This window comes from Coptis chinensis, chromosome 5, assembly GCF_015680905.1.
Source record: "Coptis chinensis isolate HL-2020 chromosome 5, ASM1568090v1, whole genome shotgun sequence".
NCBI classification, from domain to species: Eukaryota; Viridiplantae; Streptophyta; class Magnoliopsida; order Ranunculales; family Ranunculaceae; genus Coptis; species Coptis chinensis.
Window position 1 is genome coordinate 48,259,999 of NC_141460.1, and position 72,089 is coordinate 48,332,087.

Below are 72,089 nucleotides of genomic sequence, written 5' to 3' on the forward strand. Positions count from 1 at the left end.
TACCATTTTGATATGCGAAAATATTGAAATTTGGATCACGAAAAATCTTTGTTAGTTGATTAAGTTGAGTTAAGGTGGAATCAATCCCCCCTAATTTCTTATTATATAGTCAATTTAGAAATTCCGTAGTTTGAATTAGCGCATCTTATTATTTGAATTCACATCATAGTATAATTCCACACCATTACTCTCATTAACTTTGGCTAGGACTGATAATATATAGAAAACTTTGAATGCTAAAGAACTAGGAGTGGAACGAATCTTTTACTCCACTCTATTCGATAGATTCGAGAGTATAAATCTTTGATAAATTAGTTTTCGAGTTCAGTTTTAGTTTTACCTGCATTTAGTTTCATCGCTTATTTGTGAGTAGAACTATTATTATTCATTTTTACGTATTATCAATTACCGTGGTGTGTGGTATTTTACGGCAATGTGCTACCATTCTTCAAAATAGCACATACATCAAGATTACACAAAATTTATTTTGAAATCAAGGATTCAAACTATTGTAATATATTTAGTTTCAATTACATTAATCTCCAATTTATTTATTTTTATGTTCAATCGGTTCTTCTAACATCATATAATCTTCAATTTATTCGACATTGAAATTTGGGTAGTTGTATTGTGATAAATCACTCATTTGAGAGTTGGGTAATGATACATGCTCCATTTGAGAGTTAAAATGTAAAGGTAGAGAGTTTAGAAGTGGAGAAAAATTGAGTTGAGTTGAGTCAAGGAAAATTGAGTTGGATGTATATATATAATTAGAGAAAGAAAGTGTATGTTGATAGTGTATAGAGTTGCCCCATAACGCAAATTAGTTAGTTAAGAGCAATAGGAGGTTACCACTATTTTTTATGATGGTTCCATCGGGCACTCATCAAATTGGATTGGGCAACCCCTCAAAAAAAAGAAATTTTACAAGTTTGCCATAAAAGCCCAGGCCCAGCAACTAATTCAACCGGTATCGCCAAAACAAACCCTCCAGGCTGTTTCTATTTACACTCAAACGACTTGGCCAAGTCGTTTGAGTATACAGTCAAACGATATGGTCACGTCGTTTGAGTAACACTCAAACTACATGGCCAAGTTGTTTGAGTGTATACTCAAACTACGTGACCACGTTGTTTGAGTGTACACTCAAACTATGTGACCACGCCGTTTGAGTGTTAGTGTGAGTAACATTCAAATGACTTGTCCATATCTTTTGAGTATACACTCAAATGACTTGGCCATGTCATTTGAGTATACACTCAAACGATGTGGTCACGTAGTTTGAGTGTACACTTAAACGACGTGGTCACGTAGCTTGAGTGTACACTCAAACGACGTGACCATATCGTTCGTGTGTGCATTTTAGATTTGGCTAATCATTTTGTATCACATGCAAGTGGGTCATTTAGGACTTATATGGTGCAATTTGGTGAAGTCGTTTGGACATAAACACCAATTACACTTTTCTTATACATAAACGCTAACACTTTTCTTATAATACAAATAATTAATCGATCATAAGTGTATAATAATTTATTTAAACAATTATGTGCAAAATTGAATTAGTAATGATCAATTATCAACACATTCCAATTGAATTAGGAAAATTAAAATCCGATTTAAAAAATTGGGTTAGAAACAACATAATTACACCAACACAACATGCACTCTGCACTCTTTATTTGTTATGACATAGTCACCTATCTTTATAACCAAGTTAAAACATGTAATCAAACATGCTAAAATTTAAAATAATAATTTGTTTTATGTCTAAACTTGTTATTATTATTATTTTTTTTAAATTGTGAATCATAAACTAGTTTGGGGTTTAGAGTCTAGGGTTCAGGGTTTAGGGTTTAGAAATTTTGTACCAACATATTTCACTTAATTATTTGAAATAATAATTTGTTTTATATCTAAACTTGTTATTTTTTATTTTATTTTTAAAATTGTGAATCATAAACTAGGTTGGGGGTTTGGGGTTTAGGGTTCAGGGTTTATAAATTTTGTACCAACATATTTTACTTAATTATTCAAAATAATAATTTGTTTTATTTCTAAACTTATTATTTTTTATTTTCTTTTTCAAATTTTGAATCATAAACTAGTTTGGAGGTTTGGGTTTAGGGTTTACAAATTTCGTACCGACATAAAAAAAATTTAATTTCAAACATATTTCACTCAATTATCCAAATCTAAAATAATAATTTGTTTTATATCTAAACTTGTTATTTTCCATTTTTTTTTATTCAATTGTGAATAATAAACTAGTTTGGGGGGGTTTAGAGTTTAGGGTTTACAAACATATTTCACTCAATTATTCGAAATATATCAAAATTTCAAATATATATAGAATACTCATTACTCCTCCTTGCTCATTTTTTCATCAAAATTCTTACTCCTTACATAGAATACTCAAGTTTCTCTACATACTCAAGTTTCTCTACATATTAGAATACTCAAGTTTCTCTAAATGGAACATGAAGATGAAAAAGAAGCATTTGAGGTAATGTTTGAGGTGCAACAACAAATTAGAGAAGGAGAAAATAGAAGATATGTCGAAAGTGAAGAAGTAGAACAAAATGTTGAAGGTCAAGGTGAAGAATTTGAAGATGCGACTAGTTGAGCAAATGAGATGTCGAGAAATCGTCGACGACAAAGTGCAAACCTAAATAATGAGGTAACAACACTTGATTGATTGAATGAATGAATGGATGCAAAACACATAAATGAATGCAAAACCCGAGCCCAAACGACATGGCTAGATCGTTTGGGAACACTATAGAATGACATGGCTGGGTCGTTTGGGAACACTGTAGAACGACATGGCTAGGTTGTTTGGGAACACTGTAGAACGACATGGTTGGGTCGTTTGGGGACACTATATAACTACATGGCCAGGTCGTTTGGACCTTCTATGAAACTACATGGCTTGGTCGTTTGGACTAAATTTAGTTAAAAGTTCATTTTTTTTTGTGACTTTGAAACTAAATGCAAATTGTTTGAGACTCTTGTTTTATTCTTCTATATGTAGAATTCTTTGCGATATCCGAGAACCGATCATCTGCAAACTCGAATGATGTGGATTGTCAACTGATTTTAAGTGATACAACATAAACTTTTACTACGGAAGAGGTATAATTGATTAGGCATTGATTTCATTTTTTTTTTTAAATTTTCTAAATGTAATTTTATTAGTATATTAATAATAATAGTTGTTGTTTTTTATGTGTTTAGGTCTTTCATACACGTAGCGAGGCAATCGGTTGGGCAACCGCTAGAGAAAGACAAGTTAATATTGTTGTGGTCATTGAAAAGTCGGAGTGTGCCAAGGAAAACTGAGTAGCAAGATTGAATTTGGCTTGTAAGTGCTCGGGTGTGTATCAGTCACACAAGAAGGAAGGCGAAGGGAGGGCTAATAAGAGAAAGTCGGGAACCTAGAAATCGGGATGTCCATTTAAGTTAAAAGGTGTTTTCCAACGTGGCATTGTCTATAGTTGGAAAATAGAAGTTAGAAATGGTATTCACAACCATGTATTGGCAAAGACCCTTGAAGGACATGCATTTGCTACTCGTCTGACTATTCTAGAGTTCGAGTACTTGTCAGAGATGAGTAAGTGTGGAATAAAGCCTAAACAAATTTTGGATTCCATCAAGAATAGGTATCATGATAACATATCTAGTATATCCCAAGTCTACACTGCAAGGCAGAAGGTGAGGAAATTGGATATGAACGGTCTCACACAATTGCAGAGATTGCGTGAGGTGTTAGCAAAAGAACATTATTTTGAGGAGTTGAGATAGGATGAGAATACCGAGGAGATAACGCGGTTGTTATGGGCCTATCCATAAGGTGTTAAGTTGGCTCGAACTTTTCCAACAGTTTTCATGTTAAACGCTACCTACAAAACTAACAGGTATCGGTGGCCTTTCGTACAGTTTGTTGGGGTGAGTTCAACGTGGAAGTCTTTCACCATGTGTTAGGTGCTGCTTCAGTCTGAAACAACAGTCAACTATGAGTGGGCCCTACATCATTTTAGTGGCTTGCTTTGTGACATAAGCCCATCTGTGATCGTGCCTGATAGGGACTTGGCCCTAATGAGTGCCGCTGACAAAGTTTCTCTAACGCACACAAGCATCTATGTAGATGGCATATCGCTACATGCGTCCTTTCAAAATGTTACGATATTTTTCCAACTACAGAACTTGTAGAGAAGGCCCAGTTCTCGTGGAACACTGTAGTCAAATCGAAGACAGAGGTTATTTTCCAGCGTAGATAGGATGCTTTGGAAAAATATTACAGGGTTGAGTACTCCAGTTTTGTTAGTTATTTGCGAGAGACTTGGTTTCCTCACAGGGATTGATTCGTATATTGTTGGAATGACCAACACATTCACTTTGGGAGTACAACGACCAATAGAGTTGAAGGGTCTCATGCTCAGGTGAAGCATGTACTAGGAAATGCAAACTGTCACAAATTTTTAGTATGTTTAGCTTAATCCACCCGATTCTAGAGATCTAGATGTCCGAGATTAGAGCTACATTTGAGAGAAGTATGATTGTAACTCAGCACCACCACTGGATTCCTTTGTTTCGTGAACTCAGAGGCCTTATCTCACGCAAGTGTTTGGACTTGCTATTTGAAGAAATAGATACCCGCGTAAAGCGTGTTAAAGATGGAGAGATCAGGTGTTGGTGTTATTTGCACACGAGCCATGGACTGCCATGTGCTCATGAATTAATTGAGTTTGAAGAGCAAGAGCGGTCCATCCCTTTGACTGCTATCGACCCCTTTTGGAAAACATTGTCTGCTTTTCCCAATGTGTCAGTAGGTGTTGGTCCCGATGTTACACTTTCAATGGACTTGTTCATGAATACGTTTGCAATGGTTTCTGAAGAAGAGCAAAGGGTTATGATTAGGAAGCTTATAGAGATTGTCGTACCAGAAAGTACATGGCTAGTATCACCTCGTGAGGAAGCAAAAACCAAAGGTCGCCCGAAAGATAGCTGCAGCAGAAAGCTTCCAACTAAAGATGAGAACTCTTCAAAGCGAGATCCATCTCATTTTTAACATTCTCAACGTGATCATGAGTGGGTCTCGTCACAACCAAATACTACGCCCACCCAAAACACCCACACCACACCAAAAAAGAAGTCTTCTTTAAAAATACCAACCCAAAACTCCCACACCACACCAACAAATAAGACTTCTCCAAAAATACCAAAAACAATCACACCAAGAAATAAGCCTTCTCCAAAAACACCAAAAACAACCACACCACGAAATAAGCCTTCTCCAAAAATAGCCACACCACGAAATGTGAGAGATAGGTTAGACTTTGGAAAGACGAGGGGTCCTAAGGATTATGGGTTGGATATTCCTAAAAAAATGCATAAATACATTGTTAGAGTCCATGACCCTGTTGGTGATGACAACTTTCTGCATTACATTAGGAAGAAGTCAAGAAGATTGGCCACAGATAAGAAAGGACTTGTACTAAGAGCTTATTTACAACCTCCCCCTTTATTGTACTTTGTACAGTCAAAGTGAGGTTGTTTATGCGATGAAGGAAATCCTACATGAAGAAGGTTACGCATCCTTAAATAAGTGGATGAGCATGCCCTTTGCTGAATACCTATTTGCTTCAAGATTTAATATTGTCCTCCTGCATTTAGGAGCTCGTCAGTGCTTCCTTATCATGCCGCTGAGAACTCAAGCAAATCCTGAAAGAGTGACCCAAGTGTTGGGTAGCACACATATTGGTGGAAATTATTTTGTCATTATTGAACTTGTTGAAGATTATCCGGTTCCTCCAGTAATGCACCAATGGCTTAGAGCTCGATATGATATTGCTAAAAGTTGGAATTTGGCCTTGACAGCAAGAAAATTCCAATTTATGGTATTGAACATTCCCAATTTAATATGGGAAAACGAGCCCGTGACCCAACAGTACATGTTATCTACTAAGTTGTTTGTATGTTGTCGATATGATATTTTGATGTAATTCGATATTTTGATGTAATTTGGAACAAGTGTAATTTGATTTGATTTTTATGTTATTTGTTATGTTAGGGATTTGATTTTATTTGATTTGGAAATCGAGTGATCGACTAAGTTGATTCGGACGACAATCGAGTGATTTGGAAATCGAGCGATCGACTAAGTGCTATTTTGATGTAATTTGGAACAAGTGTAATTTGATTTTATTTTTATGTTATTTGGAAATAATGTTAGGGCTTTTATTTGATTTGATTTGGAAATTGAGTGGTCAACTAAGTTGATTCGGACGGCAATCGAGTGATTTGGAAATCGAACGGTTGACTAAGTGATATTTTGATGTAATTTGGAACAAGTGTAATTTGATTTTATTTTTATGTTATTTGGAAATAATGTCAGGGCTTTTATTTGATTTGATTTGGAAATCGAGTGATCGACTAAGTTGATTCGGACGGCAATCGAGTGATTTGGAAATCGCTCGATCGACTAAGTTGATTCGGACGGCAATCTAGTGATTTGGAAATCGAGTGATCAACTAAGTTGATTCGGATGGCAATCGAGTGATCGACTAGTTGATTCGGATGGCAATCGAGTGATTCAAAATAATGTTCGTATGTTGTCAATAATGACCGAAACTACATGGTCAAGTCGTTTGGCTTTTATACCAAACGACCCAGCCACATCGTTTGGGCTTAAAGCCAAACGACATGGTCAAGTCGTTTGGCTTTAAGCCCAAACGATGTGGCTGGGTCATTTGGTATAAAAGCCAAACGACTTGACCATTTAGTTTGGTCAAGTCGTTTGGCCTTTATACCAAACGATGTGGCTGGGTCATTTGGGCTTAAAGGCAAACGATCTGCCGAAGTCGTTTGGCCTTTATACCAAACGACATGGCTGGGCCGTTTGGGCTTAAAGTAAAATGATCTGCCGAAGTCGTTTGGTATAAAAGTCAAACGATCTGACGAGGTCATTTGGCCTTTATACCAAACGATGCGGCTGGGTGGTTTGGACAAAAAAAATTTGAAAGTTCATTTCGTTTTTACAACACTTTCATATTCATCAAATTTCACTTAATTCCATTCAAACATCAAACATCAAATATCCATTCATCAAATTCATCCATTCATATTCATCAAATTCCATTCAAACATCAAACATCTATTCAAACATCAAACATTCATTCAAACATCATATCCATCCATTCGAAGTTAACAAAGTTACAAACCCTAAACTGAAACAAATTACATCCATCAAACTAAAACTGAAACAAAGTTAACAAAGTTTCAAATAATCCATCCATCAAACAAATTACAAAGTTACAAACCCTAAACTGAAACAAATCATGAACTATAACGCCCACCAATGTACTTGCACCTAGTCAAGTTGTACGCCCGTTCGAAGGAGGACCTTGCTTCCTCTGGTATATCATTCCCAGCCAATTGCAGACCTATCTCTAGCAAATGACTGGTTTCATCGATGACATTATTCTGTCGAAAAAAGGAAAATCAAGATAAGTTACCAATCGAATGCAAAAAATCACAGTTATAGAAACTCAATTAAAAATCACAATACTTACGATCGGTGAACAGTTAGGCAGTGTCTCCAGGGAGGGATGAATAGGAAGACGCTTAGGGTTCACCAAAACTACATGAGAATTCCTCGCATACCAAGTCATGTAGTTTTGATGACACTCCCATGGATAAGACGAGATAGGTCCTCGGTTGCAGGGTTGGATCACGTGATTCTGCCATGACTCCCAGTAAAGTGGCCCAATATTAGTTTAGTTCACCTCATACCCACGTCCTACCACAGTTCTTGTTCTCCAATTTGGTATTGGAGGATCTACATGTACAAGTTGTATGTGTCCCAACTAACGCACCACCCTTGCGACAGCGTAAAGCTCGATAATGTTGAAAAAACATAGCAATCCCTCAAAAAATGCAATGTCATCGATCTGGTTTGTATCTCTGATATTTTTGTAGGGATGCCAAACAACCTGAAACAAAATCAAATGTGTCATTAACAACTCCAATGATCAATTACTAAAAAAAATATATAAACAAACTTAAATACTTACATACATTGAACTTAATACTTACATTGAAATAATTCAAATCATCAATTATCGCTCGATAATACTGCAATGCATGCGTTGTATCGTAATAGTGTGGAGCGACTGGGGTGTGTCTATGAGCACGCGGCTGAGATGAGGTAATAGTTTGGGACTGCTATGAATACCGGAAAGTACTCATAGATCCACGCCTAGATATACACAAATAGTTAACATATTATTGATAGAGTAATAAAATTAACATTAAAAAAAATAAGCTATAAAATACTCAAGTTTTACCTGTAGAAGAGTCATATAGCCTATAATCCCTTTCACCTTCGCACATGTGGCAGCCCCAAGACCTCTATACAAAAATGCCAAAATTGCTACACCCCATGCATACTCTTCTATCTCACTGAATTTCAATAACAGCCTCAGATAACATATAGGCACTCCAGTCCCAGACTTGTCAGTAAAAACGGCACATCCAAAGAAAAACAGGATAAAAGCTCTAACAGCCCGTTGAACTTCCTGGAAACTCGAGGCCTTCTCCACCACCTTTCCAGCAGCGTCACATATAGGGCTATCATGAACCTTGTTCGCAAAATGCTTCCGGATGAATTCTAGCCTTACTTTTGAAATGAACCTGCTAGATTCCATCTCCGCCCTAATCAAATCAATAGGGAGCCCCAGAGCAATATGTAGGAGATGTATCGATTGTTGTAAGTTCAGCTCATTGTCCCCTTGCACCGCTCTTCCTCTAACTGTGACTCCACATATTTTGACAACATTGTCCAAAGTCACAGTCATCTCCCCAACTGGCATATGGAAGGTGTTGGTCTCTGGATGTCATCTTTCCACAAATGTAGAGATCAATGGTGGATCCATATGCTCGTGATAACCTTCCACGAGATCAAATAACCCAGTCCTTCTCAACTGTTGGGCAAATTTCGGAGACCTTTCACATTCATTCTTGAAATCCCATTGGCATGGGATAACTTCGCTAAGTGCGAAACACACTTCAATGCTCTGCGATCCTCCTGAAACAACCGAGCATGCATTAGATATATATGAGCAGAAACAAAAGATTTTGTAAAAGAAAATCAAAGTACCCAAGAAAAACAAAATATATTACCCTTCTCTCCCAAACATCGCGAGCGACATGCATCGTATAGTCATACAACTACTTTGACTCATACGGGCCACTCCCATACACACCTCTTTGAAACTCCAAATCATCATTGGATTTTCTTACGAAATCCAATACCGGAGGTGCTTCTTCCACTGGTGGTACGTCTTCTACCACATATTCGTCCACATCATCATCTTGTTCATCCTCCTCCTCATCCTCCTCATCACCCTCCTCATCATCGTCCTCACTCTCCTCACTCTCCTCTTCCACTATACTATTCCCTTTGTCCATATTTACATCTAAACCTACATTGTTATCACTATCTACACTATCTTCACTCGATGAATCAACCTCAGGAACCTCAGGAACCTCTTTTTCCAAATGGTCTCCTCTACGCGCTGGTGCCGTTAAGCCACCTGCCTTTTGTCTCTTTCTTCCAACTGCGTCACCACTAGAGGAACCGCCACCAAACAATTTCTTCACACCTTTGAATGTAGTTTTTGCTACATTCTTTGATCGAGGATCCATCGCTACAAAGAAAAATAAAACAAGTATTAGTAAACCATATTTAAAGAAACAATGTACAAAGAAAAACACTAGAAAATGGAGATTATCCCAGTCGTAAAACAAATATACTTATAAGCTTGCTATGATAACTCCAAGTATATATGAAGAAATAGAATGAGGTGTTACGCTATCCAAATTCTATCGAATTTTGGGCAGAGTTTCCTTTGTTTGCTCAACATTTCGTATACTTAAACCTGTCATAACCTGGAAATCAATAATGACATCCTTCCAACAACCATATGTACATATAACCTAACTTTTACACGACAGTGAAAATGTATATATATACAAGACTATTTCTGTATGAACCGTCATTTATGTACATCAAGTATTATAACAAAATAACTGGACTCTCTCTACAACAAAATGAACTTGACTCTGTCCCTCGTCAAGCATAGGGGAAACCACCCAAAAAAACCACCTTGATAACATACATTCAGTAAGTTTGATAACCAAATTAAAAAAAGAGCTTCTCACCTATAATGCTTTACCGCTTCAATTTTGTTCCCCTATATCCAGCCCTTAAGCAAGTACTCGTAAAAGCTGCATGTGATCAAGGTCATTACTTATTAGTCAAGACTCAAGAACATAAGCAGTATGAAAGGTGAGTAACAAAATGTACAGAAACACTAATCATAAAATGGTAAAAGTATCTTCTCTTATAACATCAGGCCCTAAAGGAAAATACTAGGTATGGAAGATGAGCACTATGAAAGTTTAGCAACAAGATGTAAAGCAATTCATTTTTAAATTTTCAAACGGGGCCCTAAAGATGTAGACTATATTTTGTTGGCTCTACATGGCAACAAAATATATCAACTTCAATTTGAGACTGCCATATGTGACTGTGGTGGTCGTGATGCTAAACCTAGTGGAGGAGTAGGTTTTGGCAACATTGAGACAACATGGTCCTGTGGAGGGGGAGGAGCATTTTGCTGCCACTGTTGGTGTTGCATGCCATAAGGACCATCTATCGACAACAAAAACCAAAGAGAATAAAACCAAAGTGATAAGACAAGGTAAGAATTGATGAGAACAAAATAACATCAGCTACTAACTATGTGTTCTACAGAGTATGTCATCATTTGAATGTCTAAACACCTGCAATTATAAAATCTATAAGTCAGAGGGACTGTCTCTAATATTGAATCTGAAATTTCAACTATTAATTCATTTAATTATTTTGTAGCATGATCTAACTTTCCAAAATCTACAAGACCATAGCAGGGAGGAATGACAAGTTCTTGTAAACCAATTTAAAATTATAGAACGATGTCTAAACTTTAATAATACATAAACATTGCAAAAAAAGTTAAGATTTTTATAATCAAGTGTGGAAATGATATAACTTCTGAATAAAGTTGTATTTTCTTAAATAGTAAGCATTGCTAGTTAGACAGAACCAACTTAGTAATTTGGTATAGTTAGTGACAAGCAATACCCCATACCATGTTTTCCTACCTAAACAAAAAGAGAAAGGAAACATATATATCTATTAAAAAAATAAGGGGATATGGCTATACATTGTGTTAACTGGTAAGACAATGTTTCAATGTGATTAATTTGCACCACTTGACCATTCTACAGAGAATGCATATTATCAAAGGGATCATTATCAAATTAGTCAACACATTAGAAGCGAGAAAATGAAAGGCAGTAATTCATGTTTCCATGCCCCTTTGTACATAATTGCTTCGTGATACAAGACGACTTGGAAACTTCGCAAAAAAACTGAACACTTTCAAGTTTCAACCCCTAAACTAGCGTCAATCATACCCAAATCTTAACAGTGTGATGTTGTATTCAATACAAGCAAAAACAACTCAGAGTACTACAGAACATAAAAATTAGAACAAAGCTCATTTTTATAAACAATTTAAGCCATTTAGAATCAAATAAAAAAACCTGCATCCCAGCTACTAATCTTAAAATGACACGTAAATTTTAATAGTTCAACTTCAATTTAGCTTCAGTAGTACCCCCTCAACAAAAAATGATCAACTGCCATTAACCTAAGATTAGCCTTTCCTTGACTCAACTTAATCACATACTCCACAAATCCAATCTGATCCTCCAACTCCATTGCTCTAACAACTTCCATTATCGACTCCACAGCCGCAGCCCAAGATTCTGACCTCTCAGGAGCTCTACTAACCAAATACCTAGGAAGATACACAATAGCCTTCCTAACATAAACATTCCCCTTAGCCACAACAATCATCTGTTCCCTTACAATTACAAACCTTAACGCACACGTCCTAGCTTGTGATTTCAACAAAAGAATGGAAGGCGTTAACGCCTTCAACACTTGAACAGTTGTATCAATCTCATTACAATTAAGGTTTGTAAGACAACCTTGGTGGTACAAATGGTGGTACAGATTCTCAAATTGTCCGAAGCCAAGCTCCAATTACACCATTCCTATTAATTGTCAATGTTATGCTGTTCTAATCACTATAGTTGATGCTATATACAAAGCCCAAGTGGGTGTTTGGGGGGAATAGATGAATATAGTACACCAACACAATGGCGTATGAATTCATGCACCACCCAATCAGATGTATGAATTGAATCATACACTACTTCAACTGGCTTACAGACATAAACTTCAAACCCGGCCCGTTCCAACAGGATTATGTGTGGCAGAGTATATGAGAAGCTTATGGTCATACGCCACTCAATTTAACGTGACAAAAAACTATTACAATCAATATGCAGCTCAATCATTTGGAACCAACAGTAAAGACTTGTGTGCCTCAAATCGAACCAATCAAAATCCAAAACCATAACCCAATTCAATATCAGATCAAACGCTAATAACTTAATTTGGATACCGATACCAACCTCACAACCACATAACATTCAGAGATACCAAACCAAATCAAATTCAATACCGATACACCAACCATCAAAATAACAAACTAGCAACCCAGTAGGTTAATCTAAAAATAACAACACTAGTTTAACACTCAGTTCAAACACAAGTAAATCAAAATGATAACTGACCTGATCTAATATTAAGAAGAACTAAATCAAATTTCGCAAAGAACTAACCTGTTGCTGGACCTGTTGGTTCTCAAGTTCTTCAATCCATCAAACTTTGAGAGATTGTTGTTGTGAGAATAACTAAATCAGTTCAATCGCCAAGAACTAATCTGTTGCTGGGCCTGTTGGTTCTCAAGTTCTTCAATCCATCAAATTTCGAGAGATTGTTGTTGTGAGAAGAACTAAATCAGTTCAAACCAATAAACAATAGATTGTTTATGTTGTGAGGTTGTAATTTCGTGATTGTTTATGGATTGGATTGCTTCAATTCGCGAAATTGATTTTGGGTTTTTTTTTTAAGGTTTTGCGATAACGTCGAAGGGTTTTGCGCGATAGAGATGACCGGTTTTAGGAGGTTTTTCCGGTTTCGCAATTTGGGGTGTCTTGGGCTTTTCGGTTGGGCTGGAGGCTACTTAATCTAATTTCAGTGGCACCCAATACAGGACCCTTTTTTATAGAGAGTGTCTTCTTATAAAATATGGGTTTTAAGTTGGAACACAAATGTAATAACAAATTTTGAGTCGGAGAGTGCCCTCTTAGAAATGAAGAGTGTATTTAAGATTTTCTTAGATAAAGCCTGAGTCAGCAACAGGTTCCACTCGTACGGATGACTCTTTAAAATTGAATAAGCCAAGTGGTTACCTCGGTTTTAAGGTTCCAATTTTCTGTGTGCTGCAACGAAGTCAAGGTTTGTCTTGCTATATATATATATATATTTTTTTTTTACGAGCAGCACAGAATAATAGTAACAAATTCATAGAAGCAGTCATGGTTTCTCTAATGGCTGGTTGGGACTCCCCTGTCTTGGATCAAAAACAGGTATTATTAAGATCATTTACAGAGGCTTTCTTATTATATTGCTGTTTGTGGGCAGTTACTATACATACATGTTTCTTTTATTGCAATCCAACAGTTAACTTACTGAGGAACAAGTCATTCACTAATGAAGAGATCAAAAATTTCTGGTAATCACATAAGGCATCAAAATATCAGCACAACCAACAATTTGCTACAGCGGAAGAAGAGGCAGCAAGGGCACGATCGTCTGCCAACTCATCGCAGTTCATATTTCCATGTAGCACGTGCCCCATTGAATTGGATAAAGCATACAAGTGTGATGACTGGTAAATATATTTTTAATTTTGTTTTATGTAGAAATCATCAAACCATCTAGACATGAAACCGAAATACTCCCTCGGTACTTTCAATACACAAAGGGGGCAGAGCGAAGTGAACGCAATGACTCAGAAATTACCACAATTCTAGAATTAGAAAAGTGGAAATAACTGTTTGTCTGACAAAAATTAAAAGGAAGACGGGATCTGTTTGGCTGAGTACTAAAATTGATATACTTGTTTCAACAGGTGGACGCAGAGCAACTGGGCATTTCTGAATGAACCACCGTATGAGGAGATGCGCAATCCCGCAAGCAACTACGTTTCCCAGTTTCACATAGCACAATTCCCTATGTACAAATGTGCCCCTACAAACTAATCACTTTACATCATAGTACAATATCTCGATATATTACGATATTTGGAGATATTTATCTATATTTCAGAAAAAGATATTTAAATATCACGATATGTTTAAATATATATACGACTGCTAATATCAGTTATATTTTGATAATATTTGTGATATTTGTGATATTTATGGGTATTTAGCAATATTTGGCGATATTTTATATATATAATAATTTTATTTAATATTTACCATTATATTTTAAATAAATATAACTAATATATCATGATATATCAATAAATATTCACAATATCTGTGATATTTGTCGATATTTTAGATATATCTACGATATTTTTAGGTGAAACAATATCAAATATCTCAAAAAAGGGAAATATATCCACGATACATATCCAAAAATTAAATATCAATAAATATCTATATCCTGATATTTTGTTTACATGTGTTTTTAAATTGTATAGGATGAAATAAGGCATGTTGCAGTACATCTTTACCATTTTGATTATCTGGTGTTCAAAAGTATTCTACTTTTGTCAAGGTAGAATCACCTTCAGAACGTAACTTAAGATGAATTGAAAGTTTTGGGACAAACCACATTTCCACCTAATATTCCATACCCGCATAAAGCACGCAGGTCAAACGTCACTGCACCATACAGAAAAAATCTCTCTTCCACTGCACCATACAGAAAAAATCTCTCCGGGTCTCCAGTAGACGCTTTGCCATCTAACTATCAAGCCTCATTCTCAAATCTCGAGTAAAACACTGGCTCTAACCAAAGAGTCCTAAAAGACACGTAAAGAAGATAATTCAAGAAATATATAAACCCATACAATGCTATATAACACAAGCCAACCAGCTGCTAACCAGAAATAAAGACCTAGCAAGGAGTCGAGGACAACTGAGATACCAAATAAGGCACTGGAGTCTGTTTGGCTTAAGCATCCAACAGCTTGTTTCCCCACAAGACCTAGCATAAGTATCAACTCTCAGAGATACTGTGGACACAACTTTCTGACATCTCTAGAAAGGTTTCTAGCAGGATAAGGTTGGACAATAGAAGATTAAGTAAAGAGGAGCCCAACTCTTACAATTACCAGCACGTTATCCATCTCAAAATATTCCCGTAACCTATTGACCTCTCCCGAGAAACAAACTTTGTCAACCACACTCCCTAAGCATCAAAAGAAAACACATATCACAGTATTCCCAAGAGCTAATAGACATAACAGAAGGCAAACAAGACTACTCCCAGAACTCTGCACCATACCGCGTATATAGACTACACAACCTAGCTGACTGCCTGAATAAAAAGCCTAGCACACATTTACATAAACTCATTAAATTGAATGACATTTCCAATGGCTTAAGATAAATCGAAACCGATAATTGATAAATCCAGATTATATTGAAAGAAAAAATTCATGATAACAGTACAGTACCCAATTAAAATCCTAGAAATGGTTTAAAATCCCAACTGAAGCATTATGCTGCCAACATAGAAAAAGTTACAAAACAGTAGAAAACCAAACATCAATATCTGATCATCCTTCTGCTCACACTTCCCTTAACTGGCACCACAGTTTGACTGCAGTTCTACCTGTGTACCTGCAGCATCGAAGTAAAGTTCACTACCATTTTGAAAACATATTCAATACTCTAACATCTTGACTTGCAACTAAATGAAATGCAGCATCCTACAGGTTCAAATATTATATCTTAAGCAAACACACAAAACATGTTAGTATGACGTTGACAAAAGAATAGCTGCCAAGTTGCCAACTGACTGTACTATAACTTTGCACTGATGGGATTGTTTGTGTTTGCCATCCATACAACTTTTCCATCTATCTATTCAGTTACCTGAGAGAGCCAGACTGCCAAAGTACAATAACGACAATACAATTATGTTTGACAACCTCATAAATCATTTCACATGGAAACTCCTTAAAGAGCTTCATGGAAAATAGAATATGTTTAAAAGCTTAGAAAATTTTGGTTGTGCTTGTCCAAAGCAAATTCAGTACATTTGGAGGGTCAGAAAGTCAAACTCTAGAAAACTCACCCTGTAGCCTTTTCTCCTAAAAAATTAAAAGTACATAGCAGGTTCTTTCCTCCCAAAAAGACACCAGGTCTCCTAATTTTTTGTTTTTTGAACCTTTTAGAAAATAACATATCTCAATGAATTGAATTCTGAAAACTCATAAATTACAAAAAGAAAAAGAGGAGAATCAGGCAACAATCCTAAATTTTTCTTTTTCCAAACTACACTCAGGACTCGACCCCTTTTCTTCATCTCCTCTTTTGATCTTCTATTTTCCACACACAAGTATGATTTCTTTAGATAGGACAAATCAATCCTGTTCCCCTACTCAGGATGTGCACATGATAATCTCAAAGCATGAATAATATGACTGTCACATTGATAAATAATTTTATTACCAGATAGAATTATATATTGATAAGTTGGGTTGTTTAATTACAGATACTGTTGTGTAATTGTTTCAAAAAGAAAAATTAAGTTGGTCCAATTTCAAATTTTAAGTTGACCAATTTTAAACTAAGCTGAGTAGAGGAGGCCCATTTTTAATTGTTTGTTGCAAAGTTGAAATACATTTATTTACTTTATCCTAAGCATGACATTCACGTGTTAAGTATTAGCCCACATTTAAAAGTTGGTTAATGTTTACAATAGTCAATACTGTTAAACTTTCAAGTATAATTCTACTCCCAAACCCACCTGTTGAAAATTTCTGTTCTTATTTTAGTTTTGCATTCGAAACCTAAAACTGGTTTTCACAGCAGCGCCTCATAGGACTGCTACCAACCAGCGCCGAGAATGAGGAAGACCAGTGTAAAATAATGACACTTAAAGAAGCAGATGAAATTATGTATCGGTCTTTTATATATGGAAGTAATGGAACCTCAAATAGTTCACCGCTAAACTCACAAACAAGAAACTGCTTACAAGCTCGCCCAACACGTATATTAAAAGCTCAATTCTTTCGTCCTCTACCCTTTTTCTCTAGTTTTCCATAATGGTGCTTAAAACCAAAAGCTTGAAACTTTATCTTTTTAGCAAATCGTGGAATCAAAATAAATACAAATTCCACGCGATTTTTCCATTTGACTCGCAATTTTTCAACAGTACTGGAATCCCGTGACTCGAACATTCAGTTCTAATCTTTAACCTTTCGACTCAATATGAGTCGTACGATTCACATGATCACATCGGGAATTGTTTGATTTTAACAACTATGCATTCATACACTACATAATTATTATTCTCTAGAAAATTACGTAGAACTCTTGATACCTTGTTCCTCTCTTCTGTAGACATTTAATTCCTAAAACCATCAACAAGGAATCTCAAGGGTTCAAGTGATAACCCTGGATTGCACTTCTAATCACCAACACCCCCCACCCCCACCCCCACCTTCCCAACGAAAAAAAATATAAATTAAATTAAATTAAAAAAAAAAAAAAAAAAAAAAAAACAACAACAACAACAACAAATAGACAAACCAAACACAACGCTGGTGACTGTTATCAAAAAAGCTCTAAGCTAGGGGAAACAAAGTTGAGAAAATATGTGGTAAACAAAGACCCTGGGGCATTTCTAATGGCACCACAAAACGGTCACAACCTAAATAACTACCATAGACAACAGATGCCAAAGCTTCAAAAAACTGCGTTAATTTAATGACATTAGTATTTGCGACATAATCCTTTACTTACACATCTTTAATGTTGGAACTGACATGCCAATAGTTTGCAGCAACTCATCAATATTCACTATAACCATAAATAAATGGCAACATAAGCATTTAATTAAGCATGCAAGGTATCACAATTTTTATAAAAAAAGAATTCTTAACATCCTGGATTAAAGCAGTTAATGTTTCAATATTAAAGCAATCTAGATTAAAGCAGTCGGGCGTTGTAGCTATTGTTCATTAGTCATGATGAGCAACCTAGAATCAACTATCAAAAAGATTACCGTAGAACGAACAAATTATATCTCAACATTAGAAACAACACAACAATCATTCATATCACTTATTAGGTAAATCATATTAACACCAAGTAAAATTATTTTATGAATAAACAAGAAGAGGGGTTTGATAAAAAGATTATACCAAGAGGAGAATAGTAGTAATCAATCACCACCAGCCTTCTGATAAACATAAGTCAAACCACACTTGCCACAATAATGCCTGTCAAAATGATTGGCCATAAAAGTGCCAGCACCACACTCCTGATTAGGACATTCTTTCCTCAGCTTCTGCACTTTTCCAGAGTCATCCACTTTGTAAAACTGCAAAACAGCAAGCTTAACCTTCTTATGCTTATGCTTAATCTTCTTGGGCTTGGTGTATGTCTTCTTCTTCCTCTTCTTCGCACCTCCACGTAGACGGAGGACCAAATGAAGCGTTGACTCTTTCTGGATGTTGTAGTCGGCTAGTGTCCGACCGTCTTCCAGCTGTTTTCCAGCGAAGATTAAACGCTGCTGGTCTGGTGGAATTCCTTCCTTGTCTTGGATCTTCGCTTTCACATTGTCGATGGTGTCACTTGACTCGACTTCTAGTGTTATCGTCTTCCCCGTCAGGGTCTTCACAAAGATCTGCATCTTTTTTTTTTCTTTGGTTGCGGAGAGGTAAAATGAGTGCCTTGTTTTTAGTTTTTATATAGGTAGTGAGAGTCTTAGGGTTAGGGTTTTGCGTGCTTGGGCTTCTAGTCGGGCCTGGGCCCAACAACTCTATTCAACTTATTCCTAAGGGAAAAACTTGGGCCGGGTTAGCCCAAGCCCGATAGGCTAAAACCCGATTTTTGTTGTTCATGGCTAACAGTGATCCAGTCTTGTAAAATCAAAGCCGGACTCGGATTCGGGTTGGGCTCTGGTTAGATTATCAAATAATTGAAAAACTTAAGCCCATGTGCAAAGGGTTGTCGATGGATCAGTTTGGGTTGGATTCTGAAAAATCCAAACCCAAACCAATAAAAAAATTGGGAACCCGAAACCAAACCAATAAGAAAATTGAGAACCCAAAATCGAACCGAATCAATAAGAAATATTACAAACTGAAACAGAATCGATCTTAACCAAAAACTATAAAACCAATTAAATCCTATATTAAATCAATTAATTTCAACTACACAATTGATAAATATATACAAACTTAATCATAAATATAACTAAAATGTCATATTATCGATTTGGGTTCATATCGGCTCGGTGGAGAACAAATCCAAAACCAAACCAATATCTTATCGGTTTGGGCTAGTGGATGTCAAACCAAATTACCAAAACCCAAACCATTTTTATCAATTTGATTTAGGTCGATTATTGGGTTATCAAAACCCATTGACAGCCCTACGTGTGCATATCTATTTTTGTAAACATTAGGTTTAGAATATCTATTTTAGAGATAATAATGGAGTTAATCATGTTAGTTTTCAAATAAACAAATATATTTGATTTCATTAGGGCTTTGTTTAGCACTAGAAAAATTCGTAGTTGACAACCTGGATTAGCTGATCTAATTATGTAAATGTGCAACTTAAAGCAGGTTAATCTGGAAGTTGTTTGGCTGCCAATTGTTCTGTCACAAGTTCAGCGTGCCCACTATTTGGTATACATTGTATCTGTTACACTGATAACCTGTTACATATTTGAAAAAATAATAAAACATTATAAATCAAAAACGAAATAATAACTTAAATACAATGTCTATATTCTCACCAAAAAAAAAAGTTCCACAAAATATTTAATTAGAAACAAGTATCACCGATCATTTCATTGTTAACATGAAACAAATCCAAATCCAAAGCAAAATCCAAAATATTACATCAATCTGCATTGTGATAGTCACAATAGTCATAGTCATTCCACATTGCAATGCCAATAGACTTTCTATAATCTGATGCAATTTCCCGTATTCTATTTCTACTAAGGTTTTCTAGATCTTGTCTCCTCATTCCAAAGTCTCCTTCAAGTTCTTCTTGCTCTCTTTGATCCTTATCAAAAAATTCATCATTAAGTTTCTCTCTTCGTATGTGATTTACTAACCACTTCAGCAAACACAATGTTAGAGGAGTAGTTCATTCTATAAAGCTTGCTTGAATTTCGGCAATGTGAAAATGGGCAAGACAATCTAACAAATTGTGAAGTTAGAAACCTGTAGCAATATGAAAAATAGGTGTCCAAATTTGTAGAACATGAATCAGTCATGCTAGATTTTTATTAATAAAACCTTTTTTCATCAAAAGTTCTCATATCACCTTAAAAGGCTAAAACAGAAGACAACAAGAAAATACTCAAAATAGCAAGTGTCCACTTCACAATAGGGCACAACCCAAAGCATTAATGAACCCCCTAACTTTGCATAGTTTGTGTGATAGGACTTAGGAGTTTAAAGTGTCCAACTACTTAACATGTTCTTAGCAGTATGTCTCATATATGTTTGAATTAGTCAAATATAAGAAGTGTGCTACGCATGGTTCAGTTTAGAGTGTCCAACTAACTGAACACTATGAACTCAAATGTTACTGTGTTATAACACAAGGAAAACTTGAAGAAGTAAGCATATCCTTAAGCTGCTTGACTCTCACACACTAAAAACTTCAACAAATAAAGTTTTACCTTTGAAGGACTTCGATCTTTATAATAGCTGCCAGAAAACAAGAAGATATTTTAATATCCTTGAATATTACAAGTGCAACAACTGTTCCAAACAAAATCAGCAGGTTGTCTTTTGATTGAGTTAATAATGTTTTCTCATATATTCTGTAACATATCCAATGGATAAGAAAGGGACAAAGAACTTACACCGTACCAAACAAAATGTCAGATTACCACAATTTTTCCTAAAATCCTTAGATATATATTATAGTTGTACCCTCTTGGCTCTATTTTTTGAGCACTCACAGAGTCTCCAATATTTGTAAAACTCTTTGGCTAATTACGAAAAAGTAGGAGACTAATATGGACTTTTATCTCTTTCTACCAGCAAGAGCTTCCGGTTAAATATTTATTTACAGTCCCCACCAAGCAAATCAAAACAACAGTTTTTCAGAGTGACTGAAGAAAGATCTAAGCCCAATAATTTGTCTGGAAGAAAGATCTTCATGAAAAAGAACCTCCTCATGGGAACAATGGTGCATAAAACTATTTTTGGTACCTGAAGACAATTTTCGACTAAAAGGGAACTGTATACTCAAAAATTACAACCTATGAACTCTCTTGTCTAAGACGTTATTTTCTCACACTTTCTCTTCTCTCGGTCTCTCTATTCTTTTCTTTTTTTCTATCTTTTTTTCTCTCCCTCTTTATAACCTCTCTTCTCTCCAACTTCCTTCTTTTCCAGTTCGTTGATCTTTCCTTCATCCTACGTCTCTACTCTTTCCACGTGTGTCCTCGGTATTCTAGGCAGTTCACAACAGTTAAGGTTTCGCGGACTTGATCCGCTGCAGCATGCTCTTTCTTCACTATCTCGCATCTGGTCCACCCACTACCAATAATCTCTTATGGCAAGAATATGACCACTACAGATGCCCTCTCTCGGTCCGATTAATGGTCCACGGACAAGTAATGGGGCCGAGAACCAGCTTTCTCCATTCGCGGTATATGCCTATTATTTTAAACTGCTCCATCTATTTTGTGGCACGTGTTTCATCTTTATTGCCACGTAGGCCTAGCACATGCGTATCTGAACCTGGCTTTTCAAATTTCTAGAATCCACGTGTCCCATTTCTCATGGTTCTTTTCCCAGCAATTACTCTTTTACCCCTGTCGCTTCGAATCCCGCTCAAACTTCTCACTTCCCTCAAAACCCAAAACCCTCAGTTCATTTTCATTCTTCCCCTTTTAGCTCCTTCAACTTCTTCCACTTCTTCAACTTCTTCTCCATCGTTATTCAACCTCGAGGATCCTTCCAGCACCGTTCAAGTTCCCTCCCCGTTACTCCGTGCCTTGGCTACCTTGCATCACAGGTTCGTTCTTCACCTTCTTTCTTCCCATCGTTTACTTTCTATACACATTTTTCGATACTATTTTGCATTTTTTCCCCCTCTCGTAGATGTTATTCCTTCCATTTGCTTCAAATTTCCAAACTTTGTGTATATTTTGCCATGTCGGGATTGGGATCGGGGGATACCTCTGCCACCAGATCCGATGGATCTGAGTCCTCTACCTCCAGATCTAACGACTACACCATTGATAGATCGGAATCCCCGGCTTCTGGCTCTGCCAGTCCAGCCGCCGTACCATCTATTTCAGGGAGGAAAACTTCTCTTCCTCCTCCCCCCTCCCATTACCGCAAACCTAATTTAGATGCAGTTAAAACTGCTTATGGCATCCCGGGTGACGTGGTATTAGAGCACGTGTCTGGCATCACCCACTTTCCACACTTGGTACCACTGCGGCCAGGTTGTCTTGTCGCTACTGTAGGCTAGATAGCGGCGGGTTTGCGATTTCCCTTGACTCTCCTCGATATCGAGGTATGCAATCATTTCAACATTCCACCCTATCAAGATATAGGTAACTTCTGGCGTGTTATGTACGCCGCTGACCATTACAATAAAACCCACACTCCTAAAATCCAACTCTGCGACATAATCGCTCATTATTATGTCAAAAAGAGCACCAAATTCGGAAGTGTAGGGTATCTGTCTTTCTGTACTCGTCCGCGGAAGAAGTCTTTTATCCTCCGCATTACAACTTCTGATAAGGTGTGACACTACTATCCATTGTATGTGTCTGGAAGTTTTATTTCTGCGGACCTTCCTTCAGAAGTTTTTCTAAGGCACCTCAATTTCCTTAAAAGTGGTGAGTAAAAGCATTTGATTCACAGTACTTCTGTGTAACTTTGTTTTTTAATTTGTCTTTCTTTCTATGACCCATACTGGAAACCAGATTCGCGATCTCAACTTTACATCAGCATTTTCTCTGAAATTTTCCAAGGGCTCCGCGATCTAGGGAGTAATCAGTGTGAGGTTCTCGATATAGACCGAAAAATCCAACCCTCTTTTGCTTAACCCTTCTCTCAAGGACATAGGTAAATACCAAGGTCCCTTCTATCGTCTACCACCCCCAACAGAACGAAAACCCAAATCCTCCCCACCTCCCAAAAGAAAACGCAAAGCCCACAAGTCGTTCAGATACACCACCAAGACCTACCACTCGTAGGCCATCGTCCAACGAGCCGCCGCTCAATCCCACACTCAATCCCACACTACCACTCCAGATACTGCCCCCTTTTCGTATTCCGGTTTAGCAGACTGGGAAGACGATTTTGCTCACCCTTCCTCTCCTATTTCTACGGCTACTATGGCCACCAACAAACTCAAACTATGGGCAAGTGACTCAGACGGTGATGAGCCCGTTGAAGTTGCGGCTAAGAGCCCTCCAGCAAAAAAGGCCAGAACCGCGCCTCCAGCTTCCTCTGAAGCACATGTTGATTCGACGCGGCCCTTGGCTCTAGCTCTCTTTCTTCTAGTGCCGCTGAAATCTGACACCCTGAATTCAAGGCCAGAGATTGCGATGTAACTACTCGTGATTCAGCCCTGGATAACCCAGCTGTCGCGGCTTCCTTATTCTTTAGCTTTCATCTTCCCAGAGACCAAGCATACGGTGACTCTGGCTCGTTTACCTCTCACAGAGCATCTATTTACACCGGCTGGAAAAAGATGTTCTCTTCTTTCCTCTTTCCCCTTCTTTTTCCTTATATCCCTTTTTAATAAATATTTTTCTTCGGTTGAGTCTGCTGGACGTCGGTTATGTGGTGCGCGAACTGACCAACACCTTGGAAGCCCTAGAGGTCACGAAAAAGGAGATTAATGGTCCTGATGGTTGGAAAGCCAAGCATGCCAAGCTGGAGAAGGACAGGGACGATCTTCGGATTGTGGAGGTGAAGGCCCAAAAAGCTCTCCAGCAAGCTGAGGACAAGCACCGCCACTATGTAGCGGGGGTCACTTCCAAACTTGAGAGCCAGAAGGAGGCGGATAAACTTGCCACTCAAGCTGTTGTGGACAAGGCTGTGAAGGATGTCGCAGACCGATTCTGGAGCCTAGCTGAGAAGAAAATTGCCTGCGAGCTTAAGTAACAGCTTGAAGAACTCACTGCGGCTGGTCGTCTACTTCCCATTCTTGATCCAGTTCATGACACTCAAACTTCTGCCCCACCATCCGAGGCTGCTACACTAGCAGTACCCCTAGCTTCTCCCAGCGCGGTCACTTCCCTAATTGATTTGGTTGATGATATTTCCACAGCTGTGGACGTGGCTGAGGAATCCTCCCAGAAGGATGTGGCCGAGGGACAACATTGATGCCCTAAACTTTGTACTTATGAAATTTGTAATTTTGTTCTTTTGCAGTTCACATACTCTAAATTTAGTTCTTCTGTGTTTGTATATTTACACTTTAGCCTGGTTTCTGGGTATGCCCAACAAGTCATTAATGCAAATCCATTTCGTCTTTCAATCTTTACTCCTCCACTTCCAGTTTCATAAATTGTGATCATAACTTCATTAGCTGTGCAGGCGGTCGTAACACCGCCTTACTTCTAATTACTCCACTTTGAATCTTTTGGGGTATCTGTGAAGCCTTGTGGGGGCATCTCAATTTGCCCATACTTTGATTTACCCATCTAGTCCATGAAGGGTTCATCCCCCCCCCCTCCCCCGCCCCAGCTCTCTTGTTAGCTGTGAAGCCTTGTGGGGGCAGCTCATTTTGCCCCCAAGTTGATTTGGACATCTAGTCCATGAAGTGGCCATCCCCCCCGTTCTCTTGTCAGCTGTGAAGCCTGGTGGGGGCATCTCACTTTGCCCCCAAGTTGATATGGACATCTAGTCCGTGAATGGCTCATTCCCCCGCTTTCTTTGGTCAGTTGTGAAGCCTTATGGGGGCAACTCACTTTGCCCCCAAGTTAATCTAGACATCTAGTCTGCGAAGGGCTCATCCCCCACGCTTTTCTTGGTCAGCTGTGAAGCCTTGTGGGGGTAGCTCACTTTGCCCCCCGGTTGATTTGGACATCTAGTCCGAAGGGCGGCCCCGGCTTTCTTTGGTTTGCTGTGAAGCCTTATGGGGGCATCTCACTTTGCCCCCAGGTTAATTCGGACATCTAGTCTGCGAAGGGCTCATCCCCCCCGCTTTTCTTGGTCAGCTGTGAAGCCTTGTGAGGGCAACTCATTTTGCCCCCAAGTTGATTTGGACATCTAGTCCGCGAAAGGCTCACCCCCGCTTTCTTTGGTCAGCTGTGAAGCCTTGTGGGGGCAACGCACATTGCCCCCAAGTTGATTTGGACAAATAGTCTGCGAATGCCTCATCCCCCGGCTGTGTTGTGGCTATGCCCTGGTGGGGGCAGCTCATTTTGCCTCCAAATTGATTTGGACATATAGTCCGTGAAGGGCTCATCCCCATTCATTTTTCCTCATTCAATACACATGACAAAATTATCAGAAACACGCCCTTTCAAGGATCTAATAATCAAAACACAAGAAATCATTCCTCGGCTCAATAACTTTATTTAAAAGCAAGTCCCTTCTCTTTCAACTGAAAAACTAAACAAGGCCTCCGCTATGAAATATTTTCAACATTCTGATGTTCCATGGTTTCGCTATCCTTTCCCATGTTGCAATCTGTAACCTGTAAGTTCTAGAAGTACCCTTCTCTGTCACGACATATGGTCCCTCCCAATTGGGACCCAATTTACCTTCATTTTCTTTCTTGGTTGCTGGTGTAGCCCGATGCAGCACCCAATCCCCAACCTTGATGGTTCGCGGCTTCACTCTCTTACCATATTGTCTCTACAACTTCTGATGATACTCCTCCAGCCATATGCGCGCTATTTCTCTTCTTTCCTCTACGAGATTAAATTCAGTGGCTAAGATTTTCTCATTCATTCCCAATTCTACAGCTCTAGTTCTTGTCGTTTTCTCTATCATCTCCACTGGTATTGCTGCCTCTACCCAATATGCCATTGCGAATGGTGACTCATTTGTGGAAGTCCGTGGTGTTGTGCGATAAGCCCATAGTACGTGATTCAGTTCATCAGCCCATGCTCCTTTCTCGCTCCTCTAGCTTTCTCTTGAGATTGTCCATTATGATTTTATTTGATAACTCTGTTTGCCCATTTCCTTCAGGATTGTAGGGGGCTGAGAACCCCTGCTTCACTTTGAATGCCTGAAGAAACTCTCGGACCTTTCCCCCAATAAATTGAGTTCCATTATCCACGATAACTGTATGTGGCAACCCGAACCTGTATATGATATTCTCCCACAGAAATTTCTTCACATGTTCTTCCTTAACTTGTTGTAATGCCACCCCTTCCACCCATTTGGTAAAATAGTCGGTAGCGGCCAACATAAACATCCGTTTACCGCTTGCCATGGGCAGAGGTCCAACTATATCCAGGGCTCACATGGCGAATGGCCAAGGGCTGAACACATTGTGCAATGGCTCAGCTGGCGAATGTATCAGCAGCGCGAATCTCTGGCATTTTGCATACTCTGTGGCATCTCTCTTCATATGGGGCCAGAAATACCCCTGCGATATTAATCGGTGTGTGGTTGTTCGCCCAGCTTAGTGCCTTCCGCAATCACCTTCGTGCACCTCGGCCAAAATTTCTTGAACTTGCTGTGGCCCTTTGCACTTTAACATTGGTCCGCTAAAATTTCTCTTATACAGCTCCCCATCTAGTAACGTGTATCTTTGACTCACCTATTCTATTTTTCGTCTCTCCTGTTTGTTTTCTATCTCCACTCCCATCAGAAAAGTTTTTATAGGTGTCATCCAACCTGGATCCTTCTCAGCGGTAAACCAAACACCTTCCTCTTCTGAAGTACTTGGTTTACTCAATACCCTCACTTCAATAGACCTACCCTCTGTCCCTGGTAGTACTGCAGCCACATAAGCCAATGTGTCAGCATGTTTATTCTCTTCGCGACCTAAGAGGGCAAATATGATCATACGAAACTTGCTTGCTTTCCTTCGTAGAACCTCCAGGTATCTTGCCATCCTTGGGCAGCGGGCCACAAACACCCCATTCACTTAACAAATTACCAAGTTAGGATCATAGTAAACAGAAAATTCACTCACCCCCAGATCCTGTGCCATATCCAATCCTGCTATCACTGCTCCATACTAAGACTCATTATTTGAAGCCGTAAATTCCAGTTTCATCGACAACTCTAGCCGAGTGTTCTCTGGAGTTACTAGGACCACGCCAATCCCATTCCCTGTATCTGTAGTGGAGCCATCCGCGAAAACCCTCCACCCGTTCCGTGTATCCCAAGGATCCAAGGGATCGCGGTTAGGTTCCCCCTCTTGTTCCATGACCATTTCCTCTCCCCACATTGGGTCCTCGGCGGGGAACTCTGCCATTGCTTGTGCCTTTTCTGCTGTTCGGATTTGGTACTGAATCTCATAACAACTGAGCATCACCACCCATTTTAGCATTCTGCCTGACTTCTCTGCCTTCAATGCTTGCTTGAGGGGCAAATTCGTTATCACCACCACTGAATGAGCCTCGAAGTAAGGCTTCAACTTTAAGGCAGAAAATACTAAAGCCAAAGCGTATTTCTCAATTCTGCTGTACCGGGTCTCCGCGTCCAGCATGGTTTTACTCTGAAAGTAAAATGGCTTTTCTATTTTTTTCAACAACTCTCACCAGGACTGAGCTTACTGTGTATTCTGAAACTCCCAAATATAAATACATTTTCTCCCCCTGTTCTGGTCGCGATAGTAAAGGGGCCTTTCCTAAATAATTCTTCAAATCCTGAAAGGCTTCTTCACACTCCGCAGTCTATTGGAAATTAGGCGTTTTCCTCAGCAGACGATACAGTGGTCGGCACTTGTCCGACGATTTGGAAATAAATATGTTTAGTGTCGCGACCCTCCCAGCCAACTGTTGCACTTCTTTCACATTTTGAGGGGATGACATTTCTACTAATGATCTAATCTGATCGGGATTCGCCTCTATTCCGTGGTGCGTGACTATGTACCCTAAGAACTTTCCTGAAGTTACCCCAAAGGTGCATTTCTCGAGATTGAGTTTTAGCTTATGCGTCTGCAGTATGCGAAAAGTTTCTTAGAGACCTTCTAAGTGTTCCTCTTCTGACATGCTTTTTTCCACCATGTCGTCAATATATATCTCCATCCCCTTCCAAATCTTGCCTTCAAACATTTTTTCTCCTAACCGCTAAAATGTACCACCCGCATTTTTTAAACCAAATGGCATCCTAGTGTAACAGTAGGTACCCCCCTCCACCACGAAGGTTATCTTTTCTTGATCGGGGCCGTACATTGTGACCTGATTGTACCCCATGGACGCGTCCATGAAAGAAAACACTTTGAAACCTGCAGTCCTGTCCACTAGCTCATCCACTCGCGGCATAGGGTAACAATCTTTCGGACACTCTTTGTTTATATCTGTAAAGTCAACACACATTCTGACTTTGCCGTTCTTTTTTGGAACCGCAACAACATTAGACAGCCATTCCGTGAACTCTACATCCCTTATTATTCCTGCCCCCTTCAATCATATAACCTCCTCACGAATCCCCTTAGCGTACTTGGGTCTCACGCTTCTCATCTTTTGTCTCATAGACTTTGCATATTCCTTCATATGCAAGTGATGACAGGCAAACTATGGATCTAATCCCGTGATATCCTCAATCCCCCATGCAAATATATTTGTATTCTCTGCCAAAAACTGCACTAGCTTACTTTTCCATTCCTCTGGTAAATCAGATCCCACTACTGTAAATTTATCCTCATCTCCCACCCCCAGGTTCACTACCTCGATCTCATCCAAGGTTTTCGGTCCCGGCGGAAGCTCGTATACCTCAGTCGCAGCCGTCTCATGTAATTGCTATGTTGATCCTTGTTCACATGACGACCCCTCCCCTTTCGTTCCTCGGATCATACTCTTCACATTTACCTGATGGATGTTCTGTGCTACCACATGATCCCCCCTTATCTCATACATTCCCCTATTGGTGGGGAAGCGGATCACCTAGTAATATGTTGATGAAATTGCCCTCATCTCATGGATCTATCTTCTCCCTAGAATTGCATTATATTGGGAACTAGTGTCCACTACCATAAACCTTGTGAAAACAATCGTCGGCCCTGCCATTACTGGTAGCACCAGCTCCCCCATTGGCTCTGTCATACTGTCGTTGAATCCATACAAATTGGTTTGAGGGGCTTTTAACTGATCTCTACGGATGTTCATCTCCTCCATGACCCCTTTAAATAGCAAATCCACTGAACTTCCACAGTCTATCAGCACCCTCTTTACCAGATAATTACCCATCGCTATAGTAATCACCAACGCATCCTCATGCGGCGAAATTACTGACTCTAGGTCTTTCGGGGTGAACATTATATTTTCCTCACCCATCGTAGCTCCACTAACTAACCGTGGTATGCTCACCACCTCATTCACCTGTTGCAAACTCGCTGTCCTTCTTATCTTGTCTCTGTGTGCATTCCTTCCCAGTGCTTCCCCACTAAAGATGACATTGATTGTACCTAAAATTCTAGCTGGCGCTAGCACTCTCTCGGCTTGATGAACCTCTGTGACAAACTCTCTGAGCATCCCCTTTTCAATCATTCTTTCTACTAACCACTTCAAGGCATAACATTCATTAGTGGCGTGATTCCTGATATGATGATACGCGCAGAATGGTTTCCCCTCTATCTCCCGCGGAGTACTCCACGGACCCTCATAATATTGTTGCCCCTTGATCAGAGGCAAGATTTCCTCTAAAGGCCTGTTAAGAGGAGTCCTGTTCTATTTCGCGGTATGACTTCCTCTCTCGGACCTCCCTTCTGCCTCGATCCCCCGTCCTCTCTAGACCTCGGTTCTCCCCCCCTGTAAGATCCTCTCTCCCTGTCCTCTTCCCTACTTTTACCCTTTCTGTCATCTCTGTCTACAGCTTGCACTTCCTTCCCTGACTTCTTCTGTTCCTTCTCATTCCTTTGCATTATATCTTCATATTGTATATATTTTTCTACCTTTGGGTATAAAGCATGCAAAGTAGTGATTTCGATTTTGGAAACCGATTCATGAACTCTAGTTCCCTACCTCAAGCCATGCTGGAAGGCAATGACCGTTGTATGCTCATCTAGATTTTCCACCCTCAATGTTTCCTCCTTGAACCTACACAAAAACTCCCTTAAGGATTCTGCGGATCTCTGTTTAATGTTGAACAGTGCCACGATATCAACCACCCTTCTTTTCTAGTGTATGAAGTGATCAACAAATGCACGCTCCAGCTCTTCAAACCTTTTGATGCTCCGCGAATCCAACCTGTAATACCAATATGAGACTCCCCCCTTAAGATTGGTAGGGAACATCATGCATCGGAGTCCATCATACTTACTCTCCTGCCATAACGACATCTGTTGCCGAAAATGGTGCAAATGATCAGTAGGGTCTCCCTTCCCATCATGTCTCTCAAACCTAGGTTGGGAGAACCTCTTAGGCACTTCCGAATTCCATATCGAATCTGCCAGCGGATTTTTATTGAGACTTGCAACCTCCTTCTGCGTAGCACTCTGGTTCGCTCTTTCTGCTACGCGGTTCATTTCTCTATCTTTCTCAATTATAGCATGTACTACCTCCAAAGTGATGCCCACGGTTTGCTTTGCATCCGGCAGCGGATACTACTCATTCTCCCCCTCTACTTCATTGCCCCGAGGATCCTCCCGCTCCGTTTCACCACGTGTAGTCTCCCTCTCCTTTCCCAACTCATCATTCTCATTCCTTAGCCTAACTATCTCTTCTTGAAGAAGTCTGGTAGCGTCAGCTGCCATGTCTGATATTTCTTCCTCTCCTACCCCTTCCCTCTCAGCGCTCTCTGTTTCCTCGTCCGCCTCTCTAACTGCTACTTTCTTAGGTCTTCCTACTCCTCTTTTTGCTATAGTGACCATTTTCTTATCTCAGTCCCCATAGAAGGCGCCAAATGTATACTTAAAAATTACAACCTATGACTCTCTTGTCTAAGATGTTCTTTTCTCCCACTTTCTCTTTTCTCTCACTTTCTCTTCCCTCGGTCTCTCTCTTCTTTTCTTTTTTTTTTTCTATCTTTTTTTCTCTCCCTCTTTATAACCTTTCTTCTCTCCAACTTCCTTCTTTTCCTGTTCATTGATCTTTCCTTCATCCTACGTCTCTACTCTTTCCACGTGTGTCCTAGGTATTCTAGGCAGTTCTCGACAGTTAGGGTTTCGTGAACTTGATCCGCTACAGCATGTCCTTTCTTCACTATCTCGCATCTGGTCCACCCACTATGAATAATCTCCTATGTCACGAATATGACCACTACAGGAACATTAAATAACAAAAATTTGTTGCTGAAACGCACCAACAATGTAATTCATTGGATTCACTTGCAAGATGCAGCACAGAAAGGCACAACATATATGATTCCAAAAAACACAAAAGTGGGCAAAACCGAAGTTTTGGGCAATAGTATAACACCCCCCTCCCCTCCACCTCTTATTCCTATTCTCTTATGCTTGACTTAGCACAAATAATAAAATGCAAAAGCTATGCATTCAGTTCACAAGAAGTTTTCAGTCAAGGTTGGTCTATAGTGATCAATGTAGTGTGAAAGCTCTGCAGTCAATTCTCTCTACTGTCCAAGCAGTTTTCAGTCAAGGTCTGTAGGGCTGGTCTTGCCTTTTCCAAGAACTCTTCCTGCACAGACAAAAAACAGCGATGTATTTATATTTTCACAGCTACAAAATCTGCACATTATAGTACATAAATATTTAAATTCTCCACCAACCTTGACATTGCTATCATTTGCCAATTTCTCTTTATATAGTTTCTTCAACACCCTCAGACTTTTATTTTCTAATGCCTTCTTTGCGTCTTCAACTTTTTTTGTGTTGTTATTTTCTCCAACCAACAACCACCTCATCACCCTCAGACTTTTATTTTCTAATGCCTTCTTTACGTCTTCAGCTTTTTTTGTGTTGTTCTTTTCTCCAGTAGCAACCACCTCATTTACTCTGGCTTCTTGACAACTTGCATCTATATTATAGTTGTACCCTCATGGCTCTATTTTTTTAGGTGATTCCATTGGGCACTCATCAAATTGGATTGGGCAACCCCTCAAAAAAAAAGAAATTTTACAAATTTGCCATATTACAAGTTTGCCATCAAAGCCCAAGCCCAGCAACCAATTCAACCGGTATCGCCAAAACGAACCCTCCCGGTCGTTTCTGTTTACACTCAAACGACACGACCATGTCGTCTGAGTGTACACTCAAACGACTTGGCCAAGTCGTTTCTGTTTACACTCAAACGACATGGTCGTGTCGTTTGAGTGTAAACAGAAACGACATGGCCATGTCGTTTGAGTGTAAACAGAAACGACTTGGCCAAGTCATTTGAGTGTACACTCAGACAACATGACCATGTCGTTTGACTGTTACTTTGAGTTTGAGTTACACTCAAACTACATGGCCAAGTCGTTTGAGTGTATACTCAAACGATATGGACAAGTCGTTTGAGTGTTACTCACACTAACAATGAAACTACGTGTCCATGTCGTTTGAGTTTACACTCAAACTACGCGGCCATGTCGTTTGAGTGTACACTCAAACTACGCGGCCATGTCGTTTGAGTATGCACTCAAACTACATGACCAAGTCGTTTGAGTGTATACTCAAACGACATGGCCAGATAGTTTCAGATGTTACTCACACTAACACTCAAACTACGCTGGCCATGTCGTTTGAGTGTACACTCAAACGACATGGCGGCGTAGTTTGAGTGTACACTCAAACGACATGGCCGCGTAGTTTGAGTGTTAGTTTGAGTAACACTCAAACGACGGGTTCATGTAGTTTGAGTATACACTCAAACGACATGGCCGAATAGTTTGAGTGTACGCTCAAACGACATGGACGCGTAGTTTGAGTGTACACTCAAACTACATGGCCGCGTAGTTTGAGGGTACACTCAAAAACGAGTTTATACACTCAAACGATATGATGAAACGATATGGCCGCGTAGTTTGTGTGTTAGTATGAGTAACACTCAAACGACTTGTCCATGTAGTTTTTGAGTATACACTCAAACGACTTGGACATGTAATTTGAGTATACACTCAAACGACTTGGTCACGTGTTTGAGTGTACACTCAAATGACGTGGACACGCACTCAAACGATTCCAAATGCACTCAAACGATTTCAATTGAATTAGAAAAATTGAAATCCGATTTAAAAAATTGGGTTGGAAACAACACAATTACATCAATAAAACTACATGCACTCTACACTCTTTATCTGTTATGACATAGTATCTTTATAACCAAGTTAAAACATGTAATCAAACATGCTACATGTAATCAAACATGCTATAAAATCTAAAATAATAATTTATTTTATATCTAAACTTGTTATTATTATTATTTTTTCAATTGTGAATCATAAACTAGTTTGGGGTTTAGAGTTCAGAGTTCAAGGTTTAGAAATTTCGTACCAACATATTTCACTTAATTATTTAAAATAATAATTTGTTTTATATCTAAACTTGTTATTTTTTATTTTATTTTTAAAATTGTGAATCATAAACTAGGTTGAGATTTAGGGTTTAGGGTTTAGAGTTATTTACAAATTTCGTGCTAACATATTTTACTTAATTATTCAAAATAATAATTTGTTTTATTTATAAACTTATTATTTTTTATTTTCTTTTCAAATTTTGAATCATAAACTAGTTTGGGGTTTGGGGGTTTGGGGTTTGGGTTTTAGGGTTTACAAATTTCGTACCGACATAAAAAAAAAATTTAATTTCAAACATATTTCACTAAATTATCCAAATCTAAAATAATAATTTGTTTTATATCTAAACTTGTTATTTTCCATTTTTTTTATTCAATTGTAAATAATAAACTAGTTTGGGGGTTTACAAATATATTTCACTCAATTATTTGAAATATATCAAAATTTCAAATATATATATAGAATACTCATTCACTCAGTTTAGAGTTTAGGGTTTACATAGAATACTCAAGTTTCTCTACATACTCAAGTTTCTCTAAATGGAACATGAAGATGAAGAAGAAGTATTTGAGGTAATGTTTGAGGTACAACAACAAATTAGAGAAGAACAACAAATTAGAGAAGGAGAAAATAGAAGATATGTTGAAAGTGAAGAAGTGGAACAAAATGTTGAAGGTCAAGGTGAAGAATTTGAAGATGCGACAAGTCGAAAGCAAATGAAATTCGAGAAATCGCGTCGACGACAAAATGCAAACCTAAATAATGAGGTAACACTTGATTAAAATGAATACAAAACACTTGATTGATTGAATGAATAAATGAATGGATGCAAAATGAATGAATGCAAAACCCGAGCCCAAACGACATGGTGGGTCGTTTGGGAACACTATCAAATCCGACATGGGCCTCAGAGTTTGAGAACACTACTGAACGACATGGCGGTGTAGTTTGAGAACACTACGTAATCCACATGGTGGGTCGTTTCATTACACTATAGCACTACATGGCCGTGTCGTTTCATTACACTATAGAACTACATGGCGGGTCGTTTGGACTCTTGATGAAACTACATGGTCGGGTCGCTTTGAAACTAAATGCAAATTGTTTGAGACTCTTGTTTTATTCTTCTATATGTAGAATTCTTTGCCGCTTATCCGGGAACCGATCTTCTCGCGAAACTCGAATGATGTGGATTGTCAACCGATTTTAAGTGATACAACAGTAAATTTTACTACGGAAGAGGTATGATTGAGTAGGCATTGATTTCATTTTTTTTTAAATTTTCTAAATATAATTTTATTAGTGTATTAATAATAGTTGTTGTTTTTTGTGTTTAGGTCTTTCATACACGAAGCGAGGCAATCGATTGGGCAACCGCTAGAGGAAGACAAGTTAATGTTGTTTGTGGTCATTGAAAAGTCTGAGTGTGCCAAAGGAAACCGAAAGTAGCAAGATTGAATTTGGCTTTGCGAGTGCTCGGGTGTGTATCGGTCACACAAGAAGGAAGGCTAAGAGAAGGCTAATAAGAGAAGGTCGGGAACCAAGAAATCGGGATGTCCATTTAAGTTAAAAGGTGTTTTCCAACGCTGCAAGACCGCCGATAGTTGGAAAATTGTCGCTCTTAATGGTGTTCACAACCATCCATGGCGAAGACCTTGAAGGACATGCATTTGCTACTCGACTAACCGCTCCAGAGTTCGAGTATTTGTCGAGATGAGTAAGTGTGGAATAAAACCTAAACAAATATTGATTCCATCAAGAATAGGTATCATGATAACATCTCTAGTATATCCTAAGTCTACACCGCAAGCGCGTAGGTGAGGAAATGGATATGAACGGCCTCACACAATTACGAGATTGCGTGAGTTGTTAGCAAAAGAACATTATTTTGAGGAGTTGAGACGGGATGAGAATACCGAGGAGATAACGGGATTGTTATGGGCCCATCCGAAGGTGTTAAGTTGGCTCGGACTTTTTCCAATTTTTCATGTTAGACGCTACCTACAAAACTAACGTATCGGTGGCCTTTTCGCATGCTTTGTTGGGGTGACTTCAACGTGGAAATCTTTCACCGCGGTGTCGTGCCGCTTCACCGAAACAACAAATCGACTATGAGTGGGCCCCGTGATCATTTTAGTGGCTTGCTTGGTGACATAAGCCCATCCGTGATCGTGGTCCGACAGGGACTTAGCCCCGATGAAATACCGACAAAGTTTTTCCTAACGCACACAAGCATCTATGTAGATGGCATATCGCTACGCGTCGCCCTTTCAAAATGTTACGATATTTTTCCAACTACGTAACTTGTAGAGAAGGCCCAGTTCGTGGAACACCGTAGTCAAATCGAAGACGAGGTTATTTTCCCAAGTAGATGGGATGATTTGGAAAAATATTACGGGGGTGAAAGTACTCCAATTTTGTTTGTTATTTGCGAGAGACTTGGTTTCCTCACATTGGGGATCGATTCGTATGTTGTTTGGACTGACCAACACATTCACTTTGGGAGTACAACCACCAATAGAGTTGAAGGGTCTCATGCTCGTGAAGCGTGTACTAGGAAATGCAACCGCTGTCATGATTTTTTGAGTATGTTTAAATTTTAATCCACCCGATTCTAGAGATCCGGATGTCCGAGATTAGAGCTACCTTCGAGAGAAGTATGATTGTAACTCAGCACCACCACCGGATTCCTTTGTTTCGCGGAACTCGGAGGCCTTGTCTCACGCAAGTGTTTAGACTTGTTATTTGAAGAAATAGATACCCGCCGTAAACGCGGTTAAAGATGGAGAGATAAGGTGTTTGTGCTATTTGGCGCATCGAGCCATGGACCGCCATGTGCTCATGAATTAATTGAGTTTGAAGAGCAAGAGCGGTCCATCCCTTTGATCGCTATCGACCCCTTTTGGAAAACATTGTCCGCTTCTCCCAATATGTCACTGGGTGTTGGTTCCGATGTTGCACCTCGATGGACTTGTTCATGAATAGGTTTGCAATGGTTTTGAAGAAAAGAGAGGGTTATGATTAGGAAGCTTATGGAGATTGCCGTGCCATAAAGTACATGGCTAGTACCGCCTTGTGAGGAAGCAAAACCAAAGGTCGGCCGAAGGTAGCTGCAGTAGAAAGCTTCAAACGGAGATGATAACTCTTCAAAGCGAGATCCATCTCATTTTGAACATTCTCAACGTGACCATGAAGAGTGGGTCTCCGCCACAACCAAAAACATTACACCCAAAACACCCACACTACACCAAGAAAGAAGTTTTCTCCAAAACTACCAACCCAAAACATCCACACCACACCAACAAATAAGCCTTCTCCAAAAACACCAAAACAACCACACCAAGAAATAAACCTTCTCCCAAAACACCAAAACAACCACACCACTTAAATAAGCCTTCTCCAAAAAAGCAGTCCACACCAATTTAAATGTGAGAGATGGCTTAGACTTTGGAAAGACGAGGGTCCTAAGGATTACGGGTTGGATATTCTTGAAGAAATGCATAAATACATTGTTAGAGTCCATGACCCATTGACGATGGCAACCGCTGGGTTATAGAGCTTTCTCGCATTGCATTAGGAAGAAGTCAAGAAGAATGGCCACGGATGAGAAGGGAGTTGACGAAGAGCTTACTGACAACCTCCCCCTTTATTGTACTTTGTACAATCAAAGTGAGGTTTTTATTCGATGAAGGAAATCCTACATGAAGAAGGTTACGCACCCTTAAATAAGTTGATGAGGCATCCTTTTCTTTGGATACTTATTTACTTCAAGATTTAATGTTGTCCTTATGCATTTAGGAGCTCGTCAGTGCTTCCTTCTCATGCCACTGAGAACCCAAGCAAATCCTGAGAGAGTGACCCAAGTGTTGGGTAGCACACATGTTGGTGGAAATCATTTTGTCAATGTTCAACTTGTTGAAGATTGTCCGATTCCTCCAGTAATGCGCCAATGGCTTAGAGCTCGATATGATATTGCTGAAAGTTGGAATTTGGCCTTGACAGTAAGGCAATTGCAATTTATGGCATTGAACATTCCCAATTTAATATGGGAAAAGGAGCTCGTTGAAGACCCAACAGTACATGTTATCGACTAAGTTGTTTGTATGTTGTCGATATGATATTTTGATGTAATTTGGAACAAGTGTAATTTGATTTGATTTTTATGTTATCAATGTTAGGGCTTTTATTTGATTTGATTTGGAAATCGAGTAATCGACTATGTTGATTCGGACGGCAATCGAGTGATTTTGAAATCGAGCGATCGACTAAGTGATATATTGATGTAATTTGATATTTTGATGTAATTTGGAACAAATGTAATTTTATTTTATTTTTTTGTTATTTGGAAATAATGTTAGGGCTTTTATTTGATTTGATTTGGAAATCGAGTGATCGATTAAGTTGATTCGACGGCAATCGAAAGTGATTTGGAAATAGAGCTTATCGACTAAGTTGATTCGACGCCAATCGAAAGTGATTTTGAAATCGAATGATCGACTAAGTTGATTCGATGGCAATCGAAAGTGATCAACTAGTTGATTCGACCGCAATCGAGTGATTTGAAATAATGTTCGTATGTTGTCAATAATTACCAAAACTACACGGTGAAGTCATTTGACTTTAATACAAAACGACCCAGCCAGATCGTTTGGTCTAAAGGCCAAACGATGTTGTCTTGTCGTTTGGGCTTTAGACCAAACGATGTGGTCATGTCGTTTGGCCTTTAGACCAAACGATCTGGCTGGGTCGTTTGAGATTAAAAGCGAACGATCTGCCGTGGTCGTTTGGTATAAAAGAAAAACAATCTGCAGTGGTCGTTTGGCCTTTATGCCAAACGATGTGGCTGGGTCGTTTGGAAGAAATTTTTTCAAAATTCGCTTTGTTTTTGTTTTATTCAACAAATTCCATTTTCCATTCAAAATTCATTCACCTTTTCCATTCAAACATCGATATCAAACACTCTCATTCATCAAATTCATCCATACATAAAATTCCATTCAAACATTAAACCCTAAACTGGAAACAAATTACATTCAAACATTAAACCCTAAACCCTAAACATTAAATTCCATTCAAACATTCATGCAAACATCATATCCATCAATTCATTCGAAGTTAACAAAATTACAAACCCTAAACCTAAAACAAATTACATCCATCAAACTAAATTACAAAGTTTCAAACCCTAAACTGAAACAAATCAACTATAGCGCCCACCAATGTACTTGCACCTAGTCAAGGTTATACTGTTCAAGGAGGACCTTGCTTCCTCTGGCATATCATTCCCAGCCAATTGCAGACCTCTCTCTAGCAAACGACTGGTTTCATCGATGACGTCGTTCTGTCGAAAAAAAAAAAATCAAGATAAGTTACCAATCGAATGGAAAAAATCACAGTTAGAGAAAACTCAATTAAAAATCACAATACTTACAATCGGTGAACAAGTTAGGGCAGTGTCTCGGGGAGGGATGAATAGGAAGAAGCTTCGGGGTTCACCAAAACTACATGAGAATTCCTCGTGATACCAAATCATGTAGTTTTGATGACACTCCCATGGATAAGACGAAATAGGTCCTCGGTTGCAGAGTTGGATCAATGATTCTCGCCCACGACTCGAAAAAGTGGCCCAATATTGGTCAAATTTCACCTCATACCCGCGTCCCCGCCACAATTCTTGTTCTCCAATTTGGCATTGGAGGATCTTTAGGTACAAGTTGCACGTGACCCAACCGACGACCACCCTTGCGACAACGTAAAGCTCGACAATGTTGAAAAACATAGCAATCCCTCAAAAATGCAATGTCATCGATCGGGTTTGTATCTCTCGATATTTTTGTAGGGATGCCAAACAACCTGAAACAAAATCAAATGTGTCATTAACAACTCTAATGATCAATTACTAAAAATAAATATAAACAAACTTAAATATCAAATTGTCATTGAATTTAATACTTACATTGAACTCATTCAAATCATCAATTATCGCCGATAAAAACTGCAATGCATACGTTGTGTCGTAATAGTGTGGAGATGATCGGGATGTCGTGGAGCACGCGGGCTGAGAGATGAGATATAGTTGAAGTTTGGGACTGTCATGAATACCGGAAAATACTCATAGATCCATGCCTAAATATACACAAATAGTTAACATATTGATAGAGTAATAAAATTAACATTAAAAAAAAATAAACTCTAAAATACTCAAGTTTTAATTAGAAGAGTCATATAGCCCAGAACCCCTTTCACCTTCGCATGTGGCAGCCCCGAGACCTCTATATAAAAACGCCAAAATTGTCGCACCCCATGCATACTCTTCTATCTCACTGAATTTCAACAACGGCCTCGGATAACATATAGGCACTCCGTCCCGGACTTGTCAAGAAAAACGCACATCCAAAGAAAAACGAATAAAAGCTCTAACAATCCGTTGAACATCCCGGAAACTTCGAGGCCTTCTCTACCACATTCCCAGCGTCACATATAGGGCTATCATGAATCTTGTTCGCAAAATGCTTCCGGATGAATTCTAGCCTTACTTTTGAAGTGAACTTGCTAGCTTCCATCTCCGCCCTAATCAAATCAATAGGGAGCCCCAGACCAAGATGTAAGAGATTTATCGATTGTTGTAAGTTCAGATCACTGTCCCCTTGCACCACTCTTCCTCTAACTGTGACTCCACAGATTTGGACAACATCGTTCAAAGTCACAGTCATCTCCCCAACTGGCATATGGAAGGTGTTGGTCTCCGGATGCCATCTCTCCACAAACGCAGAGATCAATGGTGGATCCATATGCTCGTGATAACCTTCCACGAGATCAAACAACCCAGTCCTTCTCAACTGCAAGGCAAATCTCGGAGACCTTTCACATTCATTTTTGAAATTCCATTGGGATAACTTCGCTAAGTGTGAAACACACTTCAACGCCTCCGCGATCCTCCGAAACAACCGAAAGCATGCATTAGATATATATGAACGAAACAAAAGATTTTGTAAAAGAAAATCAAAGTACACAAGAAAACAAAATATTACCCTTCTCTCCCCAAACATCGCGAGCGACATGCACCGCATAGTCATACAACAACTCTGACTCATACGGGCCTCCCCCATACACACCTCTTTGAAACTCCAAATCATCATTGGATTTTCTTACGAAATCCAATACCGGAGGTGCTTCTTCCACTGGTGGTACGTCTTCTACCACATATTCTTCAACATCATCATCCTGCTCATCCTCCTCCTCACTCTCCTCCTCACTCTCACTCTCCTCTTCTACTATACTCTTCCCTTTGTCTAAACCTACATCTAAACCTACATTAGTATCACTATCTACACTATCTACACTATCTACACTATCTACACTATCTTCACTAAACGAATCAACCTCAGGAACCTCAGGAACCTCTTTTTCCAAATGGTCCCCTACGCCGATGCCGTTAAGCCGCCCGGCCTCTATGTCTTTTTTCTTCCAACTGCATCACCACTAGAGGAACCGCCACCAAACAATTTCTTAACACCCTTGAATGTAGTTTTCGCTACATTCTTCACATTCTTTGATCGAGGACCCATCGCTACAAAGAAAAATAAAATAAGTATTAGTAAACCATATTTAAATAAACAATGTACAAAGAAAACCACTAGAAAAAAGAGATCATCCCAGTCGTAAAACTAATATACTTATAAGCTTGCTATGATAACTCCAAGTATATATGAAGAAATAGAATGAGGCGTTACACTATCCAAATTCTATCGAATTTTGGGCAGAGTTTCCTTTGTTTAGTCAACATTTTGTATACTTAAACCTGTCATAATCTGGAAATCAATAATGACATCCTTCCAACAACCATATGTACATAACACCTTATAAAATATTCAACCCACAATACAATTTCTGTCCCTCGTCAAGCATAGGGGAAACCACCCAAAAAAACCACCTTGATTGTACATTTAGTAAATTTGATAACCAAAGAAAAAGCTTCTCACCTATAATGCTTTACCGCTTCAGTTTTGTTCCCTCAGATCCGGACCTTAAGCAAGTACTCGTAAAAAGCTCGCATGTAATCAAGGTCATTACTCATTAGTCAAGACTCAAGAACATAAGCAATATAAAAGGTGAGTAACAGAATGTACATAGACACTAATCATAAAATGGTAAAAGTATCTTCTCTTATAACATCAAGCCCTAAAGGAAAATACTAGGTATGAAAGATGAGCACTATGAAAGTTTAGCAACAAGATGTAAAGCAACTCATTTTTTAATTTTCAAACGGGGCTCTAAATCACATGTTTGGGGGTATCACCATGCTACCCCCTCTAAGGGGTAGCATCGCTAGTATTTCTCTAAGCGTATTATTACTAAAATGGAGAACTTTATAGAATGTAAAATAATCTCTAACAAAAGTAGCTTCAAGTCTTCAAATTTTATGCAAATTAAATGTAGTCCAAGTCATATTGCAAACTTATGCTGCAATATGACTCCTCGTGTCATTTACTCGATCATACTATAGACCAACTTAATAGCATCCTAGATAGTAAAACAACAACCCCAAGTCCACATGCTTGTATAATACACAATAATTCTGCAATGGCATGTTCGGAGCTCAAAAGGAGATGTTGTTTGCCCAATACCTACACCAAACTTTCTCTTAAACGGACAGTCCATCGGAAACTTATATAGTGTATTTGATTATTAGCTTATATAGTGTCATTAGTTAAACAAATTAATAAGATCAGTAAACTAAAAGGTTTTGAGACTACACGTGTAAGCTTATGAAGATATTATATAAGTTTTCAATTTAACATGTCCATTTAAGAGAAAGCTTGATACCTACACTATAATATAAACACATATTACAATATAAAGATTCTCAAATACTAGAACTACTATATTTTTTTTTTTTGTTAGGTGACTAAGGAATGAGCAAACATATTTGTTGCCCATCCCACATGACATGATATGAATGGGCTTATAACTAATAAACACCAAAATTCAACAAGATCCAATTATAATATGGATTCATAGGCGGATGATGGATTGAACTCACAAGTTAGATAAAGTACCATATCATAAAGGAGAAAAGCGGTCGTTAAAACCGGTCGCTCTTCTATATGATCAAATATACATGTTTCTTGTATTTGTTTTACAATATTGTTTTGGTTTAGTATTAATTTTCCACATTGTTAACTAGCTTATTGTGTATATGTTCTACTTAGGTGCTGGCGGTGATGGCTTTATTGCTCGAGACATATCCTTTGTCAATCTTCTTGGTCCATCTAAGGGTCAAGCGATTAAGCTCTTGTAGTAGTCACTTGCAGATAAATCGTGTTTTATCGATGTTCCATTATTGGTTACCAAGACACTTTGTACACCCCTCGAATCGACAACAATTTTACAGAGAGATGATATCTATGGAACTAAAACCTAGTACACTTTAGTTCACACAATCGACACTTAGTACACTTTGTACCCTTAAAAAAAAAAATCTTTTGTTGTTCACTTTCAATGCATTGATTCTCTTTTTCAGTTTCTCTCAAGAAAATATATAGGAAATTCGAGCTCATTTTCTCATACTATATAAAGATGAACAAGACAAACATCACATTCCCATAACTCATCAAATTAAAGTTTTGTCAGCTGTTCTCACTTTTTCATTTTCTTAATCAAGATGACCATGCACACATTAGGAAAGTTCTTTGTGTTCCGCGAGTGGAGGACATGATGATAAGAACCAAGTGGAGTCTTATACCAAAACATATGAACTCTCGACAAAACTTGGCGAGTTCACAGTTAGGCTCTTAACATCCAAGAGAAAAAACTTTTTTTTTTTCCTCTTAAGTGGACATATGGTGAAGTACAATGAAGGGACTCAATTTATTCTTTCCTTATTTTGCACAGAAGATAATCGTTTCCCCCCACTACCCTAAATCTAGTCTAATCACCAAAGAAATAACTGACCACTTCTCCTCTTCGGTAAAGAACCAATGCAAAAGACAAATTTATCAGTGAAACCATAATAACAGGGCAAATTTATCCTTGCACACACAAGCTCAAGGTCCTCTTGCCATAACTATTGTAAATAAGATTTCATCTCAATGAGCCCTCACAAAATAAAATAGTAAACACTCGAAACACACTAAAAATTTTCTAAATGAACACCCGCTCGAGGTCTATCAGCCTTATCTCTCAAGTTGGACTGCTCAGTTCTTCCTAAATCACCATCCCGGGAAACACAATTCACAACACTTACAGAATAGGGTTCATTACTAAACACTCAAACCACTCTAAGAAATTAATAAATGAACACACTTAAGTCTAAAGTTGAACTGCTCAGTTCTTCCTAATCTTCATTCCAGTTAACATGGGTCATAACTTTCAAAGAAATTTGTAGATGACCACTTAAATGCAACAACATATCAAGTTTTGAGCCATATAATTCACTCTTACAACTTAACTTCTGGGCAATGGAAATAGCTAATATGAATCACTTAAACCATTATGGCTTCACTACCATCCTTGACAGTAGCTAACGGAAGCTGCTACCCAAACTACCAATAATCTAGTAAACATATATTAAAAATAGTTAACTAAAAGAAATGTGGTCAAAAACTTTTACCAAAACGATAGCCATCCAATATAATAAGATTCATCACAAACTTTATCTAAAAATAACAACACTAGTTTAACACTCATTTCAAACACAAGTAAATCAAAATGATAACTAAACCAAATCAAACACTTAGTTTAAACACAAGTACACTTGCATCTGTATTACCTGTTCTTAGTGGGGGTTTTGGCCCCGTTTGCTCATTGACTCGTCACTGTCAATGTTCGTTCTAACCATATCCTTAAGCCCCACATCATAAGACACTGTATAACCCTAAGGATACTAATACATGCTCTCAAATTACAACAACCATAAAGAGGTAGGATAGCTTGCATCTTGAAACATCAAAGTTGGTCCGACCTTAATCTAACATGCCACACAAGGTGGGCTATGCATCTAACATCACCGGTGTACATACAACATATATCTAACATCACCGAATATCTAACATCACCAAATACTTCAAAAATGTCATCTCTAACGGTAAGCAGTGGCTATGTATCTCTCATAACCCCAGCAGGAAGGGTCCCTAGACCAGTTAAGACAGTAGGGGTGCTTACCGTTTGGTGCGCCTATGTTGTGTTACAGTCATGGCTACGAGCCTACGATAGTCATTCAATATTGAATGCCTCCTTGCTTATAAACTCTCTCAAAACACTGGTTTTAAAAAAAATTACGGTTGAATGGGTTATCTATAAATTCAGATTTGAAGGATCGATATCCTTCAATAGTGACAATCATATTGTGTAACAAAAAAGCAATGTACAACCAAAAGGTACAGTTTCATGGCTAAACATACAAAGGAGCACCAACTGCGAAGACACAACATCTCAAACACACAAAGGAACACCAACGACAAAACCAAACACCTCAAGCACATGGGATGTTTCCAAAATAGTATATAGCCAATGCAATTAAACTTCATAACACAAATCGAGATGGGTCATTAAAAACACTAATCAGGAACAAACCACAATCCAATAAATTTCAGTTCGTACCTTCAGACTAGAAATGAATCAAAGAGTACAATGCAAGAATCAAACAACTGGAAATGACGAAATTTCAAGCTTTCACCGCTCTCCCAACTTGCAAAAGCTTCAATGGCGAAATTGCAAAAGCTCGAATGTTGGATTTGATTGGGTCGCAATTGGATTAAATTTCAGCAGAAATTGGATTGTTTTGGCGTTGCTTGATTGGATTGTTTGTGATTAGATTAAATCATGATTGGATTGGTTCAATAATATTGGATTGTTTTGGGTTTTTTTTGTCGGGTTCAAGGGTTTCTTGAGAAAGATGACCGGTTAAGGGAGGTTTTTCCGGTTTGGCGATGGAAGTGGGGGGTGTATTGGGCTTTGCGATTTGGGCTTGGGCGGAGGCTGCCCAATGTAATTCTGGTGGCGCCCAATACAGCACCCTTTTTTTAGCCTTTAGAGAGTGTACCCTCATTGGATTCACTTGCAAGATGCAACACAGAAAGACCCAGCAACCACCTCATCACCCTCAGACTTTTATTTTCTAATGCCTTCTTTGCGTCTTCAACTTTTTTTGTGTTGTTCTTTTCTCCAACAACAACCACCTCATTTACTCTAGCTTCTTGACAACTTGCATCCATATTATAGTTGTACCCTCATGCCTCTATTTTTTGAGCCTTTAGAGAGTGTCCACGTCATACAACTAATTATTAAAAATTAGAGCGAAAAACCAGAAGTTTCGAAAAAGAGTGCCCCGTCACATATTTCCCAAAACCTAATATTTCCTAAACACACCCAATTTGCACTTATATAGTGTCCACTTTTTCCTAAACTCTTATACCAAAAATATTCTATACAGTCATTCTTCATCTCCAGTTCCGCGCAGTTTACAATAAATCTTCATCACATTCTTCATCTTTATCCCTATCTTCCTCCATGTCCATCATGAAGCGTTGGACACCAAAACCAATTCAAAATTTTTTTTGAATGAAATCTTTGATGGAGAGACCTGCAATCCAAGTAAAGATAGAATACAAAATATTACCAATGATCTCATTCAACATGGTCCTATTCCTGTTAAAAAACAAGAGAACTAATTTGAAAAGAAAACAAAAAGATATGGTCACATGCCCAGAAGAACCAAACAAGCGAAGTATGTATTCTTTTATTTATCTCCACTGATATATGTATATCTTATTTCCTATTCTTATTTTATTTTACTTTTAATTTTTTGCAGTGTCAGGAGAACCAAACAAGTGAAGTATGTATGCTTTTATAGACATAATTCTAAAGCTTGGAAGTAAACTTTACCTTATGTTATTAAAGATAAGTCCTTGATTTAGATATACATGATAAGGGTGAAGATGAACTTAACTTGAAAATCAGCCATCAAATAGATTACTTTAAAACAGACAGTAAGTGCAGGTGACAGAGTCATAGAACAAGCCAAGGAAGACAAAATGAGCGCGCCATTTGGTGTAAAGAGATTAAATCATCATATCTTTCCTAAATTAAGGAACCCCATGACTTTAATGGAAACATCAGCAATTTGTACTACCCTAAATCATACATTAAACATTTTTCCTTCACTGCTGTGTGGGATCAGTGGTGTTGGAAACAAGGTGGGAAGACGATCATTGCGATGGGGAACCAGCTCAGGGGTTGCCAGGGGTGCAACTGCACTCATTAGAACTTCTTAAAAAAGTATTAGTATACAACTTATGTTTAATTGTCTATGTACTGAAATTAGTAGTCCTGCCTATTTTGAAGATTAAACAAATTGTTTATGCATTTATTGGGCTGCACACTCCTGTTTTGATTAAGTAATTTTAATTTTTTTTTTGTACAGCAACGAAGGAAAAGGCTGGAAAGAAGATGAAAATAAATCCATCTGGCAAGATTAATACAAAAAAAACACAGAGGTATGATCAAAATATCACATAATTTACCTTTTAGTTTATTATTCGTGACTGATTAAAAATTTTAAACAGTTATTACTAAAGAAAGAGCTAGAGAATGACGGTTTAAACGAAGTCAAATATTAAGAAATAAGAGACTTGGTATTTCTCCAAATCAGTTCCATTTATATCAACCGGATGATGTTGATATAAATAACGACGATTACCTCTCACAGATTAGTGGGACTGATTATGAAGATGACAATGTCAATGAATTGAATCCAGAAGTGCCACGTATTTGTGATTTGGAAGTTTCACATACAAGTAGGCGTTCTGACACTAAATTATACTGTATTGCTATTTTAGTGTATGCAATAAAATAATCTAATAATTGTTTTACAGGAAGTTGTTTTGAGCCTTTAGATATTGGTTACCCAACTTCAATATGTTCTCATTGTGGAGCTATTGTCTGGTATGAAGAAAGGAATGATATGAGCAAAAAACCTACAAATCCTAAATTCTCAATATGTTGTCAGAATGGCAAGGTTCAATTGCCTCTTTTAAAAGAAACTCCTAAATTTTTGACAAATCTATTGGATTGCAAAGGTGGATAGAAATCTTCAAATTACATGGAAAACATCAGCATCTACATCTCCATGTTTGCGTTCACATCCATTAATGGTGCAGTACAGAGTTTAATTAACGATGGAAAGGGGCTCTTTGTATATAAAATAAAAGGACAAAATCACCATAAAATAGGAACTTTGCTTCCACCAGAAGGAGTGCGTCCAAGGTTTGCACAGTTGTACATACATGATACTGAAAATGAAGTCTCACACAGGTTGAACTCACTCAGTAAGAAAATTGTAAAGAAGAGGGCAAGAGACGAGTTAGATCCTAGCATTGTTCAAGGACTGATAGATATGTTGAATGTTACCAACAAACTTATTGAGACTTACAGAATGGCAAGGGATAGATTTAAAGAATGTCATGTAGTTGACATCAGCATAAAATTGATTAATATAAGACAAACAGATGGAAGACTTTATAATCTACCATCATCAACAGAGGTTGCTGGTTTAATTGTTGGTAATGGTGATGCATTTAATGAGCACAGAGATGTTATTGTGGACAAGAAAGGATTTGGATTGAAGAGAATCAATGAATTACTTCCAAGTTTCATGGTAATGCAATATCCACTTTTGTTCCCCCATGCTGAAGATGGATATAGAATTGACATTCCATATAGAAACAATAAAGTAGTTGGAAAAAGAAAAAAAATATTAGCATGAGAGAATTTTATGCTTTTAGATTGCAACTGAGACACAATGAAGGCCAAACTGTGGTTCGTGGAAAGAAGTTGAGAATGATAAGAGCCCAAAACTGTAGTTTTAACCTCTTAACAATCGTACTTTTAGACCAATTATGTGAATAATAAGTAAGAGTTAATACTGATTACGTGTTTTTATGCATTTCAGGCTTCAAAGTCCATTATGTGCAGAAATGTGCCACTTTAGCGAGATAAAGGAGCAAAGGTCGGTTGCTAAGGAGTTCTGTGATTAAAGGCCAAGATTCAAGAAGACAAAGCCTTTGTAAAGCCCGGTCAAAAGATGAAAAGTCAAAGTCCACGCGGGCAGAAACAGTGTACAAAGTCAACAGAACTTCCGAAGACCATATCTTTGGACTCAGACCTCAGAATTGGGCATACCTTACGTCAAAACGACCGGCTCGGAAAGAGCTTTCCAATGGTCTAAGCCTTGACCCAATCGGAGGAGCAGAAGTGGACGAAAAGTCTATCCAAGTCAACTGCAGCTGAAGAGGCCTTTTCGGACTGAAAGTATTGGGTTTTGGGCCTGATTCTCTGGCCCGAAACATGGATCCAAGCCCATGCACGATTTTTGGATCTGAACATATAAAAACCAAAGCTTAGCTCTTTGTTAATGGCAGTTAGGTTAGGAAGCTAATGTTAATGGAGTTTAGGGTTAGAAAAAGATAGATCTAGATTAGTTTTTAGATCTAGATCTAGTTTTTTTTTTTACATTCATTCAATTAGTTAGTTTAGAATCATATTTTAGTTTTTAGAATAAAGTATTAGTTCTTCATTTCAATTTAGATTATTGCTTAAATTCTTATTTAGATTTAGTTTTCTTAAATTCATAATTAGTTATTCACAATCTTAGTTCTAAATTAGTTTTAATTTCAGTTTAATTTAATTATGTCTTATTGTTATTATTGTTCTTGTGTTGGGAATGGTAGTATAGAAATTTCACATCAAATCATTACTCTCACCATTGTTCCTTTTGGTTTGATTAGTTGAATTTGTTTAAGTCTTGAGAGTTAAGAGTGGACGAATCATGACACTCTTATATTACTTCATTATTGAGAGTAGGAATATTGATATAAATACGTATTTACGTAAATTGATTATTTGTGTTTACGCATAGATAGTTGGAATACGTAAAATCACTTTTATCAAATGGCGCCGCTGCCATCTTAATCTCGTTCAAGACAAGAATTCAATTGCTTGAATCCAAGGGGCAATCCCCCATTCTCTACCCACCCACCCTTTTAATTTTTCATTCTTATTTCTTGAATTTTCGGAACTGTTCATTGTTTTAGGCATAGGGGCTGCGGATTCACAGAGAAAAACACTGCGGTGAAGGTATTTCTAAATTTTCGAAAATTCTGAAAATTTTCATACATAATATCTAATGTGTTGTTGATTTACTGGAATATTTTTAGATTTTTCAAAGTTGTTTTACCTTGTGAAAAAAATACGATCTTTACAGTGCTGCATTTCAGTTTTCACACCGTATGTTCTTGAAAAACAAACGAGTAAGGTTACTTAGGTAGCTCTAAAAATTCTATAATTTTTGCAGGAGTATCTATCCTAAGTCAGGAGTTTGTAGTAAAAATTTGACGAGTTTTTAATTTGTTTTGACCACCTAAATAGTAGAGTGTTTCCAGTGTGTTTCTGCAGTGTTGCAAACACTTAATATCTGGAACACCAGCCGATAAGGAGAGGTTTTAGAACTCCAATTGCTCTAAAATATTTACAGGAACAAGTAGGATTTGTCAGGAGTCTCCAGTTAAAATTTGGAAATTTTTGGCTTTGTTTTGATGGGTTAACCATTCGGTTGTTTGTATTGTGTCCGAAAACTGTTTCGCAAACTTTGCAGGGCAGTAGAGGGACTTTCATAGTTCCGATTGATCTGAAATTTTACAGGCTACTTGATAGACGTCTTAGAAAACTACTGTAAAAATTTCAAATTTTTTGGAGTACGATAAAAGGCCTAAAACTCGAAAACCCTGAGGCGCGACCCGCGCCAAAACACTGGACATTCGAAAACCTTGAGCGCGACCCGCGCCCTAAGCGAGCGCGACCGCGCCCAAAACACTGGACATCTGAAATTCCTTAGGCGCACCCGCACCCATACCGAGCGCGATCCGCGACTCAAAACACTGGAACTCGAATTTACACGGAGCGACTGGGCCCTAAACGAGCGCACCCGCGCCCTTAGCTGAGTTTGCTAGATTTCCACAGTTTTGATTCAAATTTTCAATTTTCAAGTTTTTCAGTGTTCTAACTTGTTATATACACTGAACACGCGTGAACAAGACGCTATTCATAAGCGTAGCAAGGAGGCATTCAGGTACTCCTTCTTCCACTCCTCGCCTCTTCTGTCAGAGGAGTTTTAATTCTAGTATAATCAGACTTGTTTTTCGTAGAAATAAATACAACACGCCTATCTAGAATTTCACACACTATACTTGCATCAATGGCTAAAGAACAAGAGACTCCTCTCTCTCTGATTTTTATAAAGCCCTAAACGATGGCCCTAAAGTCGCATCGTTTTGTAGACCTAGTGGGGATTTTCGAATCCCCTAATATATTTAACTTGTTACCGATTTTTCATGGTTTAGACCACGAGAAGCCTTACCAAAGACACGCGTAGGATAGACCAAGTTCTCACTACATTCCATCATCCTAGCGTAAGTCCGGATCAAGTTAAACTTAAGGTGTTTCCTTTCACCCTAGCCGACAAGGCGGCGTCTTTGGTTAATCGCCCAAACGCCAAACTCGTGGACTCATGGGCTCAACTTGTTCAATTGTTCATGGAACAATTTTACCCACCACTAAAGACGGATGAAATGCTTCACAAGATTCATTTCTTCAGCCTTAATCCTCATGAATCCTTTTCAGAGGCCACGGAATCGTTTCACATCGATCTTCTCATTGAATGCCCGATCATAATCTTGCAAAAGACACGCTTTGTTCGTGCTTTCTTCAAAGGGGCTTTTCACATTATCATAAGGAGGTTCTAAATATCATGACTGGGGGTAGTTTTCTTAGTAAAGGAGCCTTGGAGGCTTATAAATTCTTAGAAGATCAATCTAAGAAGAACAACAATTGGGGAGGTAACGATTCCTCCCGCTCCTCTCCTTCTTCTCTTGAGGTTAAACATGATCCCGAAGCTTAAAACTCTTATCGATGCCCTCACTAAAAGGTAGATGCCATCTCTATTCAACAACAACCCACTCCAGTCATGAACATTAACTCTACTCGTTGTAATGTCTGTGGTAGTCTTGAGCATTCCGACTTCTATTGTCCTCTTGTCTATGCACAACCATCACACTTCAACCAGTTAACTCAACATCAAGGACAAGGGAATTTAGGTGACCAGAATAGAGGTTTAGTACCCATAACCCAGAACTATCAACATCAAGACATGAATGCTCAACAAGCTTTAATTCCAATACAACCATCTACAAACAAAGTAGTAGTGACCTTGTTGGAGAAACAAAATCAAATTATACAACAAAACTCCAACTTGATGAAAGATTAGCATGATCAAAACTCTAATATGATGAAACAAACGATGCAAATGATGCGCTTTTGTGCCAAAAGGTTATCGACATGTCTTCTAACCAAAATAATAACCAAACCGGCGTGTTTCCAAGTCAAGCAGAGGCTTAATCCTAAGTCAACAAACACCGCCTTTGAAATAAACATAATTTACTATAATGGTAATATAAACCAAGGGGACCTACAGCAGTCACTACCCTTCGCTCGTATAGTAGTTGATAACCAAGTGACTATACCTAAAGATTACCCGCAAACTAAAAATGATACCATACCAAATACTATAATAGAAACTGAAGACCCTACAACTGTAGAAGTACCAGTTAAACCACAACCAAAAGGGAAAACATTACAAGACCCAATAATAGAAAGTGAAGACTTACACTGTAGAGGTTCCAATATGGAAACCTAGTCGAAAGTGATAAAAGATAAAGCAACGGTTAACAAATATGTTCCCCTCATATTAGGCATAAAGATAAACCACCGTGATCCCGAGAGACTAATTGTGTGTAAAAAAAGACGAGAATTTTGATGAGATTAGAGAAGTGTTTAAAAATCTAACTATCAACCTACCTTTTCTAGATGCTATAAAAGTCTCCACCGACACGCTTAAGTTTCTAAAAGAGTTGTGCACCAAGAAGAGGAAAACCAACATACCCCCACGAAGCCTTCTTAACCTAACAATATCCCTCTTTATCCTAACATAACGGAATTGTTAAGTACAAGGACCTCGGTCGTCCTACGGTATAATGCACCTTAGGTGATACTTTTATAACAACCGCTTTATTAGACACGGGGCGAGTGTTGTTAACTCCCTTTTTATTTATATAAACAACTAGGTCTAACAAAACTTCAACCAACCAAAATGACTTTGCAGTTAGCCGATCGTTCTATTAAGTATCCCAAGGGTGTAGTTGAAAATATTCTCATTAAAGTTCAGGGTTTTACTATCCGGCCGACTTTGTTATTCTTGACACGAAGTTGCTCATGATTCCATTCCCATCATCTTAGGGCGCCCTTTTCTGGTAACCGCCAATGCCCAAATCAATTGTCGGGATGGCTCAATGACTCTTTCTTTTGGAAATCTTTCTGTAGAAGTTAACATGTTTAGACAAAAACAGGGACAAGTAGGTTTGCTTGTAGAAGGGAAAGTGAAGTCCATTGAGAGTTTTGTACCTCACATTAGTGCGGCTGACACTTTAATCCCCACACTAGTAGATACCCCTCTTATGGAAGAAGACAAGGATCACAATTTCTACTCCCTAGACGTAGATAACATCAAGAAGGATTTCCTTCGACTCTTTTGCAACCCTTCTTTGCCGCCTCGCGAGTTCTCTCCTATTGACATCCATTCATTTCTTGACGCCATGATGGAAGAAGAATTTTTCGCCCTCTATCCCAGTGAATCTTCTTACCCACCTATTGAGAAATATCTTGCATATCTCAAGGCCTCTGATGATATAGACCTAAGAACACTACTTGAACACCATTCACCCACCTCACATCCTCATGTCACTCATTCACCTTCCATCACACATGTCCCTCGCCCTCTACCTTTTCAAAGAACCATTGAGTTTGTACTTGACCTTGGTGTTTCTCCTATGCTTCATAACTATCTAAAACCAACTGGTGAAGAAGTAACACCCAAGGACAAACCCACCGACATTTTTTTTCATTTTTTCCTTCTCAAAATTATCCACATCCTACGTATCTTTCATAACCATCAATTTTCTCACGTTCATTTACTTGGCATCCCCTTCGTAGGAGGACAAAGAAGAAACTCTATACTCGATTAGGTTTTAGATCTATAAGGCTTTGCTCTCATTCCACTAAGCTACGTCATATGAAATCTTGGTGCTTAATTCTGTTTGATGGTGCATTTCATGTTAATTATTTGTGGAAAGACCCACAACTTTTTAGATTATTGATATATGGGAAATTGCATGTAAATACATATATATCACTTTAAGTCTAGGGAATCTGACTTTAAAAGGCCCACGTTTTAAAACAAATTTTTACAAACTTGTTTTCAAAAATTTGTTTGGGGGTGGGGTGTTTGGTTTTTCCATGCTTGATCACTAAACTTCATATTCTTATCCCCACCTCGCTCCCTTTAAGAGTAGCTAGATTTCTCCTTGTTTGTTGTTTTGATGTTATTTTTTTTTTTTATTTTTAGTAGATAGGATGTTACGTTGTTAAATTCCGTAGTTAACTTTGAATTTGGTAGTTAAATGTTGTTTGAATTTCAATTTTAATATAATGTTGTTCTTTTCAAATTGTGCATGGATTTTATTGTTAATCCCACCTTCCCGAATTGTTTGGGGGTGGTATTATTTATTCTATCATGATTTGTAGAAGATCCTCTATTTTAGAGTTTGTTTTGGAGTGAAGGTTGAGAATATTGTCGTAATTGGCATACCTATGATTAGATGTGGTGGTAGGATGAAATCTAAGAGAGTTTAGAAGTTACTATTCTAAATCCAGTATAAAAGATACCAGGGTTATTATAGAATCAAGAATATGAGTTGTTTCCGTTTTCGGGTTCGGAAATTTTATTGTTTCCGGAAATTGCCATAAAGCTTTTTGGCAACCTACTGATTCGTTTTAACAATTCAGAACCTATAAAACTTCATTCATTCTACACTTATAACCCACACTACACCTAACTTCCATCTCTCACCTTTCACTCCCATGTTTCCCGTTGTTCTTCACCATTTTCACAAATCAAGACTCCTCCGCCGCTACCGCTTTTGGAGGAGACGCAGCTCGCCCTACACATTTTTCAGAATTTTTGTACAGAGCGCACTCGCGCCCAAGGTAAGCGCGACTCGCGCTCAAACACTGGAATTCCAAAATCTTCAGAGCGCACTCGCGCCCAAGTAGAGCGCACTCGCGCCCTGACTTCCATAGACCAGGAAATTTCCAGTTTTCTGCGGGTTGTTCCCGGGTGATTTGCAGCTGTTCCAGAGTGTAGTTTTGAGATGACATCTCCTACAATAATACCAGAATAGTCTTTCAAAGATTTGTTTCAAAGCACTACTTATGGTGCTTGGTTTCGCGAGGTGATCACACACGTAGGCTGGGAACCGCTTATGGTTCTTGCTAGCATTTGTTCTTGGACTTGCCATGCCCGCTAAAATACAAGACCCATGATGCTATTGGGTAGATAATATGCATGTCTAGACTTATGACTTTTTGCATGAGGCTTATGGGTTCGACATTTTCCGTGTAGAGGACCAAGGGACATATAACGTAGCCCTTGGTAGCTTGTCCCTTAATGTGATACGGTAATGTTCTTTATCATGCTAAACATATTAGGGGAGTGGCATTTTTCTTCTGTGAATGATGCCACTTGCGAGTTTTCCTTGCTTTAGCTGAGGAACGCCTGCTATATGACCTTCCTAAGACCTTAATGTCTAGTTTAGCACGAGCCCATAGCATGAGGCATAAGTATTTTCTTATGCCTATATTAGTTTGCCGTATTATACTATGTTTCTTCCCTGTTTTTTTGTGTTCCGCTTTCACTTGGACCGGGTCAGTCGACATTGTGAGACCCACCAATTCTATTATTCGATCTTTCCGTGCAATGACTTGGCAAGGGTGGAGGATACAACCTCATCAGGTTGCACCTTACACCCCATCCGACCAAGTGGTGCTTAACAGGTTAGCATCCGTAGATGATAAATGGCGGCAAGCTTAGCAAATTATCATGGCATGGCAGGACGCGAAGGAACCTCACTTCTTTATAGAAGAGGAGGATGACGAGTAAACGCTGGAGTGGAGGTAAGTTTTTAGTTTCAGTTAGTGTCTGCTTATGTCCCAAGCAATTTAATTCTGTTAACCCCATAATGGGTGGAACTCTTATAGAGTTGCATCTTTTTTTTTATTTCCTATATTAGTATGTTCTAACCTTGTTTTGCAGATGTTCCAGAATTTCACGCATTTCCATGGTATTTTTCTACCCTCTTTATTTAAATGCTTTGAGGACAAAACATGCTTCTTGTTTGGGGGGGGCATAGAAATACGTGTAATTAAGTCATATGTTAGGATATAGATATGTATAATATGCATTTGTTTTCAAGTTAAAAATTTTAAAAATATAAATAAATAAGTTTATGCTATACACTTAGGAATATTGGTATTGTTTTCTTTTCTATGCTCTTAACAATCTAGAAGTCTCAATGTAGCTTTTGCATCGTAATAATTGTTAGAAACTTAGGTTAATATGTAGGTAATAATCTTTGCATCTATCTATAAATATATTACATGAGTATCTATGATTGTTAGCAAGAAGTTTTTCAAATCTAGGCTAGAGTACTTATTCTACAAATCCTGTGAGAATATAGCCTAAAGCCTTATATGAGCGAAACATTTGAGAAATGACACAAGGGAGAAGTAAAATCCGGATAGAGAAATCACACGTCCACTTGCTTGATCACTATGCCATATCCTAAGCGAGAATTTAGGCCCTCTTTGGATCGATATAGCCAAAAAAAATCAAACCTATGAATTATTTTCCGCTAGTCGCCCCTCTGAGCCTTTCTTTAGCCTTCCATAAACCACAATTCCTTTATCCTGTTACAAAAACAAAACAAAATAAAAAAATTCAACTTACCCAATCTAGAATAAGTCTGAGAATAGAATGAGTGAAGAAAGAATAAGAGAAAACCCGTGTAAACAAAAAATTAGTTAGTTGCTTGAAAAAAGAAAAGAAGTTTCCATCCAAGGAAAGAAAAAAAAAAAAATAAATAAAAACTCCAAAAATCGAATAAAAGGGAGTCAAAAGCCAAAGAAAAAAAAAAAAAAAAATATGGCTAAGGATGGAAACAAAGTATAGATGCAAAAGAAAATAACAAGGTTTTCTCTAAGTTACATAATATGAAGACTCTATTATCTCGGACTTGTCCTTTTGAATATCCATTTCCTTCCTTCTTAAACCATCTCCTAATCCCCATGAACACCTAATAAAGACCTCTAGCTCAATTAGGAATAGGTTAGTGTGATAGTAAGTGGCAGATGTGTTTGATCGACCGGCTTCCTTGTTGTCATTGAGATTGTAAGGTAAAGTGTGCCCACCGCACAATCGGAGTAGTGAAACTTGAGTGGAAAAATCAGAGTGGTTTTGTCTTGACATTTATGTGAGGACCTACTTAAGGACGCTTATTCGAAGTTTTCAGAAACTTAACCTGCTAGGCATTTCATAGTATTACTCATAGTATATATATTTGTATCATAGATGATTGATTATTATGCATATATTAGTTTAGGTTTTTGACTTGGTTATTCTTATTCAATTGCTAGTGAGATGTATAGATAGTTGAGACATGAATGAGGAAACAATAGTTTTATTTCTTAGTCGTTGTAGTATAGATGAAGTTTGTGAGTACCTTCACTAGAAAACTCTCATGAGGCTATAACTCGTCCACTAGGAAATTCCTAGTGGTTTAAGGCCTTGTTGCATATGGTCAATGCAATCACACTTAGCGAAACGAGAGTAGTTAGAACTCCATTTTTGGTCACTTATTCTAATTTCTCATATTTGCTTGAGGACAAGCAAAATGCTGTTTGGGGGTGGTTTGATAAGAGCCCAAAACTGTAGTTTTAACCCCTTAACAATCGTACTTTTAGACCAATTATGTGAATAATAAGTAAGAGTTAATACTGATTACGTGTTTTTATGCATTTCAGGCTTCAAAGTCCATTATGTGCAGAAATATGCCACTTTAGCGAGATAAAGGAGCAAAGGTCGGTTGCTAAGGAGTTCTGTGATTAAAGGCCAAGATTCAAGAAGACAAAGCCTCTGTAAAGCCCGGTCAAAAGATGAAAAGTCAAAGTCCACACGGGCAGAAACAATGCACAAAGTCAATAGAACTTCCGAAGACCATATCTTTGGACTCAGACCTCGGAATTGGGCATACCTTACGTCAAAACGACCGGCTCGGAAAGAGCTTTCCAATGGTCCAAGCCTTGACCCAATCAGAGGAGCAAAAGTGGACGAAAAGTCTGTCGAAGTCAACTACAGCTGAAAAGGCCTTTTCGGACTGAAAGTATTGGGTTTTGGGCCTGATTCTCTGGCCCGAAACATGGATCCAAGCTCATGCACGATTTTTGGATCTGAACATATAAAAACCAAAGCTTAGCTCTTTGTTAATGGCAGTTAGGTTAGGAAGCTAATGTTAATGGAGTTTAGAGTTAGAAAAATATAGATCTAGATTAGTTTTTAGATCTAGATCTAGTTTTTTTTTACATTCATTCAATTAGTTAGTTTAGAATCATATTTTAGTTTTTAGAATAAAGTATTAGTTCTTCATTTCAATTTAGATTATTGCTTAAATTCTTATTTAGATTTAGTTGTCTTAAATTCATAATTAGTTATTCACAATCTTAGTTCTAAATTAGTTTTAATTTCAGTTTAATTTAATTATATCTTATTGTTATTATTGTTCTTGTGTTGGGAATGGTAGTATAGAAATTTCACATCAAATCATTACTCTCACCATTGTTCCTTTTGGTTTGATTAGTTGAATTTGTTTAAGTCTTGAGAGTTAAGAGTGGACGAATCATGACACTCTTATATTACTTCATTATTGAGAGTAGGAATATTGATATAAATACGTATTTACGTAAATTGATTATTTGTGTTTACGCATAGATAGTTAGAATACGTAAAATAACTTTTATCAAGACAACAGTTTTATGTAGATTCTTATACAGCTACTGAACAAAGTAGAATGGAATGGGTTCGAAATAATCAACAAACAATTCGTGTAGAATTGTTTCAAGGATTAGTAGATGTTGTTGTTGCTGGTGACGTGAAACCTGGTTGTGTAGGGAAACGATTAGTTCTTCCTTCATCTTTCACAGGAGGACCCCGTTATATGGTACAAAACTATCAAGATGCCATTGCAATATGCAGACACATTGGTGCACCAGATATTTTCATTACTTTTACATGCAATCCCAAATGGCCAGAAATTCAAAGATGTATAGACATGATAGCTCCTACTTCTCCTTCTCAAATCAATAAGCTCATATCTGCTGAGTTACCTAACCCAATTGAGGACAAAATTGCATATGAATTAGTTGTAGAATTCATGATTCATGGACCGTGTGGTGATGAAAACCCAGTTTCCCCTTGCATGGATGAGAAGAAGTGTACTAAGTTCTATCCAAAACCTTTTAGTGAAGAGACAACTATTGATGACAATGAATTCACAATTTACAGGAGGCGGAATAACAATCGGAAGGCAATGAAAAAGAAAATAGAAGTTGATAACAGATGGGTTGTTCCACACAATGTAGATTTGATAGTAAAGTACCAAGCTTATATTAATGTTGAACAATGCAACAAGGCTAGATCAATCAAGTACCTATTCAAATACACTAACAAGGGAAGGGACAGAGCTACCGCAATTACTGTTGAAAACTTGGTTACAGACAACGACAGTGATCATCAAATAGTAAAGGATGTTAATGAAGTAGCAAATTTCTTAGACTGTTGTTTCTTATCTGCTTCAGAAGCGGTTTGGAGACTATTGAAATTTGATATTCAATACAGAAATCCAGGCGTGGAAAGGTTACCATTCCATCTTGAAGGTCAGCATTTGGTTTATTATAGTGAAAGAGATTATCCAAAAGATGTAATAAATAGGGAAATGCTTCAAAAACAAAGTTCACGGAGTGGTTTACGGCAAATGTTGAGTATCCAGAATTAGCCAGGAATCTTACATATGTTGATTTTCCTACTAAATTTGTATGGAATAAAAAAGAAAGGAAGTGGAAGCCAAGGAAAAAAAGGAAGAAAGTTGGATGTGTGTACTACGCACATCCCACATCAGGAGAGAGATTCTATTTGAGGCTATTGCTGAATATTGTCAAAGGTCCTTTGAATTATGAGGATATTCGAACTGTTAATTGAAAAGTTTATCCAACTTTCAAAGCAGCATGTCAGGTATGTTTTTAATGACATTTTATCTTTAGTTTATATTAGTTTCTAACATAAATTTGTTGTACATAATCTATAAAAGTTAAAAACAATAAGGACTGGATAAATCTGTTGTACATGTTTTCACTACAACTTGGGAAGCTTTTCTGATATTCCATATTTTTAAAATAGACCTAATATTGACTTCTACTCCTACATTGGACTGACAGTAGTAATTTTAGTCTTTTAGCAATGTTCATCCACATGCTTTCACTGTAGCTTGGGAAGCTTTTATGATATTCCAGATTTTTAAAATAGAATTAATACTGACTTCTACTCCTACACTACAATGACAGAAGTTATTTTAGTCTTTTAGCAATGTTTATCCAAATTTGATTTGTTATATCACTTAAAGGAAAGTCATGCATAGAGCCTACATTCATATCACACTAAGATAAGCATTCATTTCTATTATCGAGTCCAGAAATAGATGATTTTATGATAGCTAAAGTTTACTTTATGGGTTAGATACAAACCTAACAATTTCTAACTTGATGACGACATCCTGCCGTTTGAGACGTTCAAGGTTAAAAAACTGGAAAAAGTAACCATCAAGTATCAAATATATAGTTTTTATAGGATTGCCTTTACAAAGATAAAGAGGCATTCACTTACCATATTCGTCCAAGAAAAACTACAGTTCATGAATAGGGTGGATTACCTAAAAAATAAAAAACCAAGTTTATCAAGGTAATAATTAGCCAAAAAATTACTATCAAAGATATTCACTGTATCAAAATAAAAAATTGAAATTACCGACTAATTTATACTTTTTATATTCAAATTCTAATGTTTCATTTTTTTAAATTCTTATATCAAGGAGCATGGACTACTAGAGGACGACAGCGAATGCGATGATGCTATGGAGGAAGCAAGCCATTAGCAACTTCCAAAATCTTTATGACAATTGTTCGTCACTTTGATACTATTTTGTGGGTGACTTATCCTGATAAACTTTTTGAGAAACATCAAAAGCACCTCGGAGATGATATTTTGTTTCGATACATAAAGAAAAAACAATAATGATAAGCTCTAACTAACTGAAGACCAGATTAGAAATGAGACTCTCTGTGACATTGAACAAATTATGGCTGAAAAAGGATTCTCTCACAAACATTCATGATTTCCCAAAATTTGATATGTCTTCAAGGATCTCCATAGAAAATAGATTGATTGCTGAAGAATTAGACTACAACTGCAATGAGTTGCAAAAGGAATATGAGATTATTCATAACGGAATGAATACTAAGCAGCGTGAGGTATTCAACTCTGTTACTGATGCAGTTAAGTCTCAATCAGGAGGTGTTTTTTTTTGTATACGGATACGGAGGAACTGGTAAAACATATCTTTACAAAACAATAATTTCTAAACTTTGGTCTGAAGGAAAAATTGTTCTTGTTGTTGCATCGTCTGGGATAGCTGCACTTCTACTTCCAGGTGGAAGGACAGCTCACTCTAAGTTTAAGATTGTTATTTCGACCAGTGAAAACACCAATTGTGACATCTCTCATGAGACATTATTACATAACCTTATCAGGCGGGCTGATCTAATAGTGTGGGATGAAGCACCAATGACTCACAGACATGGATTTGAGGCTGTAAATCGTACACTTGAGGATGTTTTGAAACCACAAGGCAAAGATTTTGGTGGTAAAACATTCCTGATGGGCAGAGATTTCAAACAAATATTGCCAGTCATTCTAAGGGGCACAAGAACTGATGTTGTTGATGCTTCTATCAACAAGTCAAAATTATGGAAAAACTGCAAAGTTTTTCACTTAACTGAGAACATAAGACTGAAGATTGGAAATATAGACTCAACTACAACAAACTCTATTGAAGAGTTTAGCAAATGGGTTTTAGACCTTGGAGATGGAAATCTGCCTACTTCTAGATTGAGTGATGAAGTGGAATCAACTTGGATCAAAATTCCTGAAGACTTGCTTATTCCTAAGAGTGATGACCCAGTAGAAGATATTGTGTCATGCATATATCTGGATTTGGTCAAGAAATATACAGATGTTCAGTATCTCAAAGAAAGAAGCATTCTAGCCCCGAGGAATGAAATGTTTGATGAAATTAACTCTACAATAATTTCAGAACTCCCGACAAAACTGAAGGCATACTTAAGTGCAGACTCACTAAATCCAATTGAAGGTAAATGTGCTGAACAAGATGTTCTATACCCGACATAATTCTTAAACACTCTAGAACTTTTCGGCATACCAAACCACAAACTGGATTTAAAAGTTGGTGTTCCTATTATGTTAATGAGAAACATTAATCAGAGTCAAGGACTATGCAATGGTACTAGGATGATCGTCACAAAATTGGCTTTGAAAGTGATATATGCAAATATTATTACAGGGAACAAAGTAGAAGATCTAGTTTTCATTCCAAGAACAATATTGTCACCAAGCGATACAAAATGGCCGTTTGTATTCAAAAAGAAGCAATTCCCTGTAAAAGTTTGTTTTGTTATGACCATAAACAAAAGCCAAGGACAAACTTTCGAAAAAGTTGGAATATATTTGCCAACACCAGTTTTCATGCATGGACAGTTATATGTTGCAGTTTCAAGAACAACATCACGAGAGGGACTGAAGTTTTTGATCAAAAGGAATGGGAACGAGCCTGAAGGACACACACCGAACATTGTCTATAAAGAAGAGTTCAATTCCATCTTAAGGTTTTAACACTAAAGGTATTTTCTAAAACTAATGACTATTATATTTTTGATATTTTAGACACTGATGTTTTTTTTAACATTGTTTAATAGGAAAAGATGGTGCACTGACTAAGCAAAGAGACTGCGTATATGATTTTTAGAATAGCAGGGCATAGCTTAGCAAAACCGGTTCTCATTTGACTGTGCATACTAGGTCATAGTTGAGAAAGCAACAACAATGCATAGATTCTCATTCGACTGTTTAATTTAATTATGGATTTTATATTTATATATTGTCTTATTAAATTTATTAAACATAGCTTTGATAGACATTAATTCAGCATAAATAATACATATGTCCATGCATACATAGCAAACGGTTGTATATTTATCATAATTTTGATAAGAATTGTAATTCTAATATTTGTATATACTGTAACAGAACATTATGACTGGAAAATTCAATTTTTTCGATGAGGTGAACGACAAATCTGACAGTTGGAAGGTTCGGGCACACATAAGCAGAATGTGGGAAGCTGTTAATCTCCAAGACAAGACACAATCATATGGTCTACACATGCTGCTGCTTGACAAAAAGGTAGAACAGACTCAAAAAAATTACTTCTTTTATATCAAAAAAACATTTTGAATTTTAATCCACTTATATTACATTGTGCAGTCGAATCAAATTCATGCAAAGATTTCACCAGGAATCCAACACATGTTTGCAAAAAGAAAAAAACTGGTAGAAGGAGAGATATTCGTAATTGATAAATTTGAAGTCAAAGAAACAACCAGAAGATATCGTCCAGTAAGATCTAAGTACACTATTTCTTTCACAAAAGATACTATTGTATCTCCTTCGAAAGAAATTGGGATGGCATTCAACAAATATAAATTTTCATTCGTAGAATTTGAAGATCTTATGAAAACAAAGGATATCTCAGTTTTTCATACTAAAGGTGAGTTCTTTATACATACCCTATTGTTTATTATAACTAATTTCTAACAATGTCTACAAATCAGATTTCATAGGAAAACTGATCAGAGTTGGGCCAAAGAAATCTCAAGGATTTAGGAAAATCACAATACAAAACAAAAGGTAAACAAAATCTACATAAAGTATTTTTTAACATAATTTCTTACACAACTGACAACTCCGATAGATTGGCAAATATCAGCAATCAAGAAGAAGATATGATGCTCATCATCACATCATTATACCTGAAAAAGATTGGAAGTAAGTACAAATCTTAATCATCGGTTATATAGAGTGTTAAACATATATAATGGAAGTAAGTACAAATCTAATGTTTTGAATTTTCATATTTTACAAAGGAATACAAACTTTGTTTAACATCTACGACAAAGTTGTACTTGAATTTGGAATATTTTGGGCACGTTGACCAGATGAGAAACAGGTGATATTCGTTAACAAAAGCATTACTATTCCTCACAAAAGCATTAACAAATATGACTTATCCCTAATTTGTTTTTCGTAGATATAAAATTAGAAATACAAGAGTTCAAATTGAACAAGCAATGACAGACGAACCTACTTCAATGAAGGAACTAATGAATCAAGACAGAGTCTCAATTTCGGAGCTAATTTCACTAGGAAAAGAAACACACAATCAGGTATACCAAGTAAATACCTAAATAATACCGTGCTGAAATTAATAAAAACTAAACTAATAATACAACATGATTTTTGCAGGGAAAGCAATTCACTTGCAGGGCAAAGTTTGTGAAGATATTTGGAAACCAGTGGAGCTACAAATCATGTGAGAACTGCACTTATAAGCATGTTGACAAAGGATCGGAATCTTTTTGCACTAACTGTGAAACAACATACAAGACTCCACAAGACAGGTAAAGAAATCACTAATAAATACTCCATCTTCAATTTTATAATTCATTACTAATTCCAACTTTAAACATCAGCAGGTACCTACTTAAACTATGCGTACAAGATGAGAGTGGTGATCAAACAGCTTTTGTCATCTTTGGTAAAAAAGCGCAGAAAATAGTCATGTTTCCTATCCAAGAAATAATGGAGCTGACTTCTGAGGCAAGTACATTACTTAATACAAAAATTGTTTTATAAAATGATACAAAGTTCGTAATTTAACCGTACCTATATTTATTTTGTGAAAAAGTAGGGAAAAAGTACTGAAAAAATTAAGGAAAAGCTTGAAAAGAATGCGGGGAAGGAGTATATTTTCAAAGTTAAGTTGAATGAGTATAGTATAAAGAAAAGTTCCCTTCATTTAGCATTACGGATATATTAGAAGATGATGAAGACTCTGTTGAAGAAAATCGTCCATCCAAAAACAGAGGAAAATGAGGACAACAAAGAGATCAAAGGATGAAAAATAAAGACCTTAGGATGGAAGATTACTAGGAATTCTATTAGGATTTATTCATATTTCATCAACAACATCTGTACTTTGAGATACATTAATGATGTTTAGGTTTTAAATTATTTGAGGTATTTAGTAGTGTCTTTGGATTAATTTACTTTAATTCTGCGAAAGATGTCGAGGCGGTTGCTGCTGCTGCTGCCCCTGTAATGGAAGTTCGAAACCAACTCTTTCTTTGAATGTGGAATTGAGTTTTATTGTTCCTTTTACTACAGTTAATGCAGAGTGCTATTAATAGGAATTGAGAGTCTTTTGGTATCGACGTTTAGAGTTGGGTATACTATTATTACTGATGCTCTTGACAGTCTTTACAAGAAGGTAATATCTTATTTGAAGTTGTTTAGAGTTGGGTATACTACTACACTGAAGTTTTGGAGAGTACTAAAGGAGTCTCAACACCAGATCTACTGCTTTTGGTGGCATGCGTTTATGGAATATCTGCTTAACATTTTTCAAAAAATAAAGTTCAATTATATGCACTAAAACCCAACAATCAGATTGACAAAATATAAAGTTCACATGTAAATGAATCGTGCTCACTTTGTGCTAGGGGTGAGCCTTGATTTGTGGAAATTTAAACTTCATATAATCTAGATTCATACATTTTATTTCTTCACGTGTGGGGGTACCAAGTACCTATAAAACCAAGAAGATGAGTAGTTAATCACACTTTGTACCTCAAAGACAACTAACAGAAAGAATCCTATACAACATGTTTTCTATTTCTTTCTGCCATTTTAGTGACTTCTACAAATCATACCTTCATTATTTCCACAAGTTGATCGACTCCACTCTCTCCAGGAAAGAGAGGCTAATTTAAGAGACCAAGGAAGGAAAAAAAAAGGGTATATCAGTGTTGACCCATATGTTACAAGTAGCAATTAGAAGAGCAATTAGACAGTGGTGAGAGAACCTATCCCAGAAGCAGCTCAGCAAGGACACAACCCCACGCACCATATGTCAATTGTTGTTGTGTATTCTTTCGCACCAAAAATAAGCTCAGGTGCTCGATAATAGTGTGAGCAAGTATGATATGTTTGGTTCACCTTTGACCTGTCATAGATGGAGAAAGCAAAACATGTTATCAATTACAAATAAAGAACTAAAAAAATATCTATATAGAAATTCATATATAGTGAAAGCACTTACTAAATATGAGAAGGGAAAAATACATACAACAACCCTGAAGAGCATTACTGCATAAGCAGATGCAGTGCTACAAGCATGCATCTTTTCTAACATCCCAATATAAAAAGAATACATCACAAGCAGCAGTGACATTGAAATAAGATGATCAGGAATTGACTCAGGGTGGGAAGTCAGGGCCACGTTTGGAACCTTGGTAGAATGGGAAGAAGTGATTCAACTTAGAGATGTAGGAGGTCTGCATATCAGGAATGGTTTGAGGGAAAGTCAAGCGCTTGCGGCCAAGCAGTAATGGATACTAATTACGGTCTTTCGAAGGAAATTCTACTCAACAAACATTGCCCTTTGATGAATTAGAATGACATTGCAAATGGACCTGGTCTCCATTTTGGAAAAATATAGCCATAGGCAAAAATGAATTACCAGGGCGCGGACAAATTCATGAAATTGCAAACCGCCTCGAAATAGAACAGCATGACTGGTAGAGCAACTAACAGAAGTGGAAGAGAATAATATCTTAACGCTACCAGAGTTCAGAACAAATGAAGCAAAATAATCCTAATCACTGCTATAGCTTCCCATTAATCAAAAGCAAAGGGGTCAATGGTCAGAGACTGGCTTCTGTTTGGATCATTCACAAGTTTCCAACTACAAGAAAATGTCATTACATGTTTGCTTTGAAGAATGAAATATACTAATCAACTCTTAAAAGAGGATCCTAAAAGGCAAGGGTACATGAGCCTATAAAAAATAATCTTACAAGTGCAAGATAGCCTCACCTCTGCAGAAAGAATAAATGTTAGCCTAGAAGCCATCAGCAGCTCGGGTTCACCACCCCATGCATAAGGCTGTTGTATTCTCTTCACATATATGTCAAAGTGTCCTTCAATGATCCTGTATTGAGCAAGAAGAAACAGAACCATAAGCTCAACGTACAAAAGCAACTTATGAGTTTGCTACATCATTTACAATGCTTTTGGGCGAAATCTCAATATATCATGCTAAAAGGCCGTTAACAATACTCTTTAAAATTAAAAAACAAAAAAAAAAAAAAAAAAAAAAAATTGTACAGCCCAATGAAACATTTACTCAAACAATATACCACATACTATAATTCACTTCAATATTAAAAAAAAAAAAAAAAAAAGAGTACTAACCAATCACTCTATATTTAACAAAGCATTCTTCCTTCCCAAGAGAATATTCGTCAACAAGACTTTCATCGAGATTCTCAACAAACCAATAATCCAACGTGGGTGCAAGACAAGCACAAACACCAAACAACAACCAAGCCGAATCCAAACTATTGCAGTTTATTGGGGTTTCAACTTCAATGACTTTATTGGGGTTTATTGTTCATTTCAAATTCATTTCCAATTTGGCGGGTAATAACTTAGAGAAAATGAAGTTGACTTACTTTAGTCAATAGTCAATGTGTCAAAAGTAATATATAACGGGCTTGAAGCCCAAGTTAAAGTTAAGGACACAAAACCAATATTTGCGAACTTAGCTAAATACAACAATTATAGATATACATGAAGTTAGAATAATCCACAAACTAAACTTTTAATCACATAGGGAAGCCTAATCAATTTACATAAATAGACCTATATATGTAGAAAAATAAAACTCATTCATATTGAAACCAGAACATACGCCCATAGTAAACAAACAAACGGTTAAGGTAAACAATTCTTCTTATCTTCCTCAATATTGTGTGCTATATAGCAAAGAATTCAATTTAATTTAAATATCTATATTTATGAGTTTCACATATTTAATTGTGTTTTCCTATATAAAAAATTCTATTGCAGGGTCATGGAGTATGAAAATTACAACTTACGTAAAACTAAGTTGCTAAAAGAAATTCTAGAAGCAGTTCTTGATGTTCTACAAGATCCAGTGTACAACACAAAAATAGAGAACGGACAATTCATCAGCAGTGTAACACTACATGTACCAAAAGACATATTTTTTAACAATGAAGACGTTATAGTTAAAGAATTCTCTAGAAGCTCTACATATTCTTTAGAAAAGGCACAAGATTTCGCTGCTTTTAATGCAATAAAATTTATAAAAGATGAACGTGAAATAGAAATTAAAGACTTTGATTTCAAAGAGCTGTTGAAGAAAAGAAAAGAAGTTGAAGAAAAACAAAATCAGCTTGACACCCTCAATAACCTTATGCTAGATTGTATGATTCAAGACAAAGAAAACAGAGACACAATCTTTGAGCTCAAGGAAATAATTAAATAGATGAACGAAAAGGAGAAAAATGCTTGGAAAGATATTAGCAGCAAAGATGAGAATAAAGAAAAGGAAATCCTCACAATTAATGTCGAGGTTTAACGCTTCTTATTTATGAAAGTTTGTCACTATTGAGTCCTTTAATTTTTAGTTTAAATTTATAATATTAGCACACTCGCTTTTCCAATTCGACTACTTCAAGTTATAGTGTTCAATATCAAAAAAAATATAAGTCATTTGTCACCTTTGGAGTAGGTATTCGTATCATAGCTTTGTTTTGTTTGTTGACAATCCAAAAGAAGTGAGTAAAAATCATTACCAAATTACCTATCCTCCCTTACTATTACAAACAAATTTAGCAAAATAAGCTAACAATTAACAAATATCGATAAAAAAAAAGTGTAGAATAATAGCATATTAATGTTTATTAAGTTCAAACCACGACAAACACACTTCTTTGAAGTAGAGATAATTCCCAACAGGACTTGCCTAGAGCTTATAAACGACCTCAAAACTTGAAACTAACTAAAAAGTGATGAAAAATTCCATGTTGACACAAATGAGAAGAACAACCACATCCTCGCTAAACCCACCCGCCATCAACCTTCTTCTTGGAAAGTGTCAGTACCTTCAGGGTGCACGCTCCATAAATCTACCCGATAGGCATTCATTTGCCATGTGTCCACGTTCACCACAGTTGTGGCATATCACCAAGCTCCCCATGCAATCCCTACTCATGTGCCCAACCTGATGGCAGCTCCGGCAAACAATGTCTCTGTAACCACTATCGCGAACTCCACCACCTCTTTCTCCTACATATTCAGATTTTGGGCACTACCTAGCCACATGACCAGAGATATTGCACATGTTATAGACAGGCTCATTCGGACGTCAGCCAGGAACAGCACATAGAGTATGAGAAAGTGAAGCCCAAATGATACAGACATTGCCAACAGGAGGAAAGGGTTCTTCCATGGTGGCATTCTAACCAAGCTGTTATCTTTAGACAGAGCATTCAATGAGTTGAACATTCCAATTGCCACCAAAATAGATAAAGAAAGGGCCATTGCCTTTACTTTGCCGATCGATAGGTAGTCATAGCGGTCTAAGAAACTAATTATCCGACCACCCCACTGACCATGAATGGGGGGTCACTGAGAAATTAGACCAACTGGAGCACTCCCCCTAAGTGTGGAGCTGGGATAGAGTAATCAATGTGTGGCCATCTTCTGCAAGATTTATGCCCAGGAAGGACGCTTAGGTGTACCATAAAATGAAGATGCCAACTGTTGCGATGCCCACATATGAACCAATAACCTACATTCATGCATTGGTTAACAGAATGTCATTAAACATGGCAACAAGTATAACTACTATTATATGGCATGGTTGGAGTGACAACCGTACAAAATACTCACCAAATATCTGAAGATAACCCAAGAATTAATGAGAGCATCGTTGCTCTTTCGAGGTGGTTTTCCCATTATATCAACATCAGCAGGATTAAAACCAAGAGTTGTTGCAGGTGGGCCGTCAGTAACCAGATTGACCAAGAGAAGTTGAACTGGTATCAAGCATTTCGGTATGCCCCACGTTCGACGATATCATGTACCTGCAATAGGAAACCACAATGTTTATATAACCGAGTTGAGAAACACAAGATAACAAAACTCAGAAACATACCTAATGAACGCTTTCTTGTTATTATATATCGCACGACCCTCGGCAACAGCATAAACAATGGTGTTGAAATTATCATCTGCGAGAACCATGTCTGATGCTTCCTTGGCAACCTGGAAGATTGCACCAAAGTATCACTAAGAACATTCGAAGTCCGAACATCCATAAACCTCACAATACATGTGGATCAAATCCAACTAGATTCAACAGCAAATGATGGATCACATACTTAAGACCGCATTGCTAAAAATAATCCTAGATGATATAATGTTTGAACCGACAAGGGCTCCCATCAAATTGAAGCCCCCTCCTTTGTGCATCATGGTTTTAGTAACCTTTAAGGAAACTCCTCATGTAATCAACACGAGTTTGCCCAAACAATCGAAAAAACCAAGGGTTTTCACCATGGTAGACATCTTGCAATTAGAAGTGGGGTACTGTGTTACACGAACATAGCAAACCATTTGTAAACAAGAGAACAGTATATGTCCTTGCAACACCAACACAGAGAAATCTAGCAAACATTGTAGTTCTTATCCACATACCTGGTAGATATCACAATGATCTTCTGAAGTTGAGCCTAAACATCCCTTAGCCTTGACAAATCATTAAGTTCCTGAAAACATCAAAGAGCACAAAATAGGCTATGGTTGTCAAAATTAATGAATGGAAATGCAAAACAGTAAACAGAAGAGCACAAATCCTTTATTAGAAACACAGAATAGTCAAACTTGGCAGCGGTAACTTTGCGTTATAGTGAACTCAATGTGTATAACGAGGCATAGAAATTTATGGCTCACCAAGCAGTCAAGAAAATATCTACAGCAGCAAAATTTCATGCCTTGATAGTGGTTATATGAAAATTTTGAGTGAAATTGGTTTATGACTACTTTTTCAGGTCTAAGTTAAACTGATATTCCAACTCGCAGAGTAAAATGTACTACATCATGAGATACAATCAAGTACATCAACTTTGATAGCAGTCAATGCAGCTTAAAAAGCTCCCAGATAGGTGACACCAAAACCATGTCAAGTTGTCTAAGAGAAGTATAATGCAGGATGTAATAAAGTACCAGTTGCAATAAACTCAACGTAAGAATTGCCCATATCAGCAAACAAGTGAGCAATGGCCTAAACATCTTCTTCATCCTGGTAATATAGAGGAAATGATTCAGCTCGCAAAATTGATTAAGAGAAACTCCTTAAAATACTTGAGAAAAAAATGTATATTGTGTCGTATGCTTTAGTGTAAGAATTCAACTCAGGAAGTCATATAGGGGTGTCAATATAGCCTGGCCTATATACACAAACAAAATAATATACACTCAAGTCCCAAAGATTGAAGGAATCCTTCCTATGTTGTCAGAGGCATTCATTTTTATCACAGATTATATCAAAAAGTATCTGAACAAGGGTATAAGCCTAGGCCGATCAAGAGGTGTGAAATGTTCAAGTAATTAACCACGACCGCTAAATAGAAAACTGCGCGGATAACATAATTCTCATGGAAGAAGAGAAACTGGGAGGGCTAGGTTCTTTAGGCTATAAACCTTTTCCTGTAAAGCGGTCAAAATCAATAAGAAACTGCAACGCAAGCTTTTATCCCACAACTCAGAGGAAACTATAAAGTTCGGCAAGCTCATTTTTTAATCTAAGGAACCGATCCAGCACCTTGGAATCCCCATCCAAACTAAGGAGTTCAAGAAAAAAGACTGGGTGGAATAAGATTCGAAGAAAGATTCACTTATTGTTAAGATTAGATATGCCAACAGATAGATGGGCGGGGACGAATTCATGAAATTGCAAA

At 37.6% G+C, this 72,089-nt stretch overlaps 6 protein-coding genes and 1 pseudogene across 7 annotated transcripts; 3 read left to right on the forward strand and 4 right to left on the reverse strand.

Annotated features, from left to right (window-relative positions):
• Positions 1 to 13,338: 13,338 nt before the first annotated feature.
• LOC147497741 (uncharacterized) lies at positions 13,339 to 14,424 on the forward strand. The gene is made up of 2 exons (XM_086562993.1): positions 13,339 to 13,757; positions 14,157 to 14,424. Exons 1-2 carry the CDS (start codon positions 13,561 to 13,563, stop codon positions 14,284 to 14,286), a joined length of 327 nt encoding a protein of 108 aa, XP_086419119.1. The 5' UTR covers positions 13,339 to 13,560; the 3' UTR covers positions 14,287 to 14,424.
• Positions 14,425 to 15,663: 1,239 nt separating this feature from the next.
• Positions 15,664 to 18,952, reverse strand: LOC147497742 (ubiquitin-ribosomal protein eS31 fusion protein). Its single transcript, XM_086560074.1, has 2 exons — positions 18,414 to 18,952; positions 15,664 to 15,882 (listed from the first exon to the last, which is right to left on the reverse strand). Exon 1 carries the CDS (start codon positions 18,902 to 18,904, stop codon positions 18,434 to 18,436), a length of 471 nt encoding a protein of 156 aa, XP_086416200.1. The 5' UTR covers positions 18,905 to 18,952; the 3' UTR covers positions 15,664 to 15,882; positions 18,414 to 18,433.
• Positions 18,953 to 27,414: 8,462 nt separating this feature from the next.
• Positions 27,415 to 27,888, reverse strand: LOC147497743 (uncharacterized). The gene has a single exon (XM_086562994.1). The coding sequence runs from the start codon at positions 27,886 to 27,888 to the stop codon at positions 27,415 to 27,417; it is 474 nt and encodes a 157-aa protein (XP_086419120.1).
• Positions 27,889 to 29,326: 1,438 nt separating this feature from the next.
• Positions 29,327 to 29,890, reverse strand: LOC147497744 (uncharacterized). Its single transcript, XM_086562995.1, has one exon. It carries the CDS (start codon positions 29,888 to 29,890, stop codon positions 29,327 to 29,329), a length of 564 nt encoding a protein of 187 aa, XP_086419121.1.
• An 18,008-nt stretch (positions 29,891 to 47,898) lies between these two features.
• On the forward strand, positions 47,899 to 48,561 carry LOC147497745 (uncharacterized). The gene has a single exon (XM_086562996.1). It carries the CDS (start codon positions 47,899 to 47,901, stop codon positions 48,559 to 48,561), a length of 663 nt encoding a protein of 220 aa, XP_086419122.1.
• A 12,614-nt stretch (positions 48,562 to 61,175) lies between these two features.
• Positions 61,176 to 63,557, forward strand: LOC147497746 (uncharacterized). Its single transcript, XM_086562997.1, has 5 exons — positions 61,176 to 61,419; positions 61,502 to 62,275; positions 62,898 to 62,932; positions 63,229 to 63,355; positions 63,466 to 63,557. Exons 1-5 carry the CDS (start codon positions 61,176 to 61,178, stop codon positions 63,555 to 63,557), a joined length of 1,272 nt encoding a protein of 423 aa, XP_086419123.1.
• A 5,442-nt stretch (positions 63,558 to 68,999) lies between these two features.
• Positions 69,000 to 70,746, reverse strand: LOC147497747 (calcium-transporting ATPase, endoplasmic reticulum-type-like; annotated as a pseudogene). Its single transcript, XR_015196877.1, has 3 exons — positions 70,687 to 70,746; positions 70,021 to 70,395; positions 69,000 to 69,919 (listed from the first exon to the last, which is right to left on the reverse strand). The product of XR_015196877.1 is annotated as a calcium-transporting ATPase, endoplasmic reticulum-type-like (transcript).
• Positions 70,747 to 72,089: the final 1,343 nt, after the last annotated feature.

Coding starts and splice junctions, on each gene's coding strand:
- LOC147497743 (XM_086562994.1), bottom strand. CDS start 27,888: ATGCTGGACGCGGAGACCCGGTACAGCAGAATTGAGAAATACGCTTTG.
- LOC147497745 (XM_086562996.1), top strand. CDS start 47,899: ATGGAAAACATCAGCATCTACATCTCCATGTTTGCGTTCACATCCATT.
- LOC147497742 (XM_086560074.1), bottom strand. CDS start 18,904: ATGCAGATCTTTGTGAAGACCCTGACGGGGAAGACGATAACACTAGAA.
- LOC147497744 (XM_086562995.1), bottom strand. CDS start 29,890: ATGATTGAAAAGGGGATGCTCAGAGAGTTTGTCACAGAGGTTCATCAA.
- LOC147497741 (XM_086562993.1), top strand. CDS start 13,561: ATGGTTTCTCTAATGGCTGGTTGGGACTCCCCTGTCTTGGATCAAAAA. Junction 13,758..14,156: donor GAAGAGATCAAAAATTTCTG/GTAATCACATAA, acceptor TTGTTTCAACAG/GTGGACGCAGAGCAACTGGG.
- LOC147497746 (XM_086562997.1), top strand. CDS start 61,176: ATGAGACTCTCTGTGACATTGAACAAATTATGGCTGAAAAAGGATTCT. Junction 61,420..61,501: donor AGTTAAGTCTCAATCAGGAG/GTGTTTTTTTTT, acceptor TTTGGTCTGAAG/GAAAAATTGTTCTTGTTGTT. Junction 63,356..63,465: donor AGACAAGACACAATCATATG/GTCTACACATGC, acceptor TACATTGTGCAG/TCGAATCAAATTCATGCAAA.